This window comes from Triticum aestivum, chromosome 5D, assembly GCF_018294505.1.
Source record: "Triticum aestivum cultivar Chinese Spring chromosome 5D, IWGSC CS RefSeq v2.1, whole genome shotgun sequence".
Classification (NCBI taxonomy): domain Eukaryota; kingdom Viridiplantae; phylum Streptophyta; class Magnoliopsida; order Poales; family Poaceae; genus Triticum; species Triticum aestivum.
In genome coordinates, this window is record NC_057808.1 from 223,712,764 (window position 1) to 223,784,852 (window position 72,089).

General features: G+C 45.9%; 2 protein-coding genes and 2 long non-coding RNA genes across 58 annotated transcripts; 2 read left to right on the forward strand and 2 right to left on the reverse strand.

The window, feature by feature from the left end:
- Positions 1-17,708: 17,708 nt before the first annotated feature.
- LOC123124566 (uncharacterized) lies at positions 17,709-21,352 on the reverse strand. Its single transcript, XR_006461158.1, has 2 exons — positions 20,539-21,352; positions 17,709-17,985 (listed from the first exon to the last, which is right to left on the reverse strand). It is a non-coding gene; the product is annotated as an uncharacterized lncRNA (long non-coding RNA).
- A 224-nt stretch (positions 21,353-21,576) lies between these two features.
- LOC123120444 (uncharacterized) lies at positions 21,577-22,711 on the forward strand. The gene is made up of 2 exons (XM_044540440.1): positions 21,577-22,201; positions 22,290-22,711. Exons 1-2 carry the CDS (start codon positions 22,060-22,062, stop codon positions 22,709-22,711), a joined length of 564 nt encoding a protein of 187 aa, XP_044396375.1. The 5' UTR covers positions 21,577-22,059.
- Positions 22,712-23,649: 938 nt separating this feature from the next.
- LOC123120273 (uncharacterized) lies at positions 23,650-27,720 on the forward strand. 11 transcript variants are annotated; one of them, XR_006459366.1, is made up of 7 exons: positions 23,653-24,565; positions 24,660-25,112; positions 25,274-25,420; positions 25,579-25,618; positions 25,722-25,796; positions 25,905-25,991; positions 26,996-27,720. It is a non-coding gene; the product is annotated as an uncharacterized lncRNA (long non-coding RNA). The 11 variants fall into 11 exon arrangements; XR_006459369.1 differs by having other exon boundaries at positions 24,660-24,909; positions 25,012-25,112; positions 25,274-25,618; XR_006459371.1 differs by having other exon boundaries at positions 24,660-25,420; positions 25,706-25,796.
- Positions 27,721-38,213: 10,493 nt separating this feature from the next.
- LOC123120275 (uncharacterized) lies at positions 38,214-46,891 on the reverse strand. 45 transcript variants are annotated; one of them, XR_006459403.1, is made up of 11 exons: positions 46,569-46,891; positions 46,307-46,447; positions 45,858-45,977; positions 44,808-44,915; positions 42,100-42,561; positions 41,888-41,991; positions 41,117-41,437; positions 40,898-40,978; positions 40,542-40,650; positions 38,675-40,161; positions 38,214-38,588 (listed from the first exon to the last, which is right to left on the reverse strand). XR_006459403.1 is itself a non-coding variant. In XM_044540250.1 (8 exons), exons 1-8 carry the CDS (start codon positions 46,633-46,635, stop codon positions 40,098-40,100), a joined length of 726 nt encoding a protein of 241 aa, XP_044396185.1. In that variant the 5' UTR covers positions 46,636-46,890; the 3' UTR covers positions 39,590-40,097. The 45 variants fall into 45 exon arrangements, 6 of the variants coding, with proteins under 6 accessions (XP_044396185.1, XP_044396184.1, XP_044396183.1 ...); XR_006459385.1 differs by having other exon boundaries at positions 38,219-38,588; positions 38,675-40,176; positions 41,180-41,437; positions 46,569-46,890; XR_006459386.1 differs by having other exon boundaries at positions 38,219-38,588; positions 38,675-40,176; positions 46,569-46,890.
- Positions 46,892-72,089: the final 25,198 nt, after the last annotated feature.

Here is a 72,089-nt window from a genome sequence, read left to right on the forward strand (position 1 = left end):
CACGCGTTTGTTTCGTGTGTTGAACCCCAAAAGGTACATGAGGCACGTGATGATGTGGATTGGCTCGAAGCCGTGCATGATGAACTCAACAACTTCAAGCACAACCAAGCTTGGGAATTAGTGCCAAGGCCAACGGGGGAACACAATGTCATTGGGACCAAATGGATCTTCAAGAACAAGAAAGATGCGAACGGTGTGGTTGTTCGAAACAAGGCAAGATTGGTGGCACAAGGCTACTCCCAAGTTGAGGGTATCGACTACGGTGAAACCTTTGGCCCCGTTGCTTGTCTTGAATCTATTCGCATGTTGCTTGCATATGCATCTCATCATGATTTTAAGTTGCAACAAATGGATGTGAAGAGTGCATTTCTTAATGGTCCTTTGAATGAGTTGGTATATGTCAAACAACCTCCGGGATTCGAGGATCCCAAGCTCCCCAATCATGTATACAAGCTCAACAAGGTGCTCCATGGCCTTAAACAAGCCCACGTGCGTGGTATGAGCACCTTACCGAGTTGTTGCAAGATCATGGGTTTGAAATTGGGAAAATTGATCCCACTCTTTTTACTAAGAGGGTCAAAGGGGATTTGTTCATATGCCAACTATATGTTGATGATATTATATTTGTTCTCCTAACAAATATTTCAATGATGAGTTTGCCGCACTAATGACCGAGAAGTTTGAGATGCCTATGATGGGAGAGTTGAAGTTCTTTCTTGGGTTCGAAGTCAAGCAAAGGAGAGAAGGAACGTTCATCAACCAAGCCAAGTATACCCAAGACATGCTCAAGGATTCAAGCTAGATGATGTCAAGCTGGTCAAGTTTCCATGCCCACCAAATGCAAGCTTGACAGTGATCCCAATGGTAAAGCGGTGTATCAAAAGGTATATCGCTGCATGATTGGATCCTTGCTTTACCTTTGTGCATCTAGACCGGATATCATGTTGAGTGTGGGAATTTGTGCATGGTTTCAAGCCGCACCTAAGGAAATCCACTTTGTGGTGGTCAGGCGAATCTTTCGAGATTTGGCTCATACCCCAAACTTTGGCTTATGGTAACCCAAAGGAGCAAGCTTTGATCTCATGGGTTATTCGGACTCGGATTGGGCGGGAGACTATGTGGAGAGGAAGTCAACTTCCGAAGGGTGCCAATTCCTTGGTCGCTCTTTGGTGAGTTGGTCTTCGAAAAAACAAAATTGTGCGTCTATCTCCTCCACTGAGGCCGAAGATGTAGCCGTTGCAAGTTGTTGTGCACAATTGCTATGGATGAGGCAAACTTTAAAGGATTAAAATGTCACTTGTGACAAAGTGCCTCTTCTATGTGACAATGAAAGTGCTGTCAAGATTTCATACAATCCGGTGCAACATAGAAAGACGAAGCACATTGAGATTCGTCATCATTTCATTCGGGACCACATCAAGCATGGAGATATTGAGATCATCTACATCAACACTCAAGAGCAACTAGCGGATATTTTCACCAAGCCTCTAGATGAAGCAAGATTTTGCGAGTTAAGGCATGAGCTAAATATCATTGATTCGAGCAATGTGGCTTGAACCTAGGCACACCCCACTGCATTCATCATTGTATCTCGTTCTAGATGTAGGCATGGACATAGGGGAGTATTGTTCTCTCAATGAACTCTCCCTCCCCCCATTATGCATAAATCAATCAAGTCTTTCACATTAGCCATTTCTTGATGGTACTTGTGCTTCAAAGATGAGTTTTGGCCATGGGCCCAAGGTTAAAATCATCACGGTGCCATACCAATTGACTCAAACATAGGTGGCTTCGGCCACCGCCCTCTCTTTGAGAGGTTACTTCTCAAGTTGGCTATTTGTTGTATCTAGTCTTGAGGACTTTGTGTGTGTTTTGAGTTGCTTCAAGGTTTCTTCTCTTTTCTCTTGCTTTAGTACTTGGAGTGTCTCTTCCTTTTGCTTCTTGTTTCTTGTCTCATCCCGAGCCTTTCCTTGTTCTTTCCTTCATTTTGCATAAGCCTCCTTTTCCATTTTTATTCCTGCTTGCTGTCGTCTGTGCGGTACTACCATGGAGTCCGGGTGGTACTACCGCCTTGCTCCCCTGTACTACCGCCCGAGCAGTACTACCAGGCCTCCTGCCATGGGTTCGTACCAGCGGGGCGGTAGTACCACTCCCCGAGCGGTACTGCCGCTTAGTGAGTGGGTGTGGGGCGTTATGAGTCGGGCAGGGGGAGTTTCCACTCCCCCATACCCATTCACCTCCCGCCTCCTCTCCATTCCTCTGTCAGGCAATGAGCAAGCACCGGAGGGCTGCCGGTTCTGGGCCGTCTCCCTCGATTCCGTCCTTTGGGATCATTCCCCACCCTCTCCTCATGCCATGGAAGCCGGTATTGCCCCCGTTCCTCTCTCCTATGACTCTATTTCTTGAATCTAGGTCTTGGGCTCTATGAGTTGATTTCATCAATTTTTGGTAAAATCGAGGATGAGTAGGACTTGGGAGACTGCTAGAGTAGGTAGATTGAAGGTTTAACCGCGAAAATTTGAATTTGGCACCTCCGGTAGTACCGAATCTCTCCGCGGCAGTCATCAGCCCCGCTGACTTCCGCCTCGAGCAGTACTACCGCTCCTCTGGAGGTACGGTACTACCGCCTCGAGCTGCCAAATTCCAGTTTTTACAATTCACCCTTCAGTCTTGTGTATCTCCTTTTCTTTGGCTTATGCAATTTGTTTACTCATGTGTTCCTTCGTGCTTTTGTGTGTGTGTTCCAGGTGGTAGTAGCTCCGGGCATCAGGCTCGTTGCAAGAATCCCGCACGTACCGGTGGCTCCAAGCGTTACCGTTCTGCTGATGTGCCAGAGAGTGGCACCGTGCCAGAGAGTGGCTTCATGCCAGTGAGTGGCTCCAGTGATCAGCCAAGATAGAGAGTCAAAGTGATTGCTTCCAAGGGCAAGGGGACCAAGGGTGCTCATCAGATGCCTGCCCTGGAGTTCTGTTTGGCGCATAAGCGCAATCCGTACCGGGTCCCTCAGGATCCTTCGCTTGCCAGTCATCCGTTTTGGAACAAGATGCAGCAGTCTATCTATCATGATGTGCTGAAGGGAAAGAAGAATTTGTATGTGAAAGTCAAGTCCATTGACCTCACTCATATGGAGAAGGACTTGACTTACTTTGGAGCCGCTTTGTAGAGGTGCGAGGAGCTAGATATCAAGAGGATCATATCATTCAACAAGGACTTTGACGCGGAACTTGTGGCTCAGTTCTATGCCATAGTGCACTTTGGACATGATGGGGACAGGACTCTTACTTGGATGACCAATGGTTGATGTCTGTTAGCTTCTTGGAAAAGCTTCATGGAAAGTCTATCCTATGATGATAAGGGCGCCCAAAGCCCAATTGGGTTTCGCCCTCACCGGGAGGCTACTACTACTCACAAGGAGGCTCTTTGACCTTTCTCTACCAGGAAAGTGTCTGAAACTGGGCACGTCTCCTATTAGCTCTGGCCCTTTCTTGATATCATGCATCGGATCTTCAGGAACACTCTGTTTCCTCGCCTTGGCAACCATGATATGGTGCACTCCTTTCTGGTGGACCTACTTATCTTCTGCTAGAAGCAGCAGGGCACTCAGGAGGTGTTGGACGTTTCTCATGTTATGTGGTCAGAACTTCGCTCTGCGGTCATGCACTAGTACGCGTCGGTGCTATATACACAATTTTAACCCCTTTCCGCGACGGCATTTGGAACCGTCGCCAAGTGAGTGTGGGCGACAGGAGGGTCCTTCCCACACGACCCAGAAACCGTCGGGGATAGGCCCTCCTGGCACACAGGCTGGGGCAAAATGAGCTCGTGTGCGATCGGGCGAGGCATCAAAACCCAATCGTTTCGTTCGTATGTACATCCCACTCGCTGAATCCCAGAAAAACATTTCCGTTCGTATGTATATCACACACAGTCAATCCAAGGAATACGTTTCCGTTCTTATGTACAGCCCACACAGTCAATCCAGGGAAAACGTTCCCATTTGTATGTACATCCCACACAACCAATCCAGGAAAAAAGTTTCCGTTCGTATGTACATCACACACAGTCAATCCAGGGAAAATGTTTCCATTCGTATGTACATCCCACATAGGTTTATCTATAGGCTCATGTGTGATAGGTGTAACTATCGCACACGCTCTGCCTTGGTTAACCATTTGCTTTTATCAACTACATCACACACGATATGATGAAGAAAACTGTGTGGCATTGGGCTATCCATCACAAGCGCTTTTACTGCTAGAACCGTTTGCAAAGTTCCATGACACATTTAGCAGGTTTATTAGTTTACAATTAATAATTCCAGTATTATGCAAATTCACATTTCATATCGAATAGTTGTTTGCCAATTTCATATCAGGCACATAAATATATTTTAACATCACAGTACGATAGCTACCTGAAAACAGCACAATACAACATATAGCTAGTTCAACTTCATAAGAACAATATTAGAACAATATATTCATTTCCCTAATCGAGATCATCCATGCTCGTCTTATCCTCCTCCTTTGCCAACACCATCTTAGCAAAGTCTGATTTAAAAAATCTGAGCTCATTCTTCACCTTCCTCTTTTTATCCCGCATCTTCAAACATTCTTCAGCATTGACAACACTTTCTCTAAGCCTACCTCTGTTCTCTTCCTCATACATGCTCCAGAGCTTTGCTAGGCACATCTTCAAAGACTGTGGCCACTCTTGATCAACCCACTCCAAGTAAGAACACTTCCGTTCATCCTATAATATTTAAAACTAGATCAGTAACAATTGTAGGGGAAATGGATTTATAGAAACATAGAAAATCACCAATACTTATTTTGAAAAACTGAAGAAACAGGTTAATTATGAAATATCTTCTTAAAAAGATCAATGTGCAAATGAATTAATTGCTACTGAGACAACAACCAAATTCTGAAACATCAGAAGCTATAATTAACTACAACAACGCTACAAGTTCTTACTCATGTACTATAAATAACAAATTGAACATTTTATGAGGAAGGTAAATATAACTGCAACAGCATAGCGAGAGTGTTTGGATGACAACAAATTGGTACTAATAGGTGTGTACATGCACAAATTTAGTAACATAGAACTAATAGCACTAAGGCCGTCCACTATGTATGCCAAAACCGATGTAAAGACAACTGTTGCTACATCTCGCACCGGTGCCCTAGCCGATGCAGTGGGAAAAAATCAGGGACCCGGACTCCAGAGCACCTAGTTGCTCCGATGCCCAGTTCCTTCGTGCCATAAAGATTTAGTATTTTACTGCTTGGCTGCTCGGATGTGTGGACCAAAGTTGGCTGCACAAACTGCTGAAGCGGTGCCAAATAATTTTCTAATGGCACCGTTGATGAGATGGCAACATTTTTAGATACTAGGTACAAACTGTGACACTGTATTAGGATGCGTTTGGTTGAAGGTGTGGTATGAATGGGTTGGTACCGTGACAGTGTCTGAATCACATCTAACAAATGATTTGTAACAACGAAAGAGGGTCTAACCTTCTCTGCACATGCGAGAAACTTCCTCCCGTTGTCCATAGATTCAAACGCAACTAGCTTCACGCATGGAGATTGATGGTGACAACGAGCAGACAGATCTTCAGCCACCCCGCTCCATTCGTTGCAACTAATGGTCCTAGGGATCTACAAGAGGAAGAAATGACTCAAATCGACCGTCGGGTTAAAATCCTTCATTCCAAGTCATAGCCCGAGATAGAGAAGAGAGGCACACCCAGGTGGTGAAGGAGTCGTCGTCGGAGGAGGAACCGTTGGAGAGGTCACTGAAGAAGACCATGGCGACCCTGGCGGTAGGATGCGAGACGGCGACAGCGAGGAAGCAAGTGAGGAAGCAGCTATAGCTTAGGAAGGAAGGAAGGAAGGAGGAAACAGGGGAAATGTGACTTGTGGTCGGGGAGAAAAGGGGGTGGGGAAGGGGGGTGGGGGTAGATATTTCGGCGGTAGGCCAAAAATTTCGAAATGTGGAGGGAAACTTTGTGCGCGGTGCCACCGGACACCATTCACTTTGAACGATTGTGTACATCGCAAACGATTCTTCTGCTTTACGCGCATGGGATGAGTTTGATAATTCAAATTTTGGGAAATTTCCCCGGGTACGTCATTGCATAATTTAACATTGCTTGCTAATTTGGGCACACAAAAGAGTGTACACCACACAGGCCACACTTACTGAATCGAGCAATTTTAGTAATTAAACAGAGTCAATTGACCTAAACATTGCTCTAACAAAAGACCAGCATTAAAAACAAAGCCTAAGTATGCATAATTTTAACAAATCCGCCGCCGCACCGGCCTATGCATCGCCGGTGTGAGATAAGACGTCGATGACTTGTCTGGCGACATGCCACCGTTGGTGGACTCTGTGTCCCCTGCTGAAGTCGACCGCATCCTCGTCCTCGTCCTCGGCGCCGCCCTCAAGGTTGTAGTATTCGTAGTAGTGGCTGCGCCAGAGCTCGCGTTGGTACTCCATCGCCAATTCCTCAATGGACAAACTCTTCTCTACCTCGACCTCGGCCACACGCAACTCCTCCTCCCGGTGCTCCTCGATCTCCGTCGCCCCCTGCATCTCTAGCTCCCACTCGACGATCTCATGAGGAAGCATGTGCTCCATGGCCACCGCCGCCTTTTTGGACGTGGGTTGCATGCTGGATCCGAAGTGGCCTGGAATATATTGGCATGCGCGTCCTTGATCTTGGCGTGGATGGCCTCGACCCGGGCCAGGGCGACATTGGCGGCACGGATGCCAGCTCGAGCGCTCTTGGCGTTTGCAGCCGCCCTCGCAGCAGCAGCTGCAGCCATCTCGGCTACTGCAGCTGCCATGTCGGCTGCTGCAGACGCCCTCTCGACAGATGAGGTCGCGCTCAATGCGGATGCGGTGGCACTCTCGGCGTAGGCGGCGGCACTCGGGGAGGACGCGGCCATCGTACGGGCCTTCATGAAGCGTTTCCACGGCGTCATCTTTGCAAAAAGGGGGTGCGGGAATGGGGATGGGGATTCATGGATTCGGGGGTTGCCAGCACTGGAGCAGACGAGCCGGCGAAGCTTAATGAGGAAGACTTAAATAGACCCAGAAATTTTCATCGCAAACGGTTCCTACAAAAAAACTGTGTGTGATGTTGTGGATATTTTTTACTAGCTGTGAAAGACGAATTTGGAGTAAAGTGGCAATGGATGCTGTTTTAAATGTACGAGAAAATTGCTAGTACTGATACAACTGTCATGTCAAATTTTGGAAAATTTCAGGGGTCATTTGATGTTTTAAGAAATTTAAGTGATTTTCTAGCCATTTAATGACCGTAATTCAAATTTGAACTACATGTACATGCAACAACTAACCATAATGGTTTGAAAAGTCATATTTTGTGTACTTGTGTGCGATTTAATTCCATGTGCAGTAAATTGGAAGGAATTTTCAAACATATTGGTCTAACGGCTATGACATAATTAAGCATGGAGTGCCATGGCATTTAAATTCCAAAAAATAAAAAAAGATCAGAAACACATGAAACCTTGCTTGATGTAATGTCATGCCACCAAGATGATGTGGTAAAACATTTGGCATGTTTGACGAAAGTTTGGACACACACCCCTCACAAACCGAATCAACTCACTAGAAGGCTCGTGGTTCCGAGAGGGAACAACGCATGTTTGATGGCGAACGGGAGATAGCTTCCCCTTACGGCCTTCAAATTTTTTCTACATTTAACGTGCACTAATACAACTGTCATGTGAAAATTTGGAAAATTTGAGGGGTCATTTGACCTTTTAAAGACATTTAAGTGATTTTGTAGCCATTTAATGACCGTAATTCAAACTTGAACTACATGTACATGCAATGGCTAACCATAACGGTTTGAAAAATCGTATTTGTGTACTTGTGTGCGAGTTAATTCCATGTGCAGTAAATTAGAAGGAATTTTTAAACATATTTGTCTCACGGCATGGACACATGCACGGAGTGCCATGGCATTTAAATTCCAAAAAATTAAAAAATAATCAGAAAAACATGAAACCTTGCTTGATGTAACGTCATGCCACCAACATGATGTGGTAAAAAAATTGCCTGTTTGACGAAAGTTTGGACACACACCCCTCACAAACCGAAGCAACTCACTAGAAGGCTCGCGGTTCCGAGAGGGAACAATGCATGTTTGATGACGAACGGGAGATAGCTTCCTCTTACGACCTTGAATTTTTTTTCTACGTTTAACATGCACTAATACAACTGTCATGTGAAAATTTGGAAACTTTCAGGGGTCATTCGACCTTTTAAAGACATTTAAGTGATTTTCTAGCCATTTAATGACCATAATTCAAATTTGAACTACATGTACATGCAGCGGCTAACCATAACGGTTTGAAAATCATATTTGTGTACTTGTGTGCGAGTTAATTCCATGTGCAGTAAATTAGAAGGAATTTTCAAACATATTGGTCTCACGGCATGGACACATGCATGGAGTGCCATGACATTTTAATTCCAAAAAAATTAAAAAATGAACAGAAACATGAAAACTTGCTTGATGTAATATCATGCCACCAAGATGATGTGGTAAAAAATTGGCCTGTTTGACGAAAGTTTGGACACACACCCCTCACAAACCGGAGCAACTCACAAGAAGGCTCGTGGTTTCGAGAGGGAACAATGCATGTTTGATGACGAACGGGAGATAGCTTCCTCTTACGGCCTTCAATTTTTTTTCTACATTTAACGTGCACTAATAACAACTATCATGTGAAAATTTGGAAAATTTCAGGGGTCATTTGACCTTTTAAAGACATTTAAGTGATTTTCTAGCCATTTAATGACCGTAATTCAAATTTGAACTACATCTACATGCAACGGCTAACCATAATGGTTTGAAAAATCATATTTGTATACTTGTGTGCGAGTTAATTCCATGTGCAGTAAATTAGAAGGAATTTTCAAACATGTTGGTCTCATGGCATGGACACATGCATGGAGTGCCATGGCATTTTAATTCCAAAAAATTAAAAAATGATCAGAAAAACATGAAGCTTGCTTGATGTAATGTCATGCCACCAAGATGATGTGGTAAAAAAATTGGCTTGTTTGATGAAAGTTTTGACACACACCCCTCACAAACTGGAGCAACTCTTTAGAAGGCTCGTGGTTCCGAGAGGGAACAATGCATGTTTGATGATGAATGGGAGATAGCTTCCTCTTACGGCCTTCAATTTTTTGTATATTTAACGTGCACTAATACAACTGTCATGTGAAAATTTGGAAAATTTCAGGGGTCATTTGACCTTTTAAAGACATTTAAGTGATTTTCTAGCCATTTAATGACCGTAAATCAAATTTGAACTACATCTACGTGCAACGGCTAACCATAACGGTTTGAAAAATCATATTTGTGTACTTGTGTGCGACTTAAGTCCATGTGCAGTAAATTAGAAGGAATTTTCAAACATATTGGTCTCACAACATGGACACATGCATGGAGTGCCATGGCATTTTAATTCCAAAAAATTAAAAAATGATCAGAAAAACATGAAACCTTGCTTGATGTAATGTCATGCCACCAAGATGATGTGGGAAAAAAATTGGTCTGTTTGACGAAAATTTGGACACACACCCCTCACAAACCGGAGCAACTCACTAGAAGGCTCGTGGTTCTGAGAGGGAACAATGCATGTTTGATGATGAACGGGAGATAACTTCCTCTTACGGCCTATAAATTTTTTCTATGTTTAACGTGCACTACTACAACTGTCGTGTGAAAATTTGGAAAATTGTAGTGGTCATTTGACCTTTTAAAGACATTTAAGTGATTTTCTAGCCATTTAATGACCGTAATTCAAATTTGAACTACATCTACATGCAACGGCTAACCATAACGGTTTGAAAAATCATATTTTTACTTGTGTGCGAGTTAAACAATCATCAGACGATGTAAATATCTGGTGTTCAAAAAAGAAAGTGTAAAGATCTGGCAAGACAACCGGCCCCCACACGATTGGCACTCTATTTCGTGCCTCGAGATTTGGTAGGTGAGTGGCGGGGCTTATTAATCAGACACGGATTTTGCTACAGGAATCATGTATAATTCATACTACAGTACTCGTAAATTCTGGCGACCGGCATGTGTACTATTCCCGTCGATCTAGATCTGGCCGCCAATAAATACTACCTTGCTCACGTCATCCCGCCTACATTCTCATCTACTTCCTCCCCTTTGCTCACCCTCTCCCTCTCTCTCTCTCTCTCTCAAATCTCTGCCATGGCGCCGCCGGTCTGCCCACGCGCCGACGAGGAGTCACCGCCCCCCGAGGATGCTCACTCTAAGAGCAGCGACGAGGACCCCTACGCGCCGCCGGACGAGGTTGCGCTGGACCCCCCAACTTTGGATTGGTTTTGGGGCCAGTACAATCTTTATCTATGGAAGTCGCTGCCGCCAACTGAGAAAGCCAGAAAAGTGGCGTTCAAGAAGGAGATACCGGAGGAGGAAGCCAGGTACCAGGCAGCCTGTGAAGCCCGTAATGCCGCCTGGAAAAAGGAGGCGGTGGAGCTTTGGGGGCGAGCGTGTCGTCATGCGGAGGTGTTGGAAATATGCCCTAGAGGCAATAATAAATTGGTTATTATTATATTTCCTTGTTCATGATAATCGTTTATTATCCATGCTAAAATTGTATTGATAGGAAACTCAGATACATGTGTGGATACATAGACAACACCATGTCCCTAGTAAGCCTCTAGTTGACTAGCTCGTTGATCAATGGATGGTTACGGTTTCCTGACCATGGACATTGGATGTCGTTGATAACGGGATCACTTCATTAGGCGAATGATGTGATGGACAAGACCCAATCCTAAGCCTAGCACAAGATCGTGTAGTTCGTTTGCTAAGAGCTTTTCTAATGCCAAGTATCATTTCCTTAGACCATGAGATTGTGCAACTCCCGGATACCGTAGGAATGCTTTGGGTGTACCAAACGTCACAACGTAACTGGGTGGCTATAAAGGTGCACTACAGGTATCTCCGAAAGTGTCTGTTGGGTTGGCACGAATCGAGACTGGGATTTGTCACTCCGTGTAAACGGAGAGGTATCTCTGGGCCCACTCGGTAGGACATCATCATAATGTGCACAATGTGACCAAGGAGTTGATCACGGGATGATGTGTTACGGAACGAGTAAAGAGACTTGCCGGTAACGAGATTGAACAAGGTATCGGGATACCGACGATCGAATCTCGGGCAAGTAACATACCGATAGACAAAGGGAATTGTATACGGGATTGATTGAATCCTCGACATCGTGGTTCATCCGATGAGATCATCGAGGAGCATGTGGGAGCCAACATGGGTATCCAGATCCCGTTGTTGGTTATTGACCGGAGAGTCGTCTCGGTCATGTCTGCATGTCTCCCGAACCCGTAGGGTCTACACACTTAAGGTTCGGTGAAGCTAGGGTTATAGAGATATTAGTATGCGGTAACCCGAAAGTTGTTCGGAGTCCCGGATGAGATCCCGGACGTCACGAGGAGTTCCAGAATGGTCCGGAGGTAAAGATTTATATATGGGAAGTCTTATTTTGGTCGCCGGAAAAGTTCCGCACTTTATCGGTATTGTACCGGGAGTGCCGAAAGGGGTCCGGGGGTCCACCAAGGGGGTCCACCAGCCCCGGGGGGGCACGTATATGTGATGATATTATATATATTCTATGATGAACTAATGAACAATTAATATATATATATATATATTATGAATCCATTTTCTATCTATTTGTGTATACAAATTTGAATCTAGCTGTCATCATCCACATATACAGAATGGAAAGCGTATACACACACATTGAAACAGAACATATAAGAACGGAAAACAGAGTACACACATTGAAACAGAGCAATAAACTGAGCAATACTATCCAAGGTAAACATATAAGCTCGAGGGTGTGACGGCCATGTTCCTCTACTGCGCCCAGGTGGACACCTGGGCCAAGGAGGCGGTCGAGCCTACCGACCAGCGCGTTGGCATCGAGCGGGCCGCGGACAAGGCAAACGGCGTGACCCATGTGAACGGTGCGGCGGGCGCCCGGTGCAAGTACGGCGCGGCCGGCCTCTGGTGCAAGTACAGTGCAGAGGGCCACTGCCCACCCTGGCGAGGAATGGGGGTACTGACGGGACGTGTACCCAGCTGTGACGCCCTGTCAACAGCAGGCAAGCGCCGATGGATCCGCTCTTGCTATGCGGTGCGCCGCGCCTCTCGCTCTGCGGTGCTCCAATGGTCCCGCCATGCGGTGAGCCGCAGCCTATCGGCGCGGACGCGCCTAGCTTGCTCTACGGCGAGCTGCAGCCTCTCGGCGCTGACATGCCTATCTTGATCCGCGGCGCTGAAGCGCCATGCACCAACGGTCTGCTCAACCCTGGCGATGACGCACATCACGGCATCGTCCATCATGTTGCCGGGGAGTGCCTCGGCCTCGACCGACCATGGCGCCTACTCGTTTTCCTCGTCGACAAGGTTGATGGCAGAGGCAGCGCTTTGGTGGGTTGGCGTGCTTGGAAAAGGTGGTTGTGCTACAGATTGCGCTTGTTGCCTCCGTGCGTCGCGCACCGCCTAGGTTTATGCGCAATATCGCTGGGTGGCGGGAAACCGGTGAGGAAATGGCAGGAAACGGTGGTGTGTTCATAAAATGCCATCAATTAATGGAAACTTAGAATAGAAGGAACATCGAGCTAGCACAAGAAGTAGATGATGATCAGATGATCGTTTAACCTAGTTAATTATGCATGTAATAGTTTACTTTGGTGTGTGGAAATGTCATGTGTGCACTAGCCACCTATGTAATTTGATGTGTGCCGCGTATTACACACATCTTGTTTATGTGAAACGTTTGTGTTCTCTTGGCTCAACACAAACAGTTTATCGGAATGAACTCTATGCCCTCCATTGCACACACCTAGATCTGGCTGAACCGTTTCTGTTGTGTTGCCTAATCGAAAACAGTGCATCCGAGTGAAACGTATGTCGTATATCGCACACAGACCTTGATCTGGCTAACCGTTTCTTTTGTGTTGCCTTATCACAAACAGTTCATCCGACTGAACTGTATGCCGTATATCCCACATGCCTTCATCTGGCTGCCCGTTTCTTTTGTTCTACCACATCGCAAACAGTTAATTGAACTGAACCATATGCCCCTCATCGCACACGCAACTAAAATCTGGACCGTGTTTGATGTATCCTTCATCGCAAATGTTTTGCATCTTTTTTGACGGTTTTTTACATCACCGTTTGCGATTAATGCATCGCACACAGTTTTGTCAAAGGGTCTCTGATCATAGTGTCGCGTTAGCAGCATGCTGCAGTAGTGATGGAGCGCAAGTGCATCATCTATGGTCCTTAATTACTTGATGCAGCTGATAGAGGAGACATGGACATCTCCGTTTCTGGATGAGGAGCTTATCACTGGGGACTTAGTGTCTCATGATGTTATTCAGCTGAGGCAGAAGGAGAAGTGGGGGACTTCTGCTCCTGCTCTCCCAGAGAGTGACTTTGTCAGGTCTGATGAGGATGACGAGCCGGACTATGAGCCACCGTCAGAGGAGCCCTCTTGGGCTAGAAGCTTAAGTAGAAGATGAAGAAGTTGTTCTTCTTATAGGCTAAGGGACAGTACAAGGCTCACGTGGAAGCAAAGAAGGCCCAAAGTCGTGACAAGGTCATCATGAGGCAAGTTGGCCTCGACCCTGCTAGTTGCTCCGAGGACAGGATCACTGACGAGGATGCTTGGATCAGACAACACTACCCATGGACTGATTCTGATGAGGGCACTGGAGGTCCATCACCTGCTGCAGAGGAGTCTGAGGAGGAGCACGATTGGTGATATCATGGAGTACTGCTACCACCCTCGTTCTTAGGTGTACTCTCCGCTCTTTTGGTGTCTCGATGCCAAAGGGGGAGAGAGTTCAGGGATTTGCTGTGTCCTGGGTCGAGTGTGTGTCCTCTTATTTGCCGTTGCTTTCCTCGCTCGAACTATTTCATTTGCTTTGGTTTGTGTCTGTCTTATGAGTTTGAGATCATATGTTGAAGACATATGTGCTACCCTATCTCTATCTATTATGTCGAGTACTTCATGTTATTATTTCCCGTTGCATGTGAGATGTATCTTATGGTTATGCCCTTATCCATTTGCTCACATGTTATTACTTGCCTGCTATCTTGCTTATTATGTTTTTGCAAGTATTGCTCGGTCTATAAAATGTCGGGGGAGTGTTGATGCTAAATGTGTGTACTTTGCATTCCAAAAGCATATCTAAGGTAGTGCACACATCTAGGGGGAGCCTTCTATATTATGTAGACTATGGGTTTGCACACCTCGTTGCTATATCTTTAGTGCAAATCCCATGTTGTCATCAATCCACCAAAAAGGGGGAGATTGTTAGGGCATATGTATCCCTAAGTGGTTTTGGTGATTGATGAAAATGTGTTCGCGGACTAATCGTGTGCATTGAGCAGTTCAGATTATCAAACATATGGCTCAAGACGATTTGTGCCCCTCGGAGTTTCAGAGTGAAGACGGTTTTCTTTCCCGTGTTTCTTTTTCGATGGACTTGAGTCGTAGGGAAAATCGTACTATCAAGAGGGGGTCCGCTTCGGAAAGTGAAAGTGCAACTAATCCCCAGGTGGTTTTGGTAGTTCATAACATATAGCTCATTGAACTAATATCCTTTCAAGATAAATATTTCAAGAAGTTCAATGAATGGCATGGCATGGACTAGAGATGTGGATCCCTCAAAATGCTAAGGACACATATTGGCAAAAGCTCAAGACTCTTCATTTCTATTTTAGTGATCCAAGATCACATTGAGTCCATAGGAAAGCCAATACTATTAAAAGGGGATGAGGTGCTGCTTAATGGCTTGCTTGCTCAAATTCTTAGTGATATTGCTCCAAAGCCCTCAACCACTTTCTACATCCAAATATGTCAAAACCCTAAACTACAACTCGGCCCCACCGATATTTCCTACCCGGCGCCACCGAGTTCATATGACATAGCCACTGCCACAAACCCTAACAATTCGGTTTCACCGATACGGGTCTCGATCTCACCGAGATGGCCTTGCCAATGCTCTGTGACTTGTTGCATTTATTTCGGTCTCACCGAGTTGGCTTGACATTCTCTCTGTTGCCTTATTGCTTCACTTCGGTCTCACCGAGTTGATGCAATCGGTGTCACCGAGATGATGTTTGCCCTAAAGCCATAGCACACCAGTCTCACCGAGTTGTTCTAGTCGGTCCCACCGAGATTCCTAATGTTCACATTTTGAACTAATCGGTCCCACCGAGTTTAGCTATTCGGTCTCACCGAGATTGGTCAAATGTGTGTAACGGTTGGATTTTGTATGGAGGCTATTGTCGGTGTCAAAACCGGCCAATCTCGGGTAGGGGGTCCCGAACTGTGCATCTTAGGATCGAAGGTAATAGGAGACAAGGGGGACACGATGTTTACCCAGGTTCGGGCCCTCGTAATGGAGGTAAAACCCTACTTCCTGCTTGATTGACTTTGATAAGTATAGGGGTTACAAGAGTTGATCTACCTCGAGATCGTAATGGCTAAACCCTAGATGTCTAGCCTATGGAAATTCTGATTGCCTCTACGGACTAACCCCTCCGGTTTATATAGACACCGGAGGGGCCTAGGGTTGTACAGGGTCCGTTTACAAAAGAAGGAAACTATACATCCGAACGCTAATCTTGCCATCCACGCAAAGGAGAGTCCTATCCGGACACGGGGGAAGGTCTTCTACCTTGTATCTTCACGGCCATAAGTCCGACCCATAACACACGGCCCGGACACCCGAGGACCCCTTAATCCAGGACTCCCTCAGTAGCCCCCGAACTTGCCTTCAATGATGACGTAGTATCCGGCTTTGCAACGCGGGTTCTCCATTATACTTCGGACCACTGACAATCTGGCTCTGACCTCAATGTTCTGCCTTTATGATTCCTTCCTGTTGTCGCTTCGATTTCCACGCGTCGGGTGAATACGAACGGTCCGTGATTTTTTGTAAATAAGCCCCTCACCACGCTCGGATGGCATCTATATAAGGAGATTTAGATCCCCAAATGACATCTCACACCGCGCAAAATAAAAACCGTCAAGATTAGCTACGAACAAAGCCTTCCAACATGGCCAGTGCTCCAGGCTCCTCTTCGCGCCCCCATGGCCCTCAAGAGGGTGATTGGCAGAGCTGCTCAGTGCCTCATCTTCAGCTGAGTCGACTCCAGACGCAGGGCTATCTTCCCCTCGCAGATCTAGTCTCCGTTCGAGCGGGTTTGGCCTCAATCGGCAACGATGCGATGGCTGAGAATTTCCCCAACCCCAATAAGGAGGAGAGGGTGTGCTTCATCCCATTCCTGCTGCGGGGCCTTGGATTTCCAATCCATCCCTTTCTCAGGGGCCTATTGGAATTTTAAGGCATCCAACTGCACAACCTTACCCCAGGTTCGATTCTGCACATCTCAGGTTTCGTTGCCCTCTGCGAACTATTCTTAGGCATCGAGGCCCATTTTCAACTATGGAGGAACTTCTTTTGCCTTGTTCCCCTCCATCGAGGAGGCTCCATATTTAAAGTGGGCGGTGCCGAAGTATGGTGTATAGCCGGATCCGGATACCTCATAGGAACTCCCAAAGAGGTATATCCAAAGCGGTCTTCGGAATGGTTCTACATGGATGACGTCCCACTGCCAGACCCAGTTCGGCGCGGCCTTCCTGAATTTTCCAGTGCTCCTTTAAAGAAGCGCCTCAACTGGCATCCCCGAAGTCCCAAGGAAGAGGACAGTGCGGAGATAAAGAGGTTGGTCAGCAAGGTCAGGTTGTTAGCCCATACCGAGCTCTCGATAGTCGAGGTCATGGCTATTGCAATAAAGAGGTGTGTCCAGCCTCTCCAATCCAAAGTAACTCCCTTATGGTGTTACAACGGAGAAGATGACGTGTCCCGTTATAGACGAAAGGGTCCGGATACCCCAGCCGAACTGGCCACAATCTTGGTCGATCTGTATAAGGGTGAGAAAGAAGAGTTCATCTGCTTAAACTTCCGGGAAGGCTACTCCATGTACAACCCCATTGAATGGGTAAGATTCTGATCGCCTGCGTCATTTTATTGCTGTTACAGATACTAATCAAATTTGTTCTTTGCTGCCATAAACAGTCATGGAGGAAGATGACCGAGGACGTCCACTGTCCCGCTCCACAGCCAGAGGATCATAACCGCGATCGAGACCCTGGCTTTCGCAAGGATCCGGATATACACATAGAGTTCGATGATGGGGTATTTTATCAGGCGAGCCTTGATGGCTCGGAAGTGGCTATCACCGCGGACTACCCCCGCCTCTATCCCTTTTGCATCGTAAGTATTCAGAGGGCTCTTAAAAGGAAATCCCTATTTGCACTTATGCCCATTATACTGATCCGAATTGTAATAGGATCGGCGCTCGGCGGACCGTACCTCCCCCAGGACAGCCCCCACACGGGGTAGTCGTTCGAAGCGAAGGGGGACCGGGAGTGCCCAGAAACCTCATGTGACGCCCCCAATTCAATCATACACTAATCATACACGCAAACGTGTACGATCAAGATCAGGGACTCACGGGAAGATATCACAACACAACTCTAAAAATAAAATAAGTCATACAAGCATCATAATACAAGCCAGGGCCTCAAGGGCTCGAATACAAGTGCTCGATCATAGACGAGTCAGCGGAAGCAACAATATCTGAGTACAGACATAAGTTAAACAAGATTGCCTTAAGAAGGCTAGCACAAACTGGGATACAGATCGAAAGAGGCGCAGGCCTCCTGCCTGGGATCCTCCTAAACTACTCCTGGTCGTCGTCAGCGGACTGCACGCAGTTGTAGGCACCTCCACTGTAGTAGGAGTCGTCGTCGACGGTGGCGTCTGGCTCCTGGGCTCCGGCATCTGGTTGCGACAACCAGGTAGAAGGGAAAGGGGGAAAAGAGGGAGAAAAGCAACCGTGAGTACTCATCCAAAGTACTCGCAAGCAAGGAGCTACACTACATATGCATGGGTATATGTCTAAAGGGCCATATCGGTGGACTGAACTGCAGAATGCCAGAATAAAAGGGGGATAGCTAATCCCGTCGAAGACTACGCTTCTGGCCACCTCCATCTTGCAGCATGTAGGAAAGAGTAGATGGTAAGTTCACCAAGTAGCATCGCATAGCATAATCCTACCCGGCGATCCTCTCCTCATCGCCCTGCTAGAGAGCGATCACCGGGTTGTATCTAGCACTTGGAAGGGTGTGTTTTATTAAGTATCCGGTTCTAGTTGTCATAAGGTCAAGGTACAACTCCGGGTCGTCCTTTTACCGAGGGACACGGCTATTCGAATAGATAAACTTCCCTGCAGGGGTGCACCACATAAACCAACACGCTCGATCCCATTTGGCCGGACACACTTTCCTGGGTCATGCCCGGCCTCGGAAGATCAACACGTCGCAGCCCTACCTAGGCACAACAGAGAGGTCAGCACGCCGGTCTAAATCCTATGGTGCAGGGGTCTGGGCCCATCGCCCATTGCACACCTGCACGTTGCGAGGGCGGCCGGAAGCAGACCCAGCAACCTCCATTACAAAGGAAGTCATGTTATGCGGTCCAATCTGGCGTGCGTCGTTGAGTCGCTGACATCACGAAGGCTTCGGCTGATACCACGATGTCGAGTGCCCATATCTTTCCCACGTAGTTGGTTAGTGCGTATAAACCAAATGGCCAGACTCAGATCAAATACCCAGAACTCGTTAAGCGTGATATTTTGAAGTAACCGCGGACGCCGACCAAGGCCAGGCCCACCTCTCTCCTAGGTGGTCTCCACCTGCCCTGTCGCTCCGCCACAAAGTAACAGTCGGGGGCCGTCGGGAACCCAAGCCCACCTCTACCGGGATGGAGCCACCTGCCCCTTCAGCCCCCATCTCCGAACAGTATCATAAGTAACGTAACAGTATAAAGTATATAGCATATGCCCGTGATCACCTCCCGAAGTGATCACGGCCCAGTAGTATAGCATGGCAGGCGGACAAGAGTGTAGGGCCACTGATGGAACACTAGCATCCTATACTAAGCATTAGGATAGCAGGTAAGGGTAACAACTGTAGCAACAATGACAGGCTATGCAGCAGATAGGATTAACCGAAAGCAGTAACATGCTACACTACTCTAATGCAAGCAGTAGAGAGAAGGAATAGGCGATATCTGGTGATCAAGGGGGGGCTTGCCTGGTTGCTCTGGCAAGAAGGGGTCGTCAACAACGTAGTCGATCGGGGCAGCAGCGGCGTCAGTCTCATAGTCTACCGGAGAATAAGAGGGGGAAGAAACAGTAAATACGGAGCAAACACAGCATCACAAAACATAACAAGGCAATACGCGGTGCTAGGGGTGACCTAACGCAGTACTAGGTGCTACCGGCGAAGGGGGGAAACATCCGGGAAAGTGTTCCCGGTGTTTGGCATTTTCGGACAGATGAAATGGAGGGGGATTGTTACATGTTCGCTATGCCAGGGACGTGTGGCGGACGAACCGACTGCGTATTCGGATTCGTCTCGAAATTCTGAGACACTTTCATGTACAAAGTATTTTCATCGGAGTTACGGTTAATTTTTTTATGATTTTCCAAAGTTTTAAGTATTTTCTAAAATTTCTGGATTTATTATATTTAGTTTAATCCGAATTGACCAAGTCAATTTGACTAGTCAAAAGCGTATGCATGGCCCACATGTCACAGGCTGTACCTAAAAATAAATAAAACTAACCTAATTAAATGGGACCCACGTGTCATAGGCTTAGATATTTTTATCTAATTTATCTTATCTAACCATATGGCCTATACACTACACCTAACCACTAATTAGCCTAACTACTAGTACTAATTAGCTATTAACCTAAACAGGGCCGGCCTCATCCAGAGATCCAGCCGGCCACACACACATGGCCTCACACACACACGCTGCACACACACACACGGCACACTACACAGGGCCGGCCAGAGGCACACAGCCGTGGCACAGCCGGCCACACACGGCACACACACACACAACCCGTCCATGACCATGGCCATGGCCAACAGCAGTGGCAGTATCAGGCAACGGCGTTGGAGGCAGCAAGCAGCGGCAGCAAACGACAGCGGAATAGCAAGCAGCAGCAGTTAAGCATAAGCAACACAGCCAACAGCAGCAGCGTGGCCAGGAGCAGTTCAGCAGCAGCAGGCGAGCGCAGCAGGGGAGCCCGGCAGCGAACGACTGTGGACGCGCGCGGCACACGGGGTGCGGGCGGCCAAGGCAGCAGGCGAGGGCGGGGCATGGCCAGGGCGCGGGCTGGCAGGCAGGGGTGCACGCGGACGGGGCCCTACTCAGGCTAGTGCGCACGGACGCGAAGCTTCGGCCATGGCGACCGAAGCACGGGGACGACGATACGGCGACGAAGCAAGGGGGTAGTAGGAGGAATGGAGGAGCAGCTCACCGGGAGGTCATAGACGAGCTCGAGATGGCCGGGGAGGCCCGGTGGTGGAGATCGATGGCGGGGACGCGCGACGACCGTGGCGGGAAGAAGAGGCGATGGCGAGGCTATGCGGTGTCCTAGCTTGAGCTGGCCCCCGGGACGGACGAAGGAGAGAGTGGCGGTCCTCCTGGATGTCCCCAGGTGGCGCGGGGAGCTTCCGGTGCGCGCGAACGACGACGGCACGGCGACGGTGGCGTCGGGTGTGGATGGGGAAGAGAGCAGCGGCGCGTGTGGGGAGAAAGGGGGAAGCTAGGGTCCGTCGGGGGCGTGGGCGTGTTCTTATACATCTCTAGGGGTTCGCCGGATGCACGACACGGCGGCAAGGATGGCCATGGAGGCGGGGATGGCCGCCACGCACAAGCCTCTGCCTCCTCTCTGTACTATACAGAGGAGGGAGAAAAAGGCTGGTGGTGGGCTTGGGCTGCCCACTGTAGCACTAGGCCTATAGTGCACGGTGGTCTTCCTCTTTTGTTTATTTTTCTTTTATATTTTTTGTCTTGTAATTTTCTTCATCGCTTTGTATTTTAATTTAATACCCCAAAAGTTTTCTTGAAACTAAAACTTGTCACATAACTAGTACGCAATGTTTTGAGCTAGCACACAAGATTTCAAGTGATTTGGAAAATACATAAACATTTGTTTATTTTTAAAAGGCTATTTTAGTTGTTACATGGGACTAATCGGTGAGTCAAATGATATTAGTTTCTACATGTCAATTAGTGAAAAATTTGCAACATCTCCAACATTTGTAGTTCTTATATTTGAAAACTTTTGTTGTTTGCCTATATTTTAAATTTGAATTTGAATCGTTTTGAACTAACGCGAGTTTATCTACAGTAACCGAGATGACGTGGCATCAGTAGCAGAGGTTTACTGTAGCTTAATTATCCGGGCGTCACACCTCACCGCCCTCTAAGAGGTACGTCCGCTTTAATACATGCCTGGGTATGAGTCCGGATTATTCAAAGTCTCCTTTATTCTTAATGCCAGGAGAAACACGCGGCAGACGGTGGAAAAACGCCCTGTTAGCCGAATGTCTGCCAATCCGGTACCGAACTCGTCAACTAGGACGGGAGCTGATGCAATGCCAGTTCCACCGCCTCATGAGGATTCAGACGACGTATCTGTCACGAATTCCGAAGTGGAGAGCGCGATGAATCACCATCTATTGAAAGAGGGCATGCGCGCTCCGGCCTTTTCCGAGTCAGAATTTACTGCACTCAGTTCGGTAGATGCATACCTCTGAGCAGCTCGAGACGGACTTGCCGGAGTCATTCAGTTGTTCTCAAAGGACATACAGGTAAAAATTTATGCAACTTGAATAGTAATATGCCAGTAGCCCCCGAGACTTGAAGCGGTGAAGCAAACCGATTTAAGGATCGATAATATCTGCAGGTTCTTAAAGAAAAGAACACTGCGCTAGCCTAGGAGCTGAAAACCAACCAGACGCAGCTGAATGCTGTCACCGCCGAACTGGTAGAAATGAAAAAGATCGCAGTGGGCGCGTCTGGGGATAAAAATCATGAGGGGAAGAAAAACAAACAATCCGAAGAGATGGAGAGCTTAAGGGCTCAGTTATCGGCCGCGCAGAAAGAAAATGAAAAACTGAAGGGCGGCATGTTCGGTATGTGTTTCCCCTTTTTTTATGCAAAACCCCTCTGGGCTCTCATGTTTGGTCCATAGTTCGGAATGTCATGACTTTGTTGACACAGGCCTGTTGACTGGTCGACCGGAGGAAGAAGTATCCGGATTTCAAGGTGACGTGCTAAAGGAACTGTCCGCGGTACATGCTCGGGCCCGAAAAGCCATGAAGAGTATGGTGAAGGCTTTATGGCCATCTGATACCCCTCCAGAAAGTATGGAGGGCTTGACAAACCTGTTCAAAGGTGCCCGGCGCCGGTTCGAGCTATGGAACACATCCGCCTGCCGTGAAGGCGCACGAGAAGCCTGGGCCATGGTGAAGACATGCTTCACCAAACTGGATCCAAATCATATGGCCCGAGTGGGACCACAAGGACCAAACGGGAAAGAAATTCCATTGAACTTGGTGTATGACCAAGTAATGATAGCTGCGAAATATTCGCAGGAAGACTGTAGGTTAGACAGTCTTATAGATGGAATAGATAAGGAATAGGTTTTTGATATAATGTATTAATGTACGTTTATGATCAACCTGTGTCTTTATCCGAACATGAGAAAAGTTTTGTCATCGCAGGCTTTCGGCTTTAACCTCCGAACCAAAATGATGGAGTGTTTCCGGATTCTTATTCGAAATGAAAAGAAGTATTTACTATGTCCGGAAACCAGGCAACCCAGTCATAATGCTCGAACAGACAAAAAATAGAGTTCAGGATGTATGTTATATTACGTGTGTAAGAAACATCTTCTAAGGAAAATAGTTCCGTTAAGGGTTCCTTTCCTTGGGTCGGCATACTATAATTACGCGTGCTAGGGCGTGTGATCCGTAATACGGAAAAAACTGTCTCGCACTGTTTAAGGTGGTTACAATAATGTAACAATCTGTCGTTTGATTGCCGACCAATTATTCTCTTAAGAACGCTAGCTTTCGGCTTCACCCGTCTGAGGTACATGTCCGGATAACCCAGTTGTAACAATCGCAGAGGTGCTCCCTTTACGCCCTAGCCGAACAATTAGGAATGTAGGGCATAAGCACAGGAGCAAGGCAACCCAGCTTGACAAAAACTTAAGTCATAGAGGTGCATATAATGGCAAAAAGATGTATATGAACAAACGACACATATATTGTAAGCTCTAGGCTCGGAATCTCTTCTCTATTCCTAATGTCTCAGTTGGTAGTCTTCGTTCCGGTTTATTTTCGTCCCACCTTCCACTTTCGTCGGGTTTTTTCGTTGGTGTTTTTGCCATCCAGGTGCCGCCCCGGCCCCGGCCATCCAGGTGCCGCCGACCCACGCACGCCGCCGCTCCACGCGCGTGGTCTGCCCCTCCACGCCTCCATGCGCCGCTGCAGCCCACGCACGCCATCTGCCCCTGTAAACCTCCACGTGCCGCCGATGAGTTCGTCGTTGCCGATGGGATCGCCACAAGGTGAGTTGAATCAACCTAGCACACAACGCGGTGATTGGGAGATGGGATCTTCTGTTGCCCAGGGATGTACATCTGATTTTAAGAATATCATCTGAGTCCTGCGTCCCTTTAGCCTCCTCCCCTCCAACCTCCATGGCTCTGTGATGAAATCAAGGTTGACTGATGTTTGATATGAACAGAATAAAGTCTACAGGTCAAAGGGAAAATAGAATGGGCTTCCATATGATGGATGTACATGGGGGAAATAAGTCTGATATCTTGGTGTTTCAATCTCAGATTGAATTCTTCAACAAGATTTAGTCCAGGAGCAAGTCTACTGAGAAGAGCAAGGGTGTCGATCATGAATTTTTGTTTTAGTTGACTGTAGGTTTCATGTGGTATGTTTCCAGGTTCGTTCTTTGAATTTGTTTTCTTGTTAACTTCTGACGCTATAGATTTTATATCAGTAAAAGTGTCATCCTTGGTGATAAGATGGGACTATATTAGAGCTATTATTAGTGTATGCTAGACTGGATCAAATGTGGACATAAAAATGCAACAAAACTGCAAGTCCACATCTGATTCAACACACTTCCACTGTAGTGTTTGAGTGCATATACTGATGTTCTTTGATCAACATAGGGTGATGCTTGGTAGTTACCCCTCTCTCAGCCTTGCAAAGTTTGGGAGTGTGAATTTGCAACTTGGACACCTCATAGAATGTTGGTCCGAATATTCGAAATTGATCATGTATATATCCCTAGCAGATCTAAGATGTCACTACTCTTTTTTTGGTTGTCAGGAAATGTATTTTTGATCTCAGCTTCTAATGATGAAAAGAAGTAGTCAAGAATAAAATTTGATGTCCTTTGGCACCTTACAAGATGATAAACATCAACACTGATGTTCTGTTGTTCTGATAACTGCAAAATAGGAATGCATGGTACTTATGTAACCACATATGTTTCCTTCTTCACTTTTGGGAGGATATTTCTTACACCCTTTATATTGACTTGTCCCTGATCGTAATATTGCAGCATCAATGGGCATGAAGGGCGTGGGTTGAAGACCAATTATTCTACATTGTTCGGGCTATTTAAAGGTAACTGTACTAAACATCCTGTTCTTACTGCTCTTTACTCTTTAGTTAATACCATCAGTGTGGCATTCCTCCTTTTTAACGTTCTTTTAGTTAGTAGCAGTATTTTTGAAGTGTTTCTACCATTTCTCTGGAGGTTCTAGCGGTGTTCACGATATTAGGCTGTAATTGTTGCCAGCCTGATCTTGGTAAATTTTCCTTGCTTAGTCTTAATATTGAAACTTGCTCGGAGGATCCAACCAAGGCCACATTTTTGATAAATAAGATGCAAGATTCTATTCTGTCAACAGGCTTTGATGTGTCATCAGCAGCTCTATTGCAAGTCTCTAGCGTCGACTTACCCCAGTTCCTTCGGTTCAGATGCCGTTTCCTAATTGCTAGAGCTGCAAGGGTACATATTTACTTCCTTATCATCCTTGAGTCATGTTATCTGCGAGGGCACTTAATTGCTTACATGTTTGCAATTTCTATGTCGCTTCTTTGCTACAAAATGTAACATGTGATTTATCTTTTGCCAATCTTCGTCAAAGTGTTTTTGTTTATACATTGCAGGAACCCATAAGCCAATAGTATTAGATTTGGATGGCTTTCCAGGGATTGAAGTGGTTGGAGCTGCAGGCCGAACTCAAATTATTTGTTTTTTCAATACCATTTGTTAATTCAATTGCAAACATTGTGGTACACGTATTATGCTAATAGGTAAAGCTTCTGTTATTTACACCTTTTTTTATTTAACAAAATTGAATGTACAATTAGACGTTTAAGTAAGTTTTCTTTGTGTAGATACACCATCTAGCCTTACTCACGCCCAACTCTTTTTATCATTCACTTCCAACTATATTTTTCACTTTGTGTAGATAAAGACATGTCCCAATCTTCTTGGTCTGCTCACGTATGGTATGCATGAATCTCTAAGAATAATGTGGAATCATCTCATCTTCATGCTACTTCGCCAAGCAAGCTTACATATTTTTTGATCTATAGTTCATTTTTAATACAGGAGGCGATCTGAATTAAAGGAAGAACTCTATGTTGTCTGCTTGAATCAATTGTTCATCTCTACATTAACGAATAGGTATGGAGTTGCTTACTGTTACTTCAAATTATCAAGATTATCTGATACTTGGTATTTAGTGATTAACATACCACTAAATATAATATCTCATGGTATGGAGAAATGCAGAAGAATTTGTTCAGACTTCAGAAATGTGTGGTTGAGGAGACAGGAACACACAGCAGTCTGCACTACACACTTGACATACGTGCAAAGGTGAAAATTTCCCTTTTCTTGGTGCTTCTAATTATTGATGTCTCATGGTTAGGATAATAAGTATGTACTTTGTGATGCTTTTGTTTTGATACAGTTTGCATTATATATTATAGTTATATTTTGTCAGATGACATTTTTTTGTTATTTCTGATTAGAGCTTGCTGTGTCCATGTATAAATATTTTTGGGAGCGTACTATGACATTTCTGTGCCACGACACATTTGGTTTAGGTTTTTTAGAGCAAATAGGTGTATATATCATGATAATCGTTTTCTAAGCATGTGCATGAATATTACGTTTATGCTGGATCATTCCGAATTTTACTAACCTTGCCGGTAATGCATCTGTGCATGATCTTAATTGTTTGAATATTATCATTCAACATGAATGGGTGGCCTCACAACCAATATATAGTTGTACCTCAGTGGAACAACTTCATGTTAAACTGACGTACCAATCTGGCATATTGGCCCATCTGTACGTGGGAGGTTTTTTGGTGATATAATCATGCAGGTTAACCATCCATGCAATTGAAGTGACACGTCTAGATTTTTGGGGAAAAGTTGTGGTATATTCCCCGCATCTGCTCTTCATTGTCATAGCTACTTTGCTACCTCCCTGCAATCTGTATGAGTTGTGCGGTCTGATGCTTTTGAGTGAGAACACGCCTGATATGATTTACTTCTTTCTGCCCTGAATTAACAAGATGCTCAGTAACATTGTCTTGAAAAATAATGTATGCGAATGTGGATGTCAGATTGTTTTAAGGATTTGATTATGGTAGTTTTACCTATGACGATAACAAAATACAAAAGACACACACACTCACACACAAGTACTACTGAATTATGTTTTTCTATAGGTCATCAGATATGTTTGTGGAGGCTTTGGCTAGCAAATTTGTTAATTTTTGCACATAATATCCAATTAGGTTTGCCAGATTTATTTTTTCATTCTATTAGTTGCAGGCCTCATATGATAACTTGCTTTCCTTTTGCCCGCAGGATCTTCACTAAGATATATCGAGCAGAGCTCATCACGACATCCTGTGACGTTCTCAACCATGTTATCCTTCACGATAAACATATTTTGAAGGAGACAAGAGAGCATCCAAGCACGACCATGTTGAACTTGATGTCTTGCTGCAGTACAAGCGGCTGTTGTCCCTTGATCCAGGTATGATTTCCGAAGATTATTTCACTAATTAGCTATACCCAGTGTAGATCTGGCACGTCCACTTCTAAATGAACAAGATATTTCAAGGTGATGCATCGTGTCGTGGTCGTTGTCTGTGCTATCCGTCTTCCTCATTTGTGCTAATTTGATTACTCTTTTTTGAAGGCAGTGCATCGTCGGGTTTCTCATAACATGTTGGTAGATTTTATTTATTGTCTTCTTAAGAAATAGATCGACCCAAAACATTGTTCATATTTACAGGTTGATTATTTTCGTAGATTTATAATCCAAATACATGACCCAGTACAAGATTACGAGCTTGGAGTCGTCCTTCTTGTTTGGGAGGGCAGATTTGGTACTAAACACTTAATTGGTGTTGATAGACTTGTACTGTGAAAAATAATGGTAATATGAACAGACTGATAGTGGTATACATAGGGTGACAAGGAGTTATTATTTTCATTCCTATATGCAACTTTTCTGGCACTAACCAATAGTATTGTGCTGCCAGAACACTGTATGCTTAGTATTGATTAAATTTTATTATCAGCAAGTCATATGCCTTGGTTTGGTGGTACACACCGCAAGAGCTCCTTAAATTTAGGGACACATCAAGCCACAGTTTCATGGTTCTCAAGAACATTTATCTCGAGAAAATTCTAAATATTTTGATACCAAATTTGTCTTTTCGTCATCCCATTTTTCTGATGTAAGTTGGATGACCTTCATTCAGTTAGAAGTATAAGAACAGTAACAGCTGCTGAAGGGTTTTATTAAGTTAGAAAAAAACTTCCACAAAATCTTGTCACCAATAAAATTTACCTATAAAGGAATCATTTTAGAAAATAGATACAAGATCCTTGTCAGTTTGAGATGTTCAACTCCCAACTTGTCTTCTTTGTTCTGTTCTGTGCAAGTGTATCTTGTTGATTATGTGGATGGTGTACTTGTACATACTAAAATTGCGGGCAAAACAAAGTGATGGATGGTCTACAAGATGATATTGATGAATTAATCTTCAGGGTAAAATAAGCTAACCAACATGCATCTGTTTAGTTTGAAATAATATTGCCTTCAAAATGTATGAGTGCAGTCTTCGCATCTAATGTTGTAGAATCAAACATTGATGTTGCCTTACTAAGCATGTATGTAAATTCTCTTGGGAAGAAAAGGTATTAACTTGCAATTTGCAACATTGTCCCGAAAATACATGAGGTTCACACATATAATCATCTGTTTTATGTGGTTTGTTATTTGTGATCAATGCAAATGCTCAGAATTTTTAAAAGCGTGATCAATGATCTCTATTTATATCAAGATAACTAATGGAAAACTGTCTTTGACAACTTTAAACCTAACTCTCGGCACATTCTAATCTAAAAAGTATGGTACCATCTCATATGATGAATATTACTTTGGCGCACACCTCGTCCCCCTTGATAGCGGCGGTGGATCAACATGAACACTAGGGGAGGGGATCAAGGCGGAGAGCGGGGCGGTTGGCGGGGGACTCCTCCTTGGCTGTCTGTACGGAAGTATGGTGTGAAGGACAGAGGGCGCCATGGTGACGATGAGGTGGGCGCCATCTTATTTTAAAGGAGTGGGCTTCAGGGAGAAATGTCTTGCTATGGCGGAAAACCAAGCGGGAAGGGGAGGGTTCGACGGGAAAAGGGAAGGGTATGTTGTGGGGTGAGTTTTTTCTGTAGGACCGAGTGCTGGAGACTATATGGTAGATAGTCTGGACAACCATATTTCTCCGTCACATATGGATTAGATTTAGGGGAGCCCGGACTGTCCAGATGGTTGGATTTTGAGGAGCCTGTTGGAAGCTTGTTTTATATCTGTACACGTTAGGACGTATGCGGGAAAAGGAACTTCAACCTTGGAGACGACCTAATCGTTTGGTTGATTCATTTATGTGAATCGTAGCACGTAGCAACGCACGGGCGTTTTACTAGTAATAATAAACTTCTACTAAAAAGGCCGCAGTTATGGTGGGGTGTGTACATTTAAGGATGTATACCCTTCAAGTGTTTGGCTTATCCGAACACATCCTGGCGATCGTATAAAAACGAGAAGAAGAAAAATTGAAAAGGAGAAAAGGAACGAAAAAGAAGTATGGCCGGACTTATGCGTAGAATCTTCGGAGCCGAGTAGCGTTCCATGCGTTCGGCTCTAAACGATTGTCCGATGCATTACGAAAGCGGTAGGCTCCTCCAGTGAGAACTTCATCTATAATGAACGGACCCTCCCATTTTGGCTTGAGCTTGTCCTTTTTCTTCTCTAGGAGGCGTAAAATGAGCTCACCGACATTATAAGTCTTTGCCCGCACTTCTCTGCTTTGGTATCTCTGAGCCTGTTGTTGATAGAATGCGGAACGGGCTTTTGCAACATCGTGCTCCTCCTCCGGGCCGTCTAGGTCATCCTGCCGATCGAGCTCGGCTTCTCTCTCTTCATACATGTGCACTCGAGGTGAGTCATGAATAATGTCGCAGGGCAAGACAGCCTCTGCGCCGTACACCATGAAGAAGGGTGTGTATCTGGTCGTGCGATTGGGCGTGGTCCGCAGTCCCCAGAGTACGGAATTGAGTTCGTCGACCCAGTGCTTATCTGACTCCCGTAAGGATCGCACTAGTCTGGGTTTGATGCCGCTCATTATCAGGCCATTAGCTCGTTCGACCTGACCGTTTGTTTGAGGGTGATATACAGAGGCGTAATCGAGCTTAATGCCCAGGTTAGCACACCAATTTTTCACCTCATCGGCTGTGAAGTTAGAGTCGTTTTCAGTAATGATGATGTGCGGGACGACATAACGGTGTACGACACCGGATATAAAATCGATCACCGGCCCAGCTTCGGCCGTTTTTACTGGTTTGGCCTCTATCCACTTAGTTAATTTATTCACCATAACCAGCAAATATTTCTTCTTATGGCTTCCCCCTTTAAGGGGTCCGACCATGTCTAGCCCCCAGACCACGAAAGGCCAAGTAATGGGGATTGTTTAGGGCAGTGGGCGGCATATGGCTTTGATTGGCAAAAAGCTGGCATCCGACACAACGCTATACAAGGGCCTATGCATCTGCTCGGGCCGTGGGCCAAAAGAAACCTATACGAAAGGCCTTACTTACAAGGGCCCGAGCTGCGGCATGATGGCCGCCAAGACCAGCATGTATTTCAGCCAAGAGCTGCCGTCCCTCCTCTTCGGAGATACATCTTTGAAGAATTCTAGTAGTACTTTTCTTATAGAGTTCTCCTTCATGAACTTTGTAGGCTTCCGAGCGTCGAACTATGCAACGAGCCTCATTCTGGTCATCAGGGAGCTCCCGCCTATTAAGGTAGGCTAGGAAAGGTTCGGTTCATGGAGCAATGACAGCCATGATTACATGGGCTGAAGGTGTTATTTCGGTGCCCGAGCCCCCGATGATATCAGAATTGTGTTAGGCATCTGGGGGTGTGATTGGCTCCGGACTAATATTGCCGCTCTTGTCCTGCCACACCACGGATGGCTTGAAGAGCCTTTCCACAAAGGTGTTAGGTGGGACGGGGTCGCGTTTAGCGCCCATTCAAGCAAGGATGTCCGCGGCTTGATTACTGTCTCGAGCAACGTGATGAAACTCGAGCCCCTCAAACCGAGCTGATATTTTGAGTACGGCGTTGCGGTATGCCGCCATCTTTGGATCTTTTGCATCAAATTCTCCACTTATTTGGGATATTGCGAGGTTTTAATCCCCGCGCAACTCGAGGCATTGTATGCCCATGGAAACAGCCATTCGGAGACCATGCAGTAGTGCCTCATATTCGGCTGCATTGTTGGAGTCCGTATACATGATTTGTAGTACGCAACGGACTGTGTCCCCTATAGGGGATGTTACAATGACACCAGCCCCCAATCCGGCTAACATTTTAGAGCCGTCGAAGTACATCACCCAGTTGGAGTATGTGCTATACTCTTTAGGGAGTTCGTCTTCTGTCCATTCGGCGACAAAGTCGGCCAACACCTGAGATTTAATAGCTCGGCGTGGCTTGTATGTTATTTCAAAAGGTAAGAGCTAGATGGCCCATTTGGCAATGCGGCCAGTGGCGTCCCGATTGTTTATGATGTCACTGAGTGGTACTTCAGAAGCCACCATGATCGAACACTCTTGGAAGTAGTGCCGCAGCTTCCGGGATGCCATGAAGACCGCATACGCTATCTTTTGATAGTGTGGGTATCACGATTTGCATGGTGTAAGAACCGTCGATACATGGTACACTGGTTTCTGGAGTGGGAATTGATGTCCCTCTTCTTGTCGTTCGACGACGAGTACCGCACTCACCACCTGGTGAGTTGCAGATATGTAGAGCAACATAGGTTCGCCAACACTTGGTGCGGCAAGGATTGGGTTGCTTGCTAACAAAGTTTTATTTCTTCCAATCCTGTTGTAGCTGCATCCGTCCACTCAAAGTGGTCGGTGTGTCGGAGCAGTCGATAGAGTGGTAGCGCCTTTTCTCCTAATCTGGAGATAAAGCGGCTCAGGGCTGCTACGCACCCAACTAGTTTTTGGACCTGCTTTAAGTCTGCTGGCGTTGCCAATTGTGACAAGGCTCGGATTTTTGCTAGGTTTGCTTCGATTCCTCTATTGGAAACGATGAACCCGAGTAGTTTTCCGGCTAGAATGCCGAAGACACATTTTTCCGGGTTGAGTCGTATGTCATATGTTCGGAGGTTGTCAAATGTGACGCGTAGATCGTCCACCAATGATTCGACATGTTTAGTCTTGATGACGACATCATCTACGTATGCCTCCACTGTCTTGCCAATTTGCTTTTCCAGACATGTTTGAATCATGCGTTGTTAAGTGGCGCCGGCATTTTTGAGCCCAAAAGGCATAGTGTTGAAGCAGAAAGGCCCATAGGGTGTAATGAATGCCGTTGCCGCCTGGTCGGACTCCTTCATCTTAATCTGATGGTATCCGGAGTATGCGTCAAGGAAACATAATGAGTTGTGTCCTGCGGTCGCGTCAATTATTTGGTCAATGTGGGATAGTGGAAAGGGGTCCTTAGGGCAAGCCTTATTGTGGTCTTTGAAATCGACACAAAGGCGTCAGTATTTATCCTTCTTTGGCACCATGACCAGGTTGGCTAGCTAGTCCGGATGCTTGATCTCTCTGATGAATTCAGCCTCAAGTAGTTTGGCCAGCTCCTCCCCCATAGCTTGTCGTTTGGGTTCGAAAAATCGCCGCAGCGTCTGCTTGACTGGTTTGAACCCCTTTATGATATTGTGGCTATGTTCGGCCAGTCTGCGTGGGATCCCGGGCATGTCCGAAGGGTGCCAGGCGAAGATATCCCAATTTTCGCGCAGGAACGCTCTTAGGGCGGCGTCGATTGTTGGATCCAGCTGTGCTCCAATGGCTGCTGTTTTGTGAGGATCCGTTGGGTGTACTTGAAATTTGACTATTTCGTCAGTTGGCTTGAAGGAAGTGGATTTGGGCCTCTTGTCGAGGATTACATCGTCCTTGTCCACTGTGGAGCGCAGAGTGGTTAGCTCCTCGGCCGCGAGGGCCTCGGATAGTGCCTCGAGGGCCAGGGATGCAGTTTTGTTTTTGGCGCGGAGTGCTATATCCGGATCACTAGTGATAGTGATAACTCCGTTGGGCCTTGCCATTTTGAGCTTCATGTACCCGTAATGGGGTATGGCTTGAAAGCGTGTGAACGCGTCTCGCCCCAACAGGGCGTGATATCCGCTATTGAAAGGTGCCACGTGGAAGAGCAACTCTTCGGACCTGTAGTTCTCCGGCGTGCCGAATACTACGTCAAGCTTAATTTTCCCTGAGCTTCGTGCTTCTCGACTAGGGATAATTCCTCGAAAGGTGGTGCCGCTTTGCTCAATGCGACTCTTGTCCATTTGCATTTTTTGGAGCGTATCTTGGTAGATGAGGTTATGTCCGCTGCTGCCGCCGTTAATGAGCACTTTAGTGAACCGAAAGCCATCCACAATTGGATTTAAGACCAAGGCGACTGGTGCTCGGACGGATCGGGCCCTTGGCTCGTCATCGGCGGTGAAAGTTATTGCCATATCATTCCAAGGATTTATTGCGGCTACCTAGTTAATTTCGGCGAGGTCGCTTAGTGCCCTTTTGCACCGATTATTTGAAGAAAAGGTCTCGAAGGCCGTAAAGACATTGAGATGGGTGTCCTCCGAAGAGTGCCTCTCTGGGGTGGTGTTGGTGAGGATGGCCTCGCCGCTCTTAGCCACCTGCCGCAGTACCCACCAAGCCCGAAGGCTATGTGTTGGTTCGTTATTCGGCATCGTGTGTATTTGACATGGTTTGTCAAGAAATTCGTCAAGTACAGTTCTATGTCCCGTGAAGGGCTTGATTTTCTTGTCAGTCGAATGATGATCGGGTGCCCCATAAGGGTGCGTCCTTCTTGCCCGTCCGGTGAGCTGCTTAAGGGCGGGAGGTGTTGGGGAACGTAGTAATTTCAAAAAAATTCCTACGCACACGCAAGATCATGGTGATGCATAGCAACGAGAGGGGAGAGTGTTGTCCACGTACCCTCGTAGACCGACAGCGGAAGCGTTATCACAACGCGGTTGATGTAGTCGTACGTCTTCACGATCCGACCGATCAAGTACCGAACGCACGGCACCTCCGAGTTCTACACACGTTCAGCTCGATGACGTCCCTCGAACTCCGGTCCAGCTGAGTGTTGAGGGAGAGTTTCGTCAGCACGACGGCGTGGTGACGATGATGATGTTTCACCGACGCAGGGCTTCGCCTAAGCTCCGCAACGGTATTATCGAGGTGTAATCTGGTGGAGGGGGGCACCGCACACGGCTAAAATATCGTATATCAAGTGTGTGTCCATGGGGTGCCCCCTGCCCCCGTATATAAAGGAGCAAGGGGGAGGCCGCCGGCCTAGGGAGGAGAGGCGCGCCAAAAGGGGGAGTCCTACTCCCACCGGGAGTAGGACTCCTCCTTTCCTTGTTGGAATAGGAGAAGGGAAGGGAGAAGGAGAAAGAAGGAAGGAGGCGCCCCCCTTCCCTAGTCCAATTCGGACCAGACCATGGGGAGGGGCGCGGCCACCTTTTGAGGCCTTTCTCTCCTTTCCCGTATGGCCCATTAAGGCCCAATACGAATTCCCGTAACTCTCCGGTACTCCGAAAAATACCCGAATCACTCAGAACCTTTCCGAAGTCCGAATATAGTCGTCCAATATATCGATCTTTACGTCTCGGCCATTTCGAGACTCCTCGTCATGTCCCCGATCTCATCCCGAACTCCGAACTCCTTCGGTACATCAAAACTCAATAAAATTGTCATCGTAACGTTAAGCGTACGGACCCTACGGGTTCGAGAACTATGTAGACATGACCGAGACACCTCTCCGGTCAATAACCAATAGCGGAACCTGGATGTTCATATTGGTTCCCACATATTCTACGAAGATCTTTATCGGTCAGACCGCATAACAACATACGTTGTTCCCTTTGTCATCGGTATGTTACTTGCCCGAGATTCGATCGTCGGTATCTCGATACCTAGTTCAATCTCGTTACCGGCAAGTCTCTTTACTCGTTCCGTAATACATCATCCCGCAACTAACTCATTAGTCACAATGCTTGCAAGGCTTATAGTGATGTGCATTACCGAGTGGGCCCAGAGATACCTCTCCGATAATCGGAGTGACAAATCCTAATCTCGAAATACGCCAACCCAACAAGTACCTTTGGAGACACCTGTAGAGCACCTTTATAATCACCCATTTACGTTGTGACGTTTGGTAGCACACAAAGTGTTCCTCCGGTAAACGGGAGTTGCATAATCTCATAGTCATAGGAACACGTATAAGTCATGAAGAAAGCAATAACAACATACTAAACGATCGGGTGCTAAGCTAATGGAATGGGTCAAGTCAATCACGTCATTCTCCTAATGAGGTGATCCCGTTAATCAAATGACAACTCATGTCTATGGCTAGGAAACATAACCATCTTTGATTAACGAGCTAGTCAAGTAGAGGCATACTAGTGACACTCTGTTTGTCTATGTATTCACACATGTATTATGTTTCCGGTTAATACAATTCTAGTATGAATAATAAACATTTATCATGATATAAGGAAATAAATAATACTTCATTATTGCCTCTAGGGCATATTTCCTTCAGTCTCCCACTTGTACTAGAGTCAATAATCTAGTTCACATCGCCATGTGATTTAACATTAATAATTCACATCACCATGTGATTAACACCCATAGTTCACATCTCTATGTGACCAACACTCAAAGGGTTTACTAGAGTCAATAATCTAGTTCACATTGCTATGTGATTAACACCCAAAGAGTACTAAGGTGTGATCATGTTTTGATTGTGAGATAATTTTAGTCAACGGGTCTGTCACATTCAGATCCGTAAGTATTTTGCAAATTTCTATGTCTACAATGCTCTGCACGGAGCTACTCTAGCTAATTGCTCCCACTTTCAATATGTATCTAGACCGAGACTTAGAGTCATCTAGATTTAGTGTCAAAACTTGCATCGACGTAACCCTTTACAACGAACCTTTTGTCACTTCCATAATCGAGAAACATATCCTTATTCCACTAAGGATAATTTTGACCACTGTCCAGTGATCTACTCCTAGATCACTATTGTACTCCCTTGCCAAAATCAGTGTAGGGTATACAATAGATCTGGTACACAGCATGGCATACTTTATAGAACCTATGGCCGAGGCATAGGGAATGACTTTCATTCTCTTTCTATCTTCTGCCGTGGTCGGGCTTTGAGTCTTACTCAATTTCACACCTTGTAACACAGGCAAGAACTCTTTCTTTGACTGTTCTATTTTGAACTACTTCAAAATCTTGTTAAGGTATGATTACATAATAGATGGGGATACATACAAGGCATTCAAATGCCGCAAGAATACATCAATACATCATACATAGAAATCAAATCCGACTACGGATGAAACACAAATAAAAGCTCAAACGATATCCACCTTGCTAGCCCAGGCTGCCGACCCGAAACCTAACCCAAGATCGACGAAGAAGAAGAAGAAGAACTCAAAACGGGCAAACATCGCTCTCGCGTCATGATCATCGCATTATCTGTACCTGCGATTGTTGGTGTAGTAATCTGTGAGCCACGAGGACTCAGCAATCTCATTACCATGGGTATCAAGACTAGCAAAGCTTAATGGGTATGGAATGGATAAGTGGTGAGGTTGCAGCAGCAACTAAGCATGTATGGAGGCTATCATACGAGTACCAGAGTAAGATAAGAAACTACACAAACGTTCGCAAACATGTAATGATCACTAAGTGATCCTGACTACTTACGTTCAAACATAACCCAACCGTGTTCTCCTCTCGAACTTCCCCGAAAAGAGACAATCACGGCTACGCAACGCGGTTGGTGTATTTTAATTGAGTTTACTTCAAGTCCTCTACAACCGGATATTAACAAATTCCCATCTGCCACATAACCGCGGGCACGTCTTTCAAAAGTTTAAACCCTGCAGGGGTGTCCCAACTTAGCCCATGACAAGCTCACGATCCGCGAAGACAATCCTCCATCACGGGATCCTCCGATCAGACTCGGAATCCCGGCGCACAAGACTTTTCGACAATGGTAAAACTAATCCAGCAAGACCTCCCGGCGTGCCGACACCCTGATAGTAGCCGCGCGTATCTCGTCTCAGGCCACGTCCGGATGAGCGAAGCGTACAGGATCCAGATACCCCAAGTTGCGTAGGGGCGGTCTCGCACGGTGCTCTAGTTGGGACCAACACCATCGGCACTGGCCCCGCCCTGTATGTAGAAAATCCTCGGGTTCGCGACGCCCTATGCCAATTAATTATTAGGTTCAAGTATTATTATGGCAAATGTTAAAACCAATGTTGGGCCTTGCTGGAAGAGTTTTATTCAAAGCGAAACGTCAAAAGGGTCCCATACCCCTCATCGTGTTAGGGACGCAAAATCAAGGAACATAACACCAGTATGACGAAAACTAGGGCGGCAAGAGTGGAACAAAACAACATGCATAAGGCCGAGCCTTCCACCCTTTACCAAGTATATATGTGCATTAATTAAATAAAAGATATTGTGATATCCCAAGAATATCCATGAAATCCATGTCCCAACATGGAATAACCTGCAACTGCACCTGCAACTAGCAACGCTATAAGAGGAGCTGAACAAAGCGGTAACATAGCCAAACAACGGTTTGCTAGGAAGGGGGAAAATGTTAGAGGTTTTCATGGCAATTTGGGAGGCTTGAGAAACAAGTGGTAGGTAGCGCGACATAGCGATAGCATTGAGACAACTAGCATAGCAAAGATAGTAGTGAGATCCAAGGTGACGGTCATCTTGCCTGAAATCCCGCTAGGAAGAAGAATGAGTCCATGAAGTAGACGAAGCCAACGTAGTCGAACGAATCCTCACAATCGCAACGTAACCGGAACTATCAAGGAGAAGCGCAACCGGAAAGAAGCAAACATCATGGTAAACAACCATTACATAAACATGATGCACAATCAAGTACGATGCATGTTCGGTTTAAAGAGGCATGCCAAAGTGCAACAAGCAATACTATAAATTAAGTGGAGCTCAGTTGCATATTGAAGAAACACCACATGCAAGTATTTAGTTCACTCTCATTTATGTACCCAACAATATTAAATGTTGTTGAACATGGCAAGAGATGAAGCATAAGTAAACTAACTATTTAGGCAAGTTTAAATAGGGCCGGAAATAACAAACAAAAATTCCAAAAAATCCCCACATGTCATTAGCAATTTTAAGGCAAGCAACAATTTCAAACATTTAAATGTTGTTATCATGATGCGGATGACATATGCAAGTATATGCAATTTTATGAAAACTAGATGACCTATTGCGCCCATGGCGCAAAGGCCGAGTGCAAGCCAAGTATTGAAAGAATGTGCATTAAAATATGTAAAAACAAAATGAAACATATGGAAACAAGTATGGATCAATGATAAATATATGATGGCTATTTCAGAAGCATACCACACAGCAGTCTAAGCAGCAAATAACCGACAGTTAAATGCACAGGATGGTCTTAGGGGATTACATAAGATTCAAAAGGATGATAAACATAGAATTCTTGGTAGGCATCTATACTAATGCTAAGTTATATAACAAAGGGCTCTTGCAACTTGCTTATATTTAGTAGACGATCAGGCGCAGTCCTTTGGAAGTGCTTTTGAAGGCGAAAGCATATGCTTGCCCTTTGTTCATCTGTGCCTGACGAAAGAAGTGGCTCCAGCCTCTAGTGATGATGGCCCTTTTGTCAACACCCTTGATAAAGCGGGCTGTAACAGCGATAGTTCCGTCTCCAGTAGAGTTCACCATGTTCAGCATTCATGTGTGGGAAAAGGGAACCCGTAGAAAAGGAAACCCTAAAGTACTGAAAATAACAGTAAAGGTCAGTTAGTATATCATTTTATACCATGTCATTGTATGAAACAGAACATAGAAATTACAAAGGATTACCATTCTTTTGCCGTCTGTTGCAAATGTTTTTGTCATGTGGCACACATAGTAGCGATCAGGCGTGGTGGTACTGTGGATTATCTTTCGCAGTCTATGAACATTATGGTTGTAGAGCTTAACTATGTTGCCACACACAATGTGGTGACTAAACTCATCTAAGTGGTGGATGCCAAGCTTACCTATGTTAAATTATACAAAGTTATACCATTTAGCAGTTGATGTGAGAGTTGTTGGAATGGGTAGAGCAATGTAGCTCTTACCACGGAGAATGTACTTTCCAGTGGATTTTCTTGCCTTTGAACTTTTGGATTGAGCTTGCTTTGCGTGGGCGATGAATATACTCGAATGGCTTGTTGTGCTTCCGACACAGTGGTTCGTCCGTGATGAATAGATAAGAAAATCATGGTAAGATAAAATAATCTCTATGATTTGAAACCTAAGTCAATAGTCATCATAAGTATGTTTTGAGTATCACCATGGGTAATTTGGCCACCGTTGATATCACTGGCTGTGTCTGCCTCCTCTTGTTTAACTGTTGTCATCTAGAAAGTAGTAGAATAATTAAGCTGACTTATCTGCCTGTGGTTTCAGTTGGGATGTTTAGCAGTGATGCATGTGTCTTAATATAGTGAGACTGATTATTATAGGACATAACTTCACAGGCCATTAGTAAGAAATTGCAAGTGTATCAGGACTGGATGTGCTTGCCACATATGTATTCCTATATGTAGATGGAAACAGGACAATATAAACTATGCAAGATATTATTCAGCAGAACAGCTCAGGTACATGGCGATCTTGAGACTGAGCGATGACTGATGGTTGTCCCCATATAGTGCCATCTTGCAACTTTCAGGAGCACATCGGCGAACATTAGCCAGAAGCCTTGAAGGGGCTAGGAGAATAAAGAATACATTTGAAGCATAATCTTGTCCACTTTTTAGTAGCATTCCACACAACTTTAATAGGAAGCCGTAGTCATGGTCTGACAATGAGCAAAAGAGTCTGACAATTCAAATATCTGATCTTAGTTTTAAACATGGATGTCTACTATGGAGCCGTGATGTATACTATGCAAATCAATCCAAATAGAGTCAAACACCAGAACAACCACACATCAAGAAGCCCTATCCATCCTAGACAAAAGAGAACAATCGATGAAGGAAAATACTCTCTCCTCCAGGAGCTTCACAAGATCCGAATTCTCTTGCATTTACACACATAGATTCAAGAAAAAAAGAGCAGCGCTAGCGACCGCAACACATCATAGTCATAACCAAGAAAGAGACGGCGGTGGAGTCGGGTCAGCAAATCTTGCCTTGACCAACCAAGTGATCCCATCCATGCCGTCCGCGTACCTCAACCCGTCCTGCCGCCGCCAGCGGCCGCCTCAGGTTGGTGATGTCGCAGAGCGTCTTCCTCCTCACCGAGGTGGCGCTGGCAGAGCCGAGTTTCCGCAGAGCGTCCATGTCCGATGCGTTCCTGGTCTGCATCACCGCCATCTGTGGTGAATCGATCCGGCGGTCATAAACAGCGGACGCACGCGATGCCTCCAGATAAATAAAAAATGTAAAACTATAAAATATAAGCACTGTCATCATCAGATAGCTTAATTCATAAATCCTGGCACCTCCACCAAGCAGCCATTTCACATCTTCAGTACAATAAAAAGAATGTTTACTTGAAATGATTGACATGTTCTTGATGATTATTTAAATCACATAGTTTGCTCTGTCGTCAATCAACATAAACAGTGAAAGAAAATTAGAACACAGCACCTTTTTATGTAGAAGAGGCGAGCAGACTATTGGAAAACATGGCATATATTTCTGCATATGATTGAATGTGAAGTGGAGTACTGGCTGACCTTGCAAAGACTCCTTTTCTCGAGGGAGTTAAGACATACATATTAGAGGCAAGTAGAGAGCGGCCGTACTTGTCGTCGGCTTCCACGCAGCCGCACCATAAGCACGAAGCTGAGAGGCCATAAACATGCAGAGGCTACTTTTCAAAGATTACACTGATTACTCTCAAGGAAGAAAATATGTAATTCATAGAAGTATATCGACATAGCAAAATCTTTTGATCTCCATGATTCCACTGAGATTGATTTGCCTGGGGCTGGGGACCCATCCAGGACTATAGGATAGCAAAATCAATGAATCTAACAAATTGCAAGGTAATGGGAAATTTTGTGGCAATGAAGGACCAGGAGGAGGGAACCTGTGATAGCAGGGTTGATTCAGTTAGGGGTGATGAATCCCGAGCTCTCCGGCACCAAAGAGTCCCTCTGTTGCCACCATCCTATGAAATTACTCTCAGTTAGATCGAGATAGTCAGGGATTCTCAAGCCTGTGCAAAATTCTAATCCCTCACAAGTCTGTAGATAAGCTATTCTACAATCGACTATTGGATCGAAAGACCCTGCAACTTTTTACATACTCGCACGGGGAAATCACAAGCGCCAACGACCCCAAGAGGTGCGCCTGGGTGAGAGGGGCGTACAAGGAGGTGGATGCCCCATAGGCAACGCGGAGGAAACAGTCAGAGGTGCAGGCGCCGCGCCGGCGTCCATGGTGACACCGCATACCAGCAGTCCGAGCGGCTAGGGCTAGTTGCGGATGATGTTGAGGACCTGCAGGTCGAGTTAGCGCAATGGAGATGGTAGAGAGCACAGGAAGGTGCTGGATGGCCGCTGGGACCGCCGGAGTGGGCTGGAATCGGCCGGTGGCTGCTCCCCTTCTCCAGATCGAGGCCATGCTGCTGGCGCCGTGAGGAAGAGAGGAAAATGAGATGAGGCGGGGAGGCGGAGCGGCTCTTCAAAATCTGTATGAACATGTTCTATGCTCGACCAATCCAAAAGGAATATCATTTCTATGGCTACAGTGACCATGCCTACAAGGCTACAATCAGTAAGCAGCAACCATTGTTTGGCAGTCTACACAATCACTGTTAGACCCCCTAGCTAGGAAGCAGGAAGCACCACATGTGCACACAGAACACCCAAAGAACTAACCCAAACAGGTAGTGCAGTGCACTGAAAAATGATGACACTACACAAGCATGCACACGAGAGAAAGCATACGAACATCTTCTCCAATAAGCAAGGAGGAAGCGTGTAGTTTTGAGATAAACTTAGAAACTAAGCATTTGAGATCAGCAATAACATAAACAAAATTCATAATCTAATTAACTGGTCCGCAAGAGAATCACCTATGATCTTTGTAAATTGATGAATTAGGGAGGGCTTCCATGTTTGCTTTTATCAAGTTTAGCTATGCTTTGATGTATTGTTCGGCAATGCTCAGGCTAGCAGCCTACAAATTAGAGGCATCATATATGTTTTGCTAGGCAAAAGGGAAAAACACAATCAAAATCTTATTTGAACGGACAACTCTTGCACTGAGATTTTACAAGAGTGATACCTTGGTGTTGCGTTCAGATTTAAACGACTCGGAGACCTCATGCCTACATTGAAAAACAAACCAAGTCCGTCAGCTTGGGAGAGGGCTGCTTTCCATGAGAAGCAATTATAAAATTCTATGACAAGAGATTGTAAGCATCTAAAATCAAGCCAAACTATCTAATTAGAAGGCATAGAAGGACTACACACTAATCTTTGTAATATAAGCATAAGCATGCTCATCTCCCCAACCAGGACGACGATGACTCCAACCAAGCATGTCCAGCTCTCTAAGGAGCCATGGATGACAAATATATGATTGTACACTAACTCAAATGATTAGCAATAAATAAAATATCACAACTAAGGTGGAAATACGAAGAGACAACCCGAGAAATTTTTTCAGGTGCAGCACACACTCCTGAAACCAGATGGAACATGCCGTGCAACCCCCACCACCACCTTCAGAAAATCCATAATAATCCTAATGTATGACCAAAAAGAGAACAAAAATTAGGAAGGTTAACTAAGGTACGGTATTGATGATTGCATTAGAAAAAATAAGAAAAAGATGTACTTCTATGTGGCACAATAAATGGTGCCGAGCAAATAAACTGTACATTTAGCTTTCCTGTTCGACCACACAGAAAATAGGACAGCCCAACCGAAGTACTAAATTAGTCTTTATGTGTGAAGGCTGGAAGCTATAGTCTGTTTAGTGATAGATTACCCATCAAAGCAAAAGTAATTCAAGATTTTCAATGGTATTCCAAAAATGAAGATGAATAAGACTCGATATTAAGTATACAAGACTTTGTCCTTTCTGTACATACCAATAAGAAAAGCTAGAGAAATTAAAAAATATCATCTCATACTACATTTCCTGCCGGTGAGCTTGTCAATCAAGCTGAGGTGAAAAAATATTCAGAGGTCCACCAGGCAGTTGTTGGCGCAGCCCTAGACTAGCTCTCTCTGGTTCACTCACGGACGGAGGTAGACGAAGGCACACTGAAGAATTTTGTGGCGACCAATACCCCGGCGACCAACGCCCCGGCGCTCAAACGCCCTTTTTTTCAGCTCGCAACTGCCTCACGGCTACAGGCACAAGCACAGCACTTAAGTAGTAGATGCACGCGCACAGCTCATCGGCCACACCGGCCACTAACCTATGCACCTACGCAGGACCCAGCCTCGCAACCGGCCACTAACCGCACGTACTCATCCACTCCTAGAAGAGCTCACCTAGCTAACTAACTCAGCCATGCATGTAGGAGTAGCAAACTTGGCCAGCACACTCGCCAACGGCCTGCTCTACGTGCCAGACTGAGTACACACGCTACACACGATACACACATATGCCACGCTGCTGCGTCCCCGGAAGTGCCCGTGCTCCCCGCACTTGTAGCAGCGCCTGCGCCTGTTGCCGCCGCTCCCCGACGCCACGCTGCGCCCGTCGTCGTCGTCCCGAGCACCGCCGTGTCGACTCCCGTGCTGCCCATTGCGCCGCTGTCATGAGCAGCTGCTCACCCCCGCGCCCGCCGCCGTCTTGTCCACGGCGCCGAACCCGCTCGTCGAACGCACGCAGCCGCCCGAGCGCTTCATCGAACGCCATCGTCGTCACGTCGTGGAACTGCTTGATGCCGGCGACGACGGGGAAGAGGCGATCCGGCACCGTATCCAGCAACTTCTTGACAAGTGCTGCGTCGTCCAGCGTCTCCCCGAGGTTGGCATACCTCGCCGCCATCGCCGCGAGCCTCCCGCCGTACACGTCGAGCTCCTCGCCGTCCGCCATCTTCATCCGGTCGAATTCGCCACGCAGCGTCCCCAGACTCGCCGCGCGGACCCGATCAGCGCCGACGAACCTCACCTTCAGGGAGTCCCATACCTCCCTAGCGGTGAGCTTCGCCGACACCTGCAGCAGCACATCCTCCGGCAACGCCCCGAGAAGCAACGCGCACACCATCTTGTCCTTCCGCGCGTTCACCGCCGCGTCGCCCGGCGCCACCGCCTCCCATACGGTGTGGACGTCGAGGATCGCCTGCGCCTTGATGGCCCAGACCGTGTAGTTGTCCGCGGTCAGCATCGGCATCGCCATCGTCGCCGATCCGCCCGCGCCGCCGCCGTGTGGGACGAGCGCCATGGTCGCCGGTGATCGCCCGAACCGAAGCTCATGCATGCAGCTAACAAGATCATGCATGTAGGAGTAGCAAACTTGGCCAGCACACTCGCCAACGGCCTGCTCTACGTGCCAGACTGAGTACACACGCTACACACGATACACATATGCCACGCTGCTGCGCCCCGCACGTCCCGCCCGTCACGCGCGTCACCGACGCGCCCGACAAGCCCGACGGCACCAATGTGTCCCGCCCGTCCCGCGCGCACCCGACGCGCCCGACGAGCCCGACCACACACGCCGTGGCTTATTCCAACAGCAGTAACCCATGATGCTTTTTTTATAGCTAGCAAAGTGAACCATATAGTAGATGGGAAACAATATAAAGGCCAAATAAAGCAATAATCCATTCATTTGTCGTAGCCAAAAAGAATAAATAAAATAGGATGTAAAAAAACAAATTAAAAACAGAGAAAAGAACAACAAATAGAAAATGGGAGGAGATAGAACAAGCAAAACTAAATCTAAGAAAATGAGAGCATACCAGGCAAAGTGAGAGTAGAGCAAATGTGCGCAGAAAAATAAAAAAACAGAAGGGGAGTTGAAATACCCACGGATGGGTTGGAGACGGCAAGGTCATCAAGAAGTACGCCTAGCTCTCGCGAAATGTGAAAATTTTGGAAGCATGAGCATCAAATCAGGTATTTCTACTTGCTCCCAAGCTGAAAACCAGAACATCCAGAAAACTATAAATTAATTGAGCAGGACAACTTCATCTCAGATTAGATGTTAGACATATATCCTGCTTTTGACATGGCTAACCGCTAAAAGATCCTCATGTTCGCGTAGTACAAAATCAGTTTATGGCAATATAACAGATCAAGTGCCTAAAATAATTAGCTTGGATCATCTTCGGCAATATTCCAACAAATAAGGTTATGACCATTCCTTATCACCCATAGCACAAACCCTCTGACTTTCAACTCAGCTACAAGATCAGCATCATATTTAAAGAGAGTTTATTAATTAACTACATAAAGCATAGGTATGGATAGCACATGGAAAGTAAAACCAGAGACGAACTTTAATACTTTCACCAAAGCATGGCAAGATATACGTTTGTTTAGCTACAACTACTTGATTATATACTAAGAGACTACAAATCAAACATGTCAGTAAATCAGGAGTAAGAACACCATAAAAATATCTTGGCAAACAATTAATAATTGGAGATGGGAAATAAACCAAGCCGAGATACTTGTACAATCGTTCAAGTAAATCCACGGAAGGTAAATGCCATATTCTTTTCTGTTCTAGAAGTGTGTAAATCAAGTTTAGATCATTTGGCAACAGAACTGACATCTGAAGCATATTATTGATAAACACAACCCACACTCTGTTTTCAAGAATCATACAAAAGCAATCAAAATAGAAGGCTGGGTAACTAAAACAACTTTGATTAAAGCTGTCACACTACAATCAGGATGGCTTTTTTTAAACCCACCCATAACATGCATGGCATGAATCAATATTTGCTCGACAAAAAATGTATAATACATTTACCATCACATGAAGGATTACATTCATAAATTAAAAAGGAAAAATCGAGAATCACTGAATACTTGTTAAATACACATGATAGGGAATATAGAGGTCAAGAATACCTGCTGAAGCACTGAATTCCACCAAAAATGTCCGCGACAGATTGAATAGCTCTCCAGATTCAGGTGAAATGCACATCCATAAAAACGCCTCCGCATATTTGTTGTCAAACAATGGTTTGCCTAAAAATAGTATGTCATACACATTTGTCAGTACATCAATCAGAATTTTGTTTCTATGAGAAATAAATCACTCACATTAGCACAAACAAAATGAAAGAATTAATCTCACTTGGAGCCTGAGCCATAGAAATTAAAACAATGCTTGAGCTAGAAAACATAACTCTAAACTGGACAGCAGCAGTTCCTTCTAAACTAGTGTGGGCCATCTTTTGTGGAGATAAAACCCGAGCATAAACAACACACGGACAAACTCTAGCCTTATGGTGACACACGAATCAGAAATTAAAAATGTGAGGATACAGGGAGGAAGATTGTTGAGACACAAGCACCTAAACCTGCAGGTCGACATCTCGAGAGCTGAAGGAAGAGGAGGGAACCGTGGCAGAGAAGAGAGGCGGCCATATCCTTGCTCCTGCTGCTCCGGCCGGCGCACGACCTCTAACTCCTCTCAACACCCCTGCAGCCGGCAGCTTCATCCATGAGACAAAGGGATGAAAAGAAGCGAGTGAGGACAGGGGGATAGATAGAGGGACATGTAGTTGCAGCTTCGCTAATCAAAAGAGGGGAGAACAGAAAGGAAGGAGGACGAACTTGCGTGTGTAGGTATGAAAGACGACGAGCCGGCGGCACTCCTTCCGGTGATCTCTCTCCCTCTCATCTTTTCTCTTCAGCAGATCGGATCGAGCGCCCTCGTCGTCTCCCTTTGCCGCCAGATCTTTGCCGTCGCTGGAGAGAATAGTGAAGGGGAGGAAGAGGCGGCGCGGTGGAGAGCAGGGCAGAAGGGGAGGAGGCGGCGGCGCCGTGGAGAGGGAGGGGAGCGGGGCGGCTAGGTTTGGAGGGGAGGGGAATGGGTGTGCTTGTGGCTCGGGGGGAGCGGGGGAGACGATGGCTCGGGCGGAGGGGGGGAGATGCAGGCCGGCTCGCTCGCTCGCACTATTTCGCTCGTGTGGTGCGGTGCGCCCTCGCGTTTTTTTTCCCACGTGGAGGGCGGCGCGGTGGTTTTTACCCCTCGCGTGGTGCGGTGCGCTCGAGAGATGGTTGTGCCTAGCACTTATCGAGGGTTTATACGTTAGATATTGACATAATATGATATGAGGCATTTGTCACCATGGCGGAAGGAAAAGGATGTCACGGCGATGAAAATTGGAAATGGTGCCACAGCAACATTCTGGGTTCCGGTAACTCGTTGGAGTACCGGTGCAAAAGAGCAAGTGTGTGGATGTGCAGAACATGCTAGAGATGGTGGGGTGATCCCGGATTCCGGATGTCCCACGAGTTGGTGGCAAGGCAAACATGGAAGGAAAGGTGCAAGCGACAACTCGGACACGGTGCAACCACGAGCATCTCATACATCACACACGCATTCGTCCATGAGTGTCGTCTCGGCGTTATACCTTCGAAGCGGATCGGGTTTGATGCGTCGTAGATGGGAGTAGACGTTCTCGCAACGGTAGTGGAAGTAGTAGTACACGGGTCGTAGTGGGAAGTAGTGGTGCTATCGTTCATCAGCGATCATCGGGACAGCAGTGAAAGTAGCAGTACACGACATCTTATTGAGAATCACGGTGGCGGTAGTTGTACACATGTTGTAGTCGAACTTGATGGAACCAATGTCCTCGAGGGTAGTCGTGGTACTTGGGGTCTTCGGACTGCCGGTCTCGGTTCTTGCGACGGTAGTGGTACAAGGTTGGGAAGTAGTCGTACTCGCGAACTTGTCGGATCCACGGCGACGGTAGTGGAACTTGACGCACCGCCGTGTGTAGTCGTACTCGGTGTTACATGTAGTTGAACTTGAGGGGGTCTTGGCGTCGGACTTGCGGCCTTGGACAGAATCATGGCAGGGTTCAGCTGCTGCCCCACGTCCATGACGAAAACGAAGCTCGGGCATGAAGTCGAAGCAGCAAGCAGGGGCGCGGCGGCTGTGGTGGTGACTAGCAAGCGGCGGCCATGGGTGCTGGTGGAGGCCGGCGCAGGGCGAGAGGAGCAGATGAAGGCTCGGGCTCCTCAAGCCATGGGGATGGCCGGCAACAGGCAGCTGCGGGAGGCCGAGGGGAGCGGCGAGGTCGGCCGGATCTGGAGCTTGAGGCATCCGGCGGCGACGCTGGAGCAGGGCACTGGCGGTGCGAGGGAGAGGCCGCGCGCGGCAGAGACGGCTTGCGGGAGCTCCGGCGAGGGCACCGGTGGTCGGGGACGGGCGAAGCGGCGATGAGGAGGCCGGGGATGCGGAAGACGGCGTGGAGGCGCGGCACTGGTCGCGGGTGTGGGAGGCGGATCCGGAGCGGGAGGTCGCCGATGAGGAACTGGACGGGGCGGCGCGGGCTGACGAGGTGCTGCGGGGCGACGGTGTGGGAGGACGAGGGGGAGAGGGAAAGAGGTTGCGGCGCTGTCGGGAGGACCGGGAAGGGATCGAGGGAGAGAGTGGGGGTTCGGATCCTCTCTGGCGGCATGAGCAGGGGAACGAGGGAGAGGGGGGTTGACCGAGAGATGAGGAGGGAATCAGGGCTAGGGTTTAGGTGCGGCTGGGCCTAGGTGGTTAGGCCCAAGAGGCCGGCTGGGCTGCAAGGCTTTCTCTCTCTCTCTCTCTCTACTCTCTCCAAAACTCTTAAAAACAGAAAAGCAAAGAAAGAGAAAGGAGAGAAAAGAAAAGAGTGGTCAAGAATTTGGGCATGGGGATCATTTTCCTGGACTCACAAAAAATGCGAGGAATTTGACAAAAATAGTCTGAGGATTTTTAGAGGAAGTAAAATCCACGCCTGTTGGATTTGACTCAAACAAGTTTGAATTTCGAAACCCATTCAAATGAACTCCAAATGGGTTGAAATTATAGGGGGTGACCCTACACACCAGATGTGATTTATGGGCGGATTTTGAACATTTATGGAGAAGTAAAATTGCAACTCAATTTTACTAAAAGGTCGAAAAGGAAGGATAGGAAGTTGAGTCGGATAAAAGAAGAGTTGAAGAATAATGCAAATGTGTTATGGGTGATTCCAAGTTAATGGAATATTTATTATAGCCCCCTAATATATTGGAAGGATATGTTATAAAGAGAAATCACCATGCGAATTCCCTCGATTTAAATAGATCAACGATCTATGCAATTTATTTAGTTGAGTTTTAAAAAGGGGTTGCAAGATGACATGATGCAATGCACGTGATGCAAAGATGAAAGCAACAAACAAAACAAAACACACGACGAATCTCAGAATCCATGGAAGGCATCTGGAGCGCCGGTCTTGGGGCGTCACACCGAGATGTACTCTAGGCTTGCTCTCATCACAAATGAGATTGCCGGCTTAGGAAGCGAAGAGATGACTGACAAATTCATCATCAAGAAGATCCTAAGAGCCTTGGATGGAAAATATGATACCGTGTGCACCTTGATCCAAATGATGCCGAATCACAAAGATCTCAAGCCCGCAGAAGTCATTGGTAGAATTGTTGCTCATGAGATGTCACTCAAGGATAAGGAAGAGCTCCACAACAAGTGAAGTGGTGCTTACAAAGCTTTAAGTGATGCTCCTACAACATCAAGTGAGAAGCAAGTCTCCAATGAAGAATTGAGCTTAATGGTGAAGAACTTCAACAAGTTCTACAAGAATAGAAGCAAAGAGAAAAGCTCCAAGTCAAGGTCCTACAATGACAAAAGATCTTCTAGTCGTGATCGTAATTGCTACAGTTGTGGAAGACTCAGACACTACTCCAATGAGTGTACGGCTCCCTACAAAAAAAGAGAAGATTCACCAAAAGGAGGAGTAGAAGAGATGAATCACCTCCAAAAGAGAGAAGGAGTAGAGATGATCGTTATGAACGAAGACCCTCTCGTAGACGCAAGGATTCGGAAAGGAAGGACAAGTCATCAAAGAGCTACACAAGAGGAAGACATCAAGCTCACGTTGGTGAATGGGTATCCGGTTCCGACTCCGACAACTACTCCGAGAGAAGCTATCACTCTCACTCCGGCTATACTCAAAATGAAGGTGTTGCCGTTCTTGCACTTGTGTCATCCAACTCCTACGACATATTTGACTCACCAAATGAAGGAATTGGAAGATGATTCATGGCTAAAGGCCCTAAGGTATCACACCCCGAGTATGTTGATTTCAATACTGATGAAGATGACTTGCTAGGTGATGATGATTTACTTGTTGACAATGCTAGTGATGAAAACTATGATAAACTTGCTAGTAATCATGTTAATCAAGATGAAACGAATGAAAATTACAAGGAGGAGATTGAGCGTCTAACTAAAGAACTAAACACTCTTAAGTTAGCTCATGAAACAACTCTAGAGGATCATAGAGAGCTCCTAAGGACTCATGAGAAGCTACGCTTCGAGAAGCTAAATTTAGAGCAAGAACATGAGTTTCTAAAAGCTATCAATGATGATCTTCGAAAGAAGAGTTCTTCTTATCTTGCCAAACATCTCATCTTGTCTACTTATATGCCACAAGTAAAATCTAGCAATAAGAGCAAGAAAGATTCTTCCTCTAGTAGTAACAATAACCATGCTAAATCCAATATTGTTGCTTCTAGTAGTTCTCTTGATTCCACTAATGATTCTCTTAGCCAAGTTACACTTGATCAAGAAAATAGCTTATTGAAGGGAATTATAGAGAAAGGTGTTTACAAGAGCCTTGCCGGAAGTAAGCAATTTGAGGAAATTGTACGCAAGCAAGGAAGGCACCGGAAGAATCAAGGTGTTGGTTTCGAACGAAAATTTCAATGCCAATGGAGTTGAGTGAGAAGAAGATCAATACCCCAAGACGAAGAAAATAGCTTATTGAAGGGAATTATATAGAAAGGTGTTTACAAGAGCCTTGCCGGAAGTAAGCAATTTGAGGAAATTGTACGCAAGCAAGGAAGGCACCGGAAGAATCAAGGTGTTGGTTTCTAACGAAAATTTCAATGCCAATGGAGTTGAGTGGGAAGAAGATCAATAACCGAAGACGATGTTTGTTCCTCAACAAGACAAGTATGACCCCACTTCTTTCAAGGGAACACAAGCTAAGACGATCTTCCACCACAAGACCACAGGCTAAAAGGCAAGGACAAGCTTCAAGAAGAGATTGACTCATTTGAAGAAGCTCCTAAGGCCATGGTCAAGTGGGTTCCCAAGACTACATCAAGCTCTACACCATCAAGTATGACTACAACTCCAAGGATTCCCATCAAGTTGATGTGGATCCCAAAGAAGAAGAACTAGAGTGTTCTTGAGGGTGACTTCGCCAACATACTTCACTCATATTCATTTTGGCGAGAACTTGTTCAATCAACTTTCATATCCTGCACTAGTTCATGGAGTCACAAACCCTCTTGTTGGTAAGACAAGGGACAAGGTAACCTAATGCTTTCATGGACATCATCATATGTGAAATTCACTCTATGTCTATGGATATCCTTGTATGTTCCTTGTGGGACTAACCCATGTAGGTATTGAAAGTGCAACACTCCAATGGATTGCTCCAAAAGATCTACATCAACATTGAGCATCCACATCTTCAACATCTACATGAAGTCATCATCGACAAAACCCAAGGTTAGTTCATCCCTCTTAGGGGGGATATCACATCTAGGGGGGCTTTGCTCTAAGAATTGAGCTAAAGCAACTCTAATGGTGTGTACACATCAATGCTTTATGAAAAAGTGGTAACCCCACTTGTGCTTAAACAGTGAGTATGACCTACGATCAAATGTTCTCATTTGACTCCTCAGTCAATATACTCATATATAGATGACCCAGTCATCGTCAATTGCTTGATAGATGCTAGAATTGTTTGTGCATGCTTTGTCACATATTTCATTTGCTATGTAATTGTGTGAGCATGTTGGTTGCATAATTTCTCCATTCGAGGACATCCATTTGTTGTTTTGATTGTCTTGCTTTTTATTAGCCAAATGGATGGACAAGAATGCCTAAGAACCTTCTCTAGCTATCTATGTTTTTTCTCTTCTCAAACTCTATTCATGCTACATCACAAAAATTGAACAAGTATTTTTCGGACCCCCCGGGTGAGGAGCCCTCGGGGCCACCGATCCGTCAAGGGGTGCCTTCCAAAACCTTCTTGTGAATTTCGGTCAGACCAACACACTCATATTTGTTGGGGATCGTTGCAGAATTTTAAAATTTTCTACGCATCACCAAGATCCATCTATGGAGTTTACTAGCAACGAGAAGGAAGGAGTGCATCTACATACCCTTGTAGATCGCGAGCGGAAGCGTTCAAGTGAACGGGGTTGATGGAGTCGTACTCGTCGTGATCCAAATCACCGATGACCGAGCGCCGAACGGACGGCACCTCCGCGTTCAACACACGTACGGAGCAGCGACGTCTCCTCCTTCTTGATCCAGCAAGGGGGAAGGAGAGGTTGATGGAGATCCAGCAGCAGGACGGCGTGGTGGTGGAAGTAGCGGGGATCCCGGCAGGGCTTCGCCAAGCGCAAGCGGGAGGGAGAGGTGTCACGGGAGGGAGAGGGAGGCGCCAGGGGCTAGGGTACTGCTGCCCTCCCTCCCCCCACTATATATAGGCCCCCTGGGGGGCGCCGGCCCTGGGATCCCATCTACATGGGGGGGCGGCGGCCAAGGGGGGAAACTTGCCCCCCAAGCCAGGTGGGGCGCCCCCCACCCCCAGGGTTTCCAACCCTAGGCGCAGGGGGAGGCCCATGGGGGGCGCACCAGCCCACCAGGGGCTGGTTCCCCTCCCACTTCAGCCCATGGGGCCCTCCGGGATAGGTGGCCCCACCCGGTGGACCCCCGGGACCCTTCCGGTGGTCCCGGTACAATACCGATAACCCCCGAAACTTTCCCGGTGGCCGAAACTGGACTTCCTATATATAATTCTTCACCTCCGGACCATTCCGGAACTCCTCGTGACGTCCGGGATCTCATCCGGGACTCCGAACAACTTTCGGGTTTCCGCATACTAATATCTCTACAACCCTAGCGTCACCGAACCTTAAGTGTGTAGACCCTACGGGTTCGGGAGACATGCAGACATGACCGAGACGACTCTCCGGTCAATAACCAACAGCGGGATCTGGATACCCATGTTGGCTCCCACATGTTCCACGATGATCTCATCGGATGAACCACGATGTCGAGGATTCAATCAATCCCGTATACAATTCCCTTTGTCAATCGGTACGTTACTTGCCCGAGATTCGATCGTCGGTATCCCAATACCTTGTTCAATCTCGTTACCGGCAAGTCACTTTACTCGTACCGTAATGCATGATCCCGTGACCAACACTTGGTCACATTGAGCTCATTATGATGATGCATTACCGAGTGGGCCCAGAGATACCTCTCCGTCATACGGAGTGACAAATCCCAGTCTCGATTCGTGCCAACCCAACAGACACTTTCGGAGATACCCGTAGTGCACCTTTATAGCCACCCAGTTACGTTGTGACGTTTGGCACACCCAAAGCACTCCTACGGTATCCGGGAGTTGCACAATCTCATGGTCTAAGGAAATGATACTTGACATTGGAAAAGCTCTAGCAAACGAACTACACGATCTTTGTGCTATGCTTAGGATTGGGTCTTGTCCATCACATCATTCTCCTAATGATGTGATCCCGTTATCAATGACATCCAATGTCCATAGTCAGGAAACCATGACTATCTGTTGATCAACGAGCTAGTCAACTAGAGGCTCACTAGGGACATGTTGTGGTCTATGCATTCACACATGTATTACGATTTCCGGATAACACAATTATAGCATGAACAATAGACAATTATCATGAACAAGGAAATATAATAATAACCATTTTATTATTGCCTCTAGGGCATATTTCCAACAGTCTCCCACTTGCACTAGAGTCAATAATCTAGTTACATTGTGATGAATCGAACACCCATAGAGTTCTGGTGTTGATCATGTTTTGCTCTAGGGAGAGGTTTAGTCAACGGATCTGCTACATTCAGGTCCGTATGTACTTTACAAATATCTATGTCTCCATTTTGAACACTTTCACGAATGGAGTTGAAGCGACGCTTGATATGCCTGGTCTTCCTGTGAAACCTGGGCTCCTTGGCAAGGGCAATAGCTCCAGTGTTGTCACAGAAGAGAGTCATCGGGCCCGACGCATTGGGAATCACCCCTAGGTCGGTAATGAACTCCTTTATCCAGACTGCTTCCTGTGCTGCCTCTGAGGCCGCCATGTACTCCGCTTCACATGTAGATCCCGCCACGACGCTTTGCTTGCAACTGCACCAGCTTACTGCCCCTCCATTCAAAATATACACGTATCCGGTTTGTGACTTAGAGTCATCCAGATCTGTGTCGAAGCTAGCGTCGACGTAACCCTTTACGACGAGCTCTTCGTCACCTCCATATACGAGAAACATATCCTTAGTCCTTTTCAGGTACTTCAGGATATTCTTGACCGCTGTCCAGTGTTCCATGCCGGGATTACTTTGGTACCTTCCTACCAAACTTACGGCAAGGTTTACATCAGGTCTGGTACACAGCATGGCATACATAATAGACCCTATGGCCGAGGCATAGGGGATGACACTCATCTTTTCTCTATCTTCTGCCGTGGTCGGGCATTGAGCCGTGCTCAATTGCACACCTTGCAATACAGGCAAGAACCCCTTCTTGGACTGATCCATATTGAACTTCTTCAATATCTTGTCAAGGTACGTACTCTGTGAAAGACCAATGAGGCGTCTTGATCTATCTCTATAGATCTTGATGCCTAATATATAAGCAGCTTCTCCAAGGTCCTTCATTGAAAAACACTTATTCAAGTAGGCCTTTATACTTTCCAAGAATTCTATATCATTTCCCATCAATAGTATGTCATCCACATATAATATGAGAAATGCTACAGAGCTCCCACTCACTTTCTTGTAAACACAGGCTTCTCCATAAGTCTGTGTAAACCCAAACGCTTTGATCATCTCATCAAATCGAATGTTCCAACTCCGAGATGCTTGCACCAGCCCATAGATGGAGCGCTGGAGCTTGCATACCTTGTTAGCATTCTTAGGATCGACAAAACCTTCCGGCTGCATCATATACAATTCTTCCTTAAGAAAGCCGTTAAGGAATGCCGTTTTGACGTCCATTTGCCATATCTCATAATCATAGAATGCGGCAATTGCTAACATGATTCGGACGGACTTCAGCTTCGCTACGGGTGAGAAAGTCTCATCGTAGTCAACCCCTTGAACTTGTCGATAACCCTTAGCGACAAGTCGAGCCTTATAGATGGTCACATTACCATCCGCGTCTGTCTTCTTCTTAAAGATCCATTTATTTTCTATGGCTCGCCGATCATCGGGCAAGTCAGTCAAAGTCCATACTTCGTTTTCATACATGGATCCTATCTCGGATTGCATGGCTTCAAGCCATTTGTTGGAATCCGGGCCCGCCATCGCTTCTTCATAGTTCGAAGGTTCACCGTTGTCTAACAACATGATTTCCAGGACAGGGTTGCCGTACCACTCTGGTGCGGAACGTGTCCTTGTGGACCTACGAAGTTCAGCAGTAACTTGATCCGAAGCTTCATGATCATCATCATTAACTTCCTCCCCAGTCGGTGTAGGCACCACAGGAACATCTTCCCGCGCTGCGCTACTTTCCGGTTCGGAAGGGGTGACTATCACCTCATCAAGTTCCACTTTCCTCCCACTTATTTCTTTCGAGAGAAACTCTTTCTCCAGAAAGGACCCGTTCTTGGCAACAAAGATCTTGCCTTCGGATCTGAGGTAGAAGGTATACCCAATGGTTTCCTTGGGGTATCCTATGAAGACGCATTTCTCCGACTTGGGTTCGAGCTTTTCAGGTTGAAGTTTCTTGACATAAGCATCGCATCCCCAAACTTTTAGAAACGACAGCTTAGGTTTCTTCCCAAACCATAATTCATACGGTGTCGTCTCAACGGATTTCGACGGAGCCCTATTTAAAGTGAATGCGGCAGTCTCTAAAGCATAGCCCCAAAATGAGAGCGGTAGATCGGTAAGAGACATCATAGATCGCACCATATCCAATAGAGTGCGATTACGACGTTCGGACACACCATTTCGCTGAGGTGTTCCAGGCGGCGTGAGTTGTGAAACGATTCCACATTTCCTTAAGTGTGTGCCAAATTCGTGACTTAAATATTCCCCTCCACGATCTGATCGTAGGAACTTTATTTTCCTGTCACGTTGATTCTCAACCTCACTCTGAAATTCCTTGAACTTTTCAAAGGTCTCAGACTTGTGTTTCATTAGGTAGACATACCCATATCTACTTAAGTCATCAGTGAGAGTGAGAACATAACGATAGCCACCGCGAGCCTCCACACTCATTGGACCGCACACATCGGTATGTATGATTTCCAATAAGTTGGTTGCTCGCTCCATTGTTCCGGAGAACGGAGTCTTGGTCATCTTACCCATGAGGCATGGTTCGCACGTGTCAAATGATTCGTAATCAAGAGACTCCAAAAGTCCATCTGCATGGAGCTTCTTCATGCGCTTGACACCAATGTGACCAAGGCGGCAGTGCCACAAGTATGTGGGACTATCGTTATCAACTTTACATCTTTTGGTATTCACACTATGAATATGTGTAACATCACGTTCGAGATTCATTAAGAATAAACCATTGACCAGCGGGGCATGACCATAAAACATATCTCTCATATAAATAGAACAACCATTATTCTCGGATTTAAATGAGTAGCCATCTCGCATTAAACGAGATCCAGATACAATGTTCATGCTCAAAGCTGGCACTAAATAACAATTATTGAGGTTTAAAACTAATCCCGTAGGTAAATGTAGAGGTAGCGTGCCGACGGCGATCACATCGACCTTGGAACCATTCCCGACGCGCATCGTCACCTCGTCCTTCGCCAGTCTCCGCTTATTCCGCAGCTCCTGTTTTGAGTTACAAATATGAGCAACCGCACCGGTATCAAATACCCAGGAGCTACTACGAGTACTGGTAAGGTACACATCAATTACATGTATATCACATATACCTTTGGTGTTGCCGGCCTTCTTGTCCGCTAAGTATTTGGGGCAGTTCCGCTTCCAGTGACCACTTCCCTTGCAATAAAAGCACTCAGTCTCAGGCTTGGGTCCATTCTTTGACTTCTTCCCGGCAACTGGCTTACCGGGCGCGGCAACTCCCTTGCCGTCCTTCTTGAAGTTCTTCTTACCCTTGCCTTTCTTGAACTTAGTGGTTTTATTCACCATCAACACTTGATGTTCCTTTTTGATCTCCACCTCCGCTGATTTCAGCATTGAATATACCTCAGGAATGGTCTTTTCCATCCCCTGCATATTGAAGTTCATCACAAAGCTCTTGTAGCTTGGTGGAAGCGACTGAAGGATTCTGTCAATGACCGCGTCATCCGGGAGATTAACTCCCAGCTGAGACAAGCGGTTGTGTAACCCAGACATTTTGAGTATGTGCTCACTGACAGAACTATTTTCCTCCATTTTACAACTGAAGAACTTGTCGGAGACTTCATATCTCTCGACCCGGGCATGAGCTTGGAAAACCATTTTCAGCTCTTCGAACATCTCATATGCTCCATGTTTCTCAAAACGCTTTTGGAGCCCCGGTTCTAAGCTGTAAAGCATGCCGCACTGAACGAGGGAGTAATCATCAGCACGTGATTGCCAAGCGTTCATAACGTCTTGGTTCTCTGGGATGGGTGCTTCACCTAGCGGTGCTTCTAGGACATAATCTTTCTTGGCAGCTATGAGGATGATCCTCAGGTTCCGGACCCAGTCCGTATAGTTGCTGCCATCATCTTTCAGCTTGGTTTTCTCTAGGAACGCGTTGAAGTTGAGGGCAACGTGGGCCATTTGATCTACAAGACATATTGTAAAGATTTTAGACTAAGTTCATGATAATTAAGTTCATCTAATCAAATTATTCAATGAACTCCCACTCAGATAGACATCCCTCCAGTCATCTAAGTGAAACATGATCCGAGTTAACTAGGCCGTGTCCGATCATCACGTGAGACGGACTAGTCAAGATCGGTGAACATCTTCATGTTGATCGTATCTTCTATACGACTCATGCTCGACCTTTCGGTCTTCCGTGTTCCGAGGCCATGTCTGTACATGCTAGGCTCGTCAAGTCAACCTAAGTGTATTGCGTGTGTTCCGAGGCCATGTCTGTACATGCTAGGCTCGTCAACACCCGTTGTATGCGAACGTTAGAATCTATCACACCCGATCATCACGTGGTGCTTCGAAACAACGAACCTTCGCAACGGTGCACAGTTAGGGGGAACACTTTCTTGAAATTATTATAAGGGATCATCTTACTTACTACCGTCGTTCTAAGCAAATAAGATGTAAAACATGATAAACATCACATGCAATCAAATAGTGACATGATATGGCCAATATCATTTTGCTCCTTTGATCTCCATCTTCGGGGCGCCATGATCATCTTCGTCACCGGCATGACACCATGATCTCCATCATCATGATCTCCATCATCGTGTCTTCATGAAGTTGTCACGCCAACGATTACTTCTACTTCTATGGCTAACGTGTTTAGCAATAAAGTAAAGTAATTTACATGGCGTTATTCAATGACACGCAGGTCATACAAAAAATAAAGACAACTCCTATGGCTCCTGCCGGTTGTCATACTCATCGACATGCAAGTCGTGATTCCTATTACAAGAACATGATCAATCTCATACATCACATATATCATTCATCACATCTTCTGGCCATATCACATCACAAGGCACATGCTGCAAAAACAAGTTAGACGTCCTCTAATTGTTGTTGCAAGTTTTTACGTGGCTTCTATAGGTTTCTAGCAAGAACGTTTCTTACCTACGTAAAACCACAACGTGATATGCCAATTTCTATTTACCCTTCATAAGGACCCTTTTCATCGAATCCGTTCCGACTAAAGTGGGAGAGACAGACACCCGCTAGCCACCTTATGCAACTAGTGCATGTCAGTCGGTGGAACCTGTCTCACGTAAGCGTACGTGTAAGGTCGGTCCGGGCCGCTTCATCCCACAATACCGCCGAAACAAGATAAGACTAGTAGTGGCAAGAAAAATTGACAACATCTACGCCCACAACTGCTTTGTGTTCTACTCGTGCATAGTAACTACGCATAGGCCTGGCTCATGATGCCACTGTTGGGGATCGTTGCAGAATTTTAAAATTTTCTACGCATCACCAAGATCCATCTATGGAGTTTACTAGCAACGAGAAGGAAGGAGTGCATCTACATACCCTTGTAGATCGCGAGCGGAAGCGTTCAAGTGAACGGGGTTGATGGAGTCGTACTCGTCGTGATCCAAATCACCGATGACCGAGCGCCGAACGGACGGCACCTCCGCGTTCAACACACGTACGGAGCAGCGACGTCTCCTCCTTCTTGATCCAGCAAGGGGGAAGGAGAGGTTGATGGAGATCCAGCAGCACGACGGCGTGGTGGTGGAAGTAGCGGGGATCCCGGCAGGGCTTCGCCAAGCGCAAGCGGGAGGGAGAGGTGTCACGGGAGGGAGAGGGAGGCGCCAGGGGCTAGGGTACTGCTGCCCTCCCTCCCCCCACTATATATAGGCCCCCTGGGGGGGCGCCGGCCCTGGGATCCCATCTACATGGGGGGGCGGCCAAGGGGGGAAACTTGCCCCCCAAGCCAGGTGGGGCGCCCCCCACCCCCAGGGTTTCCAACCCTAGGCGCAGGGGGAGGCCCATGGGGGGCGCACCAGCCCACCAGGGGCTGGTTCCCCTCCCACTTCAGCCCATGGGGCCCTCCGGGATAGGTGGCCCCACCCGGTGGACCCCCGGGACCCTTCCGGTGGTCCCGGTACAATACCGATAACCCCCGAAACTTTCCCGGTGGCCGAAACTGGACTTCCTATATATAATTCTTCACCTCCGGACCATTCCGGAACTCCTCGTGACGTCCGGGATCTCATCCGGGACTCCGAACAACTTTCGGGTTTCCGCATACTAATATCTCTACAACCCTAGCGTCACCGAACCTTAAGTGTGTAGACCCTACGGGTTCGGGAGACATGCAGACATGACCGAGACGACTCTCCGGTCAATAACCAACAGCGGGATCTGGATACCCATGTTGGCTCCCACATGTTCCACGATGATCTCATCGGATGAACCACGATGTCGAGGATTCAATCAATCCCGTATACAATTCCCTTTGTCAATCGGTACGTTACTTGCCCGAGATTCGATCGTCGGTATCCCAATACCTTGTTCAATCTCGTTACCGGCAAGTCACTTTACTCGTACCGTAATGCATGATCCCGTGACCAACACTTGGTCACATTGAGCTCATTATGATGATGCATTACCGAGTGGGCCCAGAGATACCTCTCCGTCATACGGAGTGACAAATCCCAGTCTCGATTCGTGCCAACCCAACAGACACTTTCGGAGATACCCGTAGTGCACCTTTATAGCCACCCAGTTACGTTGTGACGTTTGGCACACCCAAAGCACTCCTACGGTATCCGGGAGTTGCACAATCTCATGGTCTAAGGAAATGATACTTGACAATTGGAAAAGCTCTAGCAAACGAACTACACGATCTTTGTGCTATGCTTAGGATTGGGTCTTGTCCATCACATCATTCTCCTAATGATGTGATCCCGTTATCAATGACATCCAATGTCCATAGTCAGGAAACCATGACTATCTGTTGATCAACGAGCTAGTCAACTAGAGGCTCACTAGGGACATGTTGTGGTCTATGTATTCACACATGTATTACGATTTCCGGATAACACAATTATAGCATGAACAATAGACAATTATCATGAACAAGGAAATATAACAATAACCATTTTATTATTGCCTCTAGGGCATATTTCCAACAGTCTCCCACTTGCACTAGAGTCAATAATCTAGTTACATTGTGATGAATCGAACACCCATAGAGTTCTGGTGTTGATCATATTTTGCTCTAGGGAGAGGTTTAGTCAACGGATCTGCTACATTCAGGTCCGTATGTACTTTACAAATATCTATGTCTCCATTTTGAACACTTTCACGAATGGAGTTGAAGCGACGCTTGATATGCCTGGTCTTCCTGTGAAACCTGGGCTCCTTGGCAAGGGCAATAGCTCCAGTGTTGTCACAGAAGAGAGTCATCGGGCCTGATGCATTGGGAATCACCCATAGGTCGGTAATGAACTCCTTTATCCAGACTGCTTCCTGTGCTGCCTCTGAGGCCGCCATGTACTCCGCTTCACATGTAGATCCCGCCACGACGCTTTGCTTGCAACTGCACCAGCTTACTGCCCCTCCATTCAAAATATACACGTATCCGGTTTGTGACTTGGAGTCATCCAGATCTGTGTCGAAGCTAGCGTCGACTTAACCCTTTACGACGAGCTCTTCGTCACCTCCATATACAAGAAACATATCCTTAGTCCTCTTCAGGTACTTCAGGATATTCTTGACCGCTGTCCAGTGTTCCATGCCGTGATTACTTTGGTACCTTCCTACCAAACTTACGGCAAGGTTTACATCAGGTCTGGTACACAGCATGGCATACATAATAGACCCTATGGCCGAGGCATAGGGGATGACACTCATCTTTTCTCTATCTTCTGCCGTGGTCGGGCATTGAGCTGTGCTTAATTGCACACCTTGCAATACAGGCAAGAACCCCTTCTTGGACTGACCCATATTGAACTTCTTCAATATCTTGTCAAGGTACGTACTCTGTGAAAGACCAATGAGGCGTCTTGATCTATCTCTATAGATCTTGATGCCTAATATATAAGCAGCTTCTCCAAGGTCCTTCATTGAAAAACACTTATTCAAGTAGGCCTTTATACTTTCCAAGAATTCTATATCATTTCCCATCAATAGTATGTCATCCACATATAATATGAGAAATGCTACAGAGCTCCCACTCACTTTCTTGTAAACACAGGCTTCTCCATAAGTCCGTGTAAACCCAAACGCTTTGATCATCTCATCAAATCGAATGTTCCAACTCCGAGATGCTTGCACCAGCCCATAGATGGAGCGCTGGAGCTTGCATACCTTGTTAGCATTCTTAGGATCGACAAATCCTTCCGGCTGCATCATATACAATTCTTCCTTAAGAAAGCCGTTAAGGAATGCCGTCTTGACGTCCATTTGCCATATCTCATAATCATAGAATGCGGCAATTGCTAACATGATTCGGACGAACTTCAGCTTCGCTACGGGTGAGAAAGTCTCATCGTAGTCAACCCCTTGAACTTGTCGATAACCCTTAGCGACAAGTCGAGCCTTATAAATGGTCACATTACCATCCGCGTCTGTCTTCTTCTTAAAGATCCATTTATTTTCTATGGCTCGCCGATCATTGGGCAAGTCAGTCAAAGTCCATACTTCGTTTTCATACATGGATCCTATCTCGGATTGCATGGCTTCAAGCCATTTGCTGGAATCCGGGCGCGCCATCGCTTCTTCATAGTTCGAAGGTTCACCGTTGTCTAACAACATGATTTCCAGGACAGGGTTGCCGTACCACTCTGGTGCGGAACGTGTCCTTGTGGACCTATGAAGTTTAGCAGTAACTTGATCCGAAGCTTCATGATCATCATCATTAACTTCCTCCCCAGTCGGTGTAGGCACCACAGGAACATCTTCCCGCGCTGCGCTACTTTCCGGTTTGGAAGGGGTGACTATCACCTCATCAAGTTCCACTTTCCACCCACTTATTTCTTTCGAGAGAAACTCTTTCTCCAGAAAGGACCCGTTCTTGGCAACAAAGATCTTGCCTTCGGATCTGAGGTAGAAGGTATACCCAATGGTTTCCTTGGGGTATCCTATGAAGACGCATTTCTCCGACTTGGGTTCGAGCTTTTCAGGTTGAAGTTTCTTGACATAAGCATCGCATCCCCAAACTTTTAGAAACGACAGCTTAGGTTTCTTCCCAAACCATAATTCATACGGTGTCGTCTCAACGGATTTCGACAGAGCCCTATTTAAAGTGAATGCGGCAGTATCTAAAGCATAGCCCCAAAATGAGAGCGGTAGATTGGTAAGAGACATCATAGATCGCACCATATCCAATAGAGTGCGATTACGACGTTCGGACACACCATTTCACTGAGGTGTTCCAGGCGGCGTGAGTTGTGAAACGATTCCACATTTTCTTAAGTGTGTGCCAAATTCGTGACTTAAATATTCCCCTCCACGATCTGATCGTAGGAACTTTATTTTTCTGTCACGTTGATTCTCAACCTCACTCTGAAATTCCTTGAACTTTTCAAAGGTCTCAGACTTGTGTTTCATTAGGTAGACATACCCATATCTACTTAAGTCATCAGTGAGAGTGAGAACATAACGATAGCCACCGCGAGCCTCAACACTCATTGGACCGCACACATCGGTATGTATGATTTCCAATAAGTTGGTTGCTCGCTCCACTGTTCCAGAGAACGGAGTCTTGGTCATCTTACCCATGAGGCATGGTTCGCACGTGTCAAATGATTCATAATTAAGAGACTCCAAAAGTCCATCTGCATGGAGCTTCTTCATGCGCTTGACACCAATGTGACCAAGGCGGCAGTGCCATAAGTATGTGGGACTATCGTTATCAACTTTACATCTTTTGGTATTCACACTATGAATATGTGTAACATCACGTTCGAGATTCATTAAGAATAAACCATTGACCAGCGGGCATGACCATAAAACATATCTCTCATATAAATAGAACAACCATTATTCTCGGATTTAAATGAGTAGCCATCTCGCATTAAACGAGATCCAGATACAATGTTCATGCTCAAAGCTGGCACTAAATAACAATTATTGAGGTTTAAAACTAATCCCGTAGGTAAATGTAGAGGTAGCGTGCCGACGGCGATCACATCGACCTTGGAACCATTCCCGACGCGCATCGTCACCTCGTCCTTCGCCAGTCTCCGTTTATTCCGCAGCTCCTGTTTTGAGTTACAAATATGAGCAACCGCACCGGTATCAAATACCCAGGAGCTACTACGAGTACTGGTAAGGTACACATCAATTACATGTATATCACATATACCTTTGGTGTTGCCGGCCTTCTTGTCCGCTAAGTATTTGGGGCAGTTCCGGTATCAAATATCCAGAAGAAAGCTCCTGCCAAGAGAGCTCCCATGTAAAAGGCCAGAAAGTCAACAGATACTCAAGAAACAATGAAGTCCACCCTTGAAATGTCTAATGATGATGATGAGGCTGCTAGAAAGAAGAAGAAGAGAGCTAGAACAAAAACTGCTAAGGTGCTTGGTAAGCCTTCCATGAGGGAAGAGGAAGAAGAAGAGGAACCTGCTGCATCCCCTACAAGGACTCAGAAGCTCATGGGTGATGCCATGAAGTCTGCTGGTTGAAAGTGCAACTAATCCCTGGGTGGTTTTGGTAATTCTTAACAACATATTGCTCATCGAACTAATACTCTTTCAAGATAATAATTTCAGAAAGTTCAATGATTGGCATGGCATGGACTAGAGATGTGGACCCCTCAAAATGCTAAGGACACATATTGGCTCAAGCTCAAGACTCTACATTTTCATTTTAGTGATCTAAGATCACATTGAGTCCATAGGAAAAGCCAATACTATTAAAAGGGGATGAGGTGTTGCTTAATGGCTTGCTTGCTCAAAATGCTTAGTGATATGCTCCAAAAGCCCTCAACCACTTTCTCATATCCACATATGTCCCAAACCAAAAGTCAAACTCGGCCCCACCGATTTGATCTATCCGGCGCCACCGAGTTCATTTGACATAGCCATAGCCAGAAACCCTAATCAGTTCGGTCTCACCGATAGGGATCTCGGTCTCACCGAGATGGGATTGCAAACTCTCTGTTTTCCTTCATAACATTTCGGTCTAACCGAGATGAGCGATCGGTCCCACCGAGTTCGCAATGCAAACTCTTTGTTTCCTTTTCGTAACATTTCGGTCTCACCGAAATGAGCGATCGGTCCCATCGAGTTTGCCTGACCAACTCTCTGTTTGCCTATTACAGAAATCGGTCTCACCGAGTTCATGTGATCGGTCTCATCGATATTACGTTATGCCCTAACCCTAATGAAATCGGTCCCACTAAATTGACATGTCGGTCCCACCGAAAATCCTAACGTTCACATTTTGAACTAAATCAGTCTGATCGAGTTTGGCTATTCGGTCTCACCGAGTTTGGTAAATTGTTTGTAACGGTTAGATTTTGTGTGGAGGCTATATATACCCCTCCACCCTTCCTCCATTCGTGGAGAGAGCTATCAGAATGTGCCTACACTTCCAGCATTCATTTTCTGACCTACTCATGTGTTGAGACCAAGATATTCCAATCCAACCACAAGAATCTTGATCTCTAGCCTTCCCCAAGTTGCTTTCCACTCAAATCATCTTTCCACCAAATCCAAATCTGTGAGAGAGAGTTGAGTGTTGGGGAGACTATCATTTGAAGCACAAGAGCAAGGAGTTCATCATAAACACACCATCTATTACCTTTTGGAGAGTGGTGTCTCCTAGAATGGTTAGGTGTCACTTGGGAGCCTCCGTCAAGATTGTGGAGTTGAACCAAGGAGTTTGTAAGGGCAAGGAGATTGCCTACTTCGTGAAGATCTACCCAAGTGAGGCAAGTCCTTCGTGGGCGATGGCCATGGTGGGATAGACAAGGTTGCTTCTTCGTGGGTGGAGCCCTCCGTGGACTCGCGCATCCGTTACCCTTCGTGGGTTGAAGTCTCCATCAACATGGATGTATGATAGCACCACCTATCGAACCACACCAAAAATCTCCATGTCTACATTGCTTTTGCTCCCTCCAAACTCCTCCCCTTTACCTTCATATGCAATGATTTACATTCCGCTGCTATACTCTTAGATTTGCATATGTAGGTTGATTGCTTGACTTGTGATAAGTTGCTAAAATCTGCCATGACTTAAAATTGGGAAAAGGTTGGATTTTTATTTGGTCAAGTAGTCTAATCACCCCCCTCTAGACATACTTTCGATCCTACAAGTGGTATCGTAGCTTTGGTCTCCATTTGCCTTGATTTCCATAGCTTTGGTGATCATAGCCTTGGTTTCACAACCTAGGAGTATGGCGTCTAGCGAGGGAAATTACCACCGTAGAGGTCCTTACTTTGATGGTATTAATTTTGCTAGTTGGAAGCATAAGATGAATATGCATATTCTTGGACATAACCTCGCCGTTTGGGCTATTGTGTGTATTGGCTTGCAAGGTGAATTCTTTGATGGGAGAGAACCGAATCGTGAAGCTACCGCAGAAGAATTGAAGATGCTGCAATACAATGCTCAAGCTTGGGATATCCTCTTCAACGGATTGTGCCCCGAAGAATTCAACAAATTAGCTGTGTTGAGAATGCAAAGGAAATTTGGGATACTTTGATTGATATGCACGAAGGTACCGACTCCGTCAAGGAATCCAAATTGGATGTGCTTCAAAGTCAACTTGACAAGTTCAAAATGAAAGATGGTGAAGGTTTCGCTGAAATGTACTCTAGGCTTGCTCTCATCACAAATGAGATTGCCGAATTAGGAAGTGAAGAGATGACCGCCAGATTCATCATCAAGAAGATCCTAAGAGCCTTGGATGGAAAATATGATACCGTGTGCACATTGATCCAAATGATGCCCAATTACAAAGATCTCAAGCCAACGGAAGTCATTGGTAGAATTGTTGCTCATGAGATGTCACTCAAGGATAAAGAAAAGATTCACAACAAGTCAAGTGGTGCTTACAAAGCCTCATGTGTTGCTTCTACATCATCAAGTGAGAAACAAGCCTTCAATGAGGAATTGAGCCTAATGGTGAAGAACTTCAACAAGTTCTACAAGAGTAGAAGCAAAGAAAGAAGTTCAAAGTCAAGGTCCTACAATGACAAAAGATCTTCTAGTCGTGAGCGTAATTGCTACAATTGTGGAAGACCCGGACACTACTCCAATGAGTGTACGACTCCCTACAAAAGAAGAGAAGACTCACCTAAAAGGAGAAGTAGAAGATAAGAATCACCTCGAAGAGAGAGGAGTAGAGATGATCATTATGAACAAAGAACCTCTCGCAGAAGCAAGGACTCAGAGAGGAAGGACAAGTCATCAAGGAGCTACGTAAAATGAAGACATCAAGATCATGTTGGTGAATGGGTATCCGGCTCCGACTCCGACCATCACTCCGAGAGAAGTTATCACTCCGACTTAGAATATACTCAAGATGAAGGTGTTGCCGGTCTAGCACTTGTGTTGACCAACTCCTATGACATATTTGACTCACCAAATGAAGGAATTGGAAGATGCTTCATGGCTAAAGGCCCAAAGGTATCACACCTCGAGTATGTTGATTTCAATAGTGATGAAGATGATTTGCTAGGTGATGATGATTTACTTGTTGACAACTCTAGTGATGAAAACTATGATGAACTTGATATTAATCATGCTAATCAAGATAAAACGAATGACGATGATAAGAAGGAGATTGAGCGTCTAACTAAAGAACTAAACACTCTTAAGTTAGCTCATGAAACTACCTTGGAAGATCATCGAGAGCTTTTACAAACTCATGAGAAACTACGCTTTGAAAAGCTCAACCTTGAGCAAGAGCATGGGTTCTTAAAAGCAATCAATCATGATCTTCGTAAGAAAAGTTCTTCTTACATCGCCAAGCGTTTACTCTTGTCTACTTACATGCCACAAGTAAAATCTAGCAACAAGAGTAAGAAAGATTCTTCCTCTAGTAGTAACAATGATCATGCTAAATCCAATGTTGTTGCTTCTAGTAGTTCTCTTGATTCCACTAATGATTCTCTTAGCCAAGTTACACTTGAGCAAGAAAATAGCTTATTGAAGGGAATTATAGAGAAAGGTGTTTACAAGAGCCTTGCCGGAAGTAAGCAATTTGAGGAAATTGTACGCAAGCAAGGAAGGCACCGGAAGAATCAAGGTGTTGGTTTTGAACGAAAGTTCAATGCCAATGGAGTTGAGTGGGAAGAAGATCAATACCCCAAGACGAAGTTTGTTCCTCAACAAGAGAAGTATGATCCTACTTCTTTCAAGGGAACACAAGCTCAAGATGATCTTCCACCACAAGACCACAAGCAAAAAGGCAAGAACAAGCTTCAAGAGGAGTTTGATGCATTTGAAGAAGCTCCCAAGGCCTTGGTCAAGTGGGTTCCCAAGACTACATCAAGTTCTACTTCATCAAGTACGACTACAACTCCAAGGATTCCCATCAAGTTGATGTGGATCCCGAAGAAGAAGAACTAGAGAGTTCTTGAGGGTGACTCCGCCAACATACTTCACTCATATCATTTTGGCGAGAACAAGTGCAAACAACTTCCACATCTTGCACTAGTTCAAGGAGTCACAAACCCTCTTGTTGGTAAGACAAGGGACAAGGTAACCTAATGCTTTCATGGACATCATCTTGTGTGTACTTCACTCTATGTCTATGGATATCCTTGTTTGTTCCTTGTGGGACTAACCCGTGTAGGTATTGAAAGTGCAACTCACTCCAATGGATTGCTCCAAATGATCTACATCAACATTGAGCATCCACATCTTCAACACCTACATGAAGTCATCATCGACAAAACCCAAGGTTAGTTCATCCCCCTTAGGGGGGATATCACATCTAGGGGGAGCTTTACTCTAAGAATTGAGCTAAAGCAACTCTAAATGATGTGAACACAACAATGCTTTGTGTAAAAGTGGTAACCCCACTTGTGCTTAAACGATGAGTATGACCTATGATCAAATGTTCTCATTTGACTCCTAAGTCAAGATACTCATATATAGATGACCTAGTCATCGCCAATTGCTTGATAGATGCTATAGTGTTTGTGCATGCTTTGCCACATATTTCATTTGCCATTTTATTTTGTGAGCATGTTGATTGCACATTTTTCTCATTCGAGGACATCCATTTGTTGCTTTGATTGTTTGGCTCTTCTTATTTTGCCAAATGGATGGACGAGAATGCCTAAGAACTTCCTCTAGCTATCTATGCTTTTCTCGTCTCAAACTCTATTCATGCTACATCACAAAGTTTGAACAAGTCATATTCGAACCCTCTGGGTGAGGAGCACTCGGAGTCACCGATTCGTCATAGACTTAAACTTCCAAAACCTCTCTGTGCATTTCGGTCTGACCGATTCATCCTTTTCGGTCATACCGAGTTCACTGAGTTGATCTAGGTTTTCAATCTCGGTGCAACCGATTAGAACTGTTTGGTCACACCGAGTTGCAGTAACCGCTTGTGATTCTGCATCTCAGTGCCACCAAGTTGTTCCACTCGGTCACGCCGACAGGGTCAGGATATATATACCGATGGGTCAAATTTTGGAAATTTCTCCGAAACCTTTTCGCTCACGCGTATCCTGCTTTGCTAACTCGGGTCTTCGAATCGTCCTCTCGTCGCCAGCGACCTCCCACCGCTGGTCTCCGTCGCCGTCAACGGAAATCTTCACCGCCGTTGCCGCCGTAGCGAGCTCATCGCCAAGTTAGGCTATGAGTTCGATCCTTTGTGCAATATTTACCTCCGATTCTTAGCACAAAGTCAATGCCATGATTCTTACCACGTATGAGATTATCCTATCCAGCGAAAACTTCCTTTAGATTAGTTTTTATTCGAAAATTTAGGGTTAGATTTCTGCCAAATTCATCTCGGACCGACCGAGTTGTGGAAATCGGTCTCACCGATTTGGCTTAGGCCATTGCACTTGTAACTTTTGATCTGGCCGAAACTTGCAAATCGGTGTGACCGAGTTCAACTCTCAGTGAAACCCTAGCAATCTCGGTGTCACCGAATTGTGTCTCGGTCTGACCGACTTCACTAGTTTAGACTCCAATGTTGCTTCAGTGTCACCAAGTTTAACAAATCGGTAGCTCCAAAATGCTTTCTGTGGACAACTAAAACTAAGTTTTTGACTCAATTGTTTTTCAAAATCTCTGCACTTTGTGATGCTCATCCAGTCTATCTCATCTATAACTATTCACAGGGTCAGCTTTCAATTTGCAGTGTCAGACATGTCAGATAAAAGTGATAGCGAGAACAAGTATGAGGAGCAGGTAAATCTGAGTGAGGGCACTAGTCCCTCTGGCAGTTATGATGAAGGCATCAGAAGTACTCCTAGCAACCTACCTAAGGCTGCTAGTAGGCAGAGGAGAAAGAGAAATTCTGATTCAGAGGATGAAGACTATGTTGCTGCTGAGGAGGAGGTCAGCTCCAAGAAGAATGTTGTCAAGAAGGAATATGGCACAACTGCTTCAAGAAAGCCCAGTCTGAACAAGAAGGCTCCTGCAAAGAGAGTGCCCATTTCCAAAGCCAGAGCCTCAACATGGGAAACCATTGAGTTCACTCTTGAACCAAAAGAGGCTGGTGAGGGCAAGAAGAGAAAGGAAAGGGTCAAGAAGACCATGGCCAGAGTAATTGGCAGATCCTCTATGATGAGAGACCCAGCTGAGGATGAGGAAGAAGAGGATGCTGCACCAGCACCTAAAGCACAAAAGCTAATGGGGGATGCCATCAAGTCTGGGGCTGCCCCTTCAAAGCCCAAGACCGCCCCCAAAGCTACTGCTCCAACCCCCAAGACTGCACCAAAGAGGAGCATAAGAAACATACCAGCTACTGAGAAGAACAAGGCCCCAGTGCCTGAAATTGAAGAAGAAGATGATGATGATGAAGCCCAAATGCTCAGAAAGTTAAAGCCAAAGATCCCTGACCATGATGACAATCATCCAGTGGCAGAAAACATGAAAAGTCAGAAAGGATGCAGGTCTCATATTGTGGAGACAATCAAACCCTTATATTGTAAGGAGAAGGACTGATGTGGACTATAGATTTCACTCCAAGGAGCAGCAGGACTTCTATGAGACAATTCTTTTCGATAAGCCCATAATGTGTGACATGAAGTGGGTAGACTGGAAATACATCGACAATAATGAAGACCACTTCCCAGGAGTGCATGAAAGTTTTAGACTCAATGGAGTAGACACTTTTGTGGGTCAGAAACTGACCAAGTGGAATGATGAGCTTATTATGCAATTCTATTCTACAACTCATTTCTATCCAGATGGAAGGATTGTATGGATGTCTGAAGGTACAAGGTACCAATCAACAGTTGCTGAGTGGGTCAAGCTGATCAATGCCCCTGCAGAGCTTGAGGATGACATAGATGTCTATGTCAAGAGAAAGAAAGATCACAACTCCATGGCCAACATGTACAAGGAGATACCTGACAAGGCCTTGGAGACACACAAGATCGGCTCTGTATATTATCTGTTGTCTAGACTGGCCACTATTAACACCATCTTGAGGCACACCTTGTTGCCCAAATCAGGAGATCACAGGATGATCAGAGGCCACTCCATCAATTTGCTTCAGTTGTTTGATGTGCCCCAGAAATTCAAGGTGATGAGTTTGATTATTGAGACAATCAAAAGGACAGCTGCAGACCAGAAGAGATCATGTGGGTATGCTCCACACATCCAGATGCTCATCAACTCCAAGATGGGCACAGGCACATACTTGTTGGATAAAGAACAACTTCACTTGAGGCCTGACTTTGAGGACAACACAGTTGTCATGGATGCTGAAGATCCTACATCAATAGAGGCTCAAGAGAAGAGGGAGAAAGCAAAAGCTGAGAAGGTAGCCAAGATGCCAAGTGCTGAAGAGGCTTCACAAGTTTTCCTCAAGACAAAACAAGATCAATTTGGATATCTTATTCAAGCCACTTTGAGGATTGGGAAATGATTGGCCACCCTGACTTAGAATCAAGAGAGTCTTGAGAGGATCATTGAAACAAAGTTCTATGATCTTGACTTGAAGGTGGCAGAAATGCAAATAGCTGTTGAGCAGCTCCAAGAAGAATATGAAGAGAGGAAAGGAAAAACTACCACTGAAGCTTTTCAGAGAGTGCCTAGGGCACAAAGATCTGCAGCAGTGCCTGTGACAGACACAAGAGCTACTACGTCAGCACCTACAGCCACAGCTTCAGTTGTTCCTCCGGTTGCAACTCCACCAGCTCCAACAACTTTAATAGATGCATTCATCCTTGGAGTCCTCTCCACGCCACCTCCCGAAGATCAAGCTTAGAGAGCCGCATAGAACTATGCATTTTCAAGCTTTTTGGTAACTTGTT

What these genes read in the sequence shown, in the direction of transcription:
- LOC123120444 (XM_044540440.1), top strand. Translation starts at nt 22,060, where the DNA reads ATGAAAAAGATCGCAGTGGGCGCGTCTGGGGATAAAAATCATGAGGGG. An exon ending in ACTGAAGGGCGGCATGTTCG is followed by an intron (nt 22,202 to 22,289) that starts GTATGTGTTTCC and finishes TTGTTGACACAG; the next exon opens with GCCTGTTGACTGGTCGACCG.
- LOC123120275 (XM_044540248.1), bottom strand. Translation starts at nt 44,274, where the DNA reads ATGCATGATCTTGTTAGCTGCATGCATGAGCTTCGGTTCGGGCGATCA.